We start from the raw sequence: 72089 nt of genomic DNA on the forward strand, positions 1-72089 counted from the left end.
TTTCCCTCAAATCCCATATAGATCCAAAGACATTAATTGTTGGGGATTTTAACACACCACTCTCCCCACTAGATAGATCAACCCAGCAAAAACTCAACAGAGAAACCGCAGATCTAAACAGCTGCATAGATCAACTAGACTTAACAGACATTTACCGAACATTTCACCCAGCAGCAACAGAATACACGTTCTTCTCAGCAGCACATGGAACGTTTTCTAAAATAGACCACATTTTAGGCCACAAAGCAAACTTGTCTAAATTCAGAAACATTAATGTTATACCTTGCATTCTCTCTGACCACAAGAGAATAAAATTAGATCTCAACACCAAAAGCCACCAAAGAAAGTCCAGTATCACATGGAGGCTGAACAACACACTGCTGAATCATGAGTGGGTCATGGAAGAGATTAGAAAGGAAATTCAAATGTTCATGCTATTCAACAAAAATGAACACACAAATTACCAGCTCCTCTGGGACACAGCAAAGGCAGTACTCAGAGGCAAGTTTATAGCTCTGAGCTCCTACATCAACAAATTGGAGAGATCGGAAACTAACAATTTAATGACACATCTAAACCTCCTTGAAAAAGAGCAGCAAGATAAACCCCAATCCAGTAGACGGAAAGAAATAATCAAAATTAAATCAGAATTAAATGAATTAGAATCCAAAAAAACTACAGAAAGAATCAACAAAACAAAGAGTTGGTTCTTCGAAAAACTTAACAAAATTGACAGACCCTTAGCAAACCTTATCAGAAAAAGGAGAGAACACACCCAAATTAATAAACTCAGAGATGAGAATGGAAACATCACCATGGAAACAACCAAGATTCAGAACATTATAAGGGAATACTTCTCAAAACTTTATGCCAATAAGTTTGAGAACTTGACAGAAATGGACCTTTTCCTAGCAAATATTGACATGCCAAAACTAAACCAAGATGAGTTAAACCAGCTTAACAGGCCCATATCAAGCATTGAAATAGAAACAGCAATAAGAGACCTCCCAGCTAAGAAAAGTCCAGGACCAGATGGTTTTACAGCGGAATTTTACAAGGCCTTCAAAGCAGAGCTCACACCAATACTCCTCCAACTCTTCAATGAAATTGAAAGAGAAAGCTCACTACAGAACACATTCTATGAAGCCATCATAACCCTCATCCCAAAACCAGGCAGGGACTCATCAAAGAAAGAGAACTACAGACCCATTTCTTTAATGAACATTGATGCAAAACTTCTCAACAAAATTTTGGCCAATCGACTTCAACAATTCATCCAAAAAATCATACACCATGATCAAACAGGATTCATTTCAGGGATGCAAAGCTGGTTCAATATACGCAAATCAATTAATATTATTCATCACATCAACAGGAGCAAGAATAAGAACCACATGGTTATCTCAATAGATGCAGAAAAAGCATTTGACAAGATCCAACACCCCTTTATGATGAAGGTTCTGGAAAAATTAGGAATCCATGGAACATTCCTCAATACAATAAAGGCTGTATATGACAAACCTACAGCCAGCATTATACTCAATGGTGAAAAACTAAAGCCATTTCCTCTTAACTCAGGAACAAGACAAGGATGCCCACTCTCTCCACTTCTCTTCAATCTAGTATTAGAATGCCTAGCTACAGCAATAAGACAAGATGCAGACATAAAGGGGATCCAAATAGGGAAAGAAGAAATAAAACTCTCCCTCTTTGCAGATGACATGATCTTGTATTTAAAGAATCCCATAGACTCCACTCCCAAATTACTCAAGCTGATCCAAAACTTTGGCAAAGTAGCAGGTTATAAAATTAACCCCCAAAAATCAATGGCTTTTCTATATGCCAACAATGAGAAAAGTGTGGCTGAAATTAGGAAAGCAACTCCATTTGTAATAGCCCCACAAAAAATAAAATACCTAGGAATTAACTTAACCAAAGAAGTGAAGGACCTCTATGATGAAAACTTTAAAATCTTGAAAAAGGAAATCAACACAGAACTTAAAAAATGGCAAAACCTCCCATGCTCCTGGATTGGAAAGATTAACATCGTGAAAATGGCAATACTTCCCAAGGCTATCTACAAATTCAACGCGATACCTATCAAAATTCCACCCTCATTCTTCAAGGAAATAGAGGAGGCAATCCAAAAATTCATATGGAACAATAAAAGACCCCGAATAGCAAAAACGCTCCTCAACGGAAAGAACACTGCTGGAGGAATATCAATACCAAATTTCAAACTCTACTATAAAGCCATAGTAATCAAAACAGCTTGGTATTGGCATAAGAACAGACCTCAGGACCAATGGAATAGAATTGAAAACCCAGAAATGAACCTACAGACCTATAGCCATCTAATCTTCGATAAGGAAGCTAAAACAATAGAATGGAAGAAAGACAGCCTCTTCAGTAAATGGTGCTGGCAAAATTGGTTAACTACATGTAGAAAACTAAAGCTAGATCCTTATATATCACCCTGCACCAGAATCAACTCCAAATGGATCAAAGACCTTGAACTCAAAGCAGACACTCTGAAAACATTACAGGATGGAATAGGAGAAACCCTAGGTCTCCTTGGCTCAGGTCGAAATTTTCTGAATAGAGACCCGGAAGCACAACAAATCAAAGAAAGGTTGGACAAATGGGATTGCATAAGATTGCAGAGCTTCTGCAGGGCAAATGACATAGCTGGCAAGATCAATAGAAAGCCCACCGATTGGGAGAAGATCTTTACTAGCCATACAACGGACAAGGGTCTCATATCTAAAATATACTTGGAACTCAAAAAATTAAACCACCCAACAACAAATCCTCAAAGAAACAACTGCCCAATAAATAAGTGGGCGAAAGACTTAAAGAGAAGTTTCTCTGAAGAAGAAAGAAGGCTGGCCAATAGACACATGAAGAAATGTTCAACATTCCTAGCCATAAAAGAAATGCAAATCAAAACAACATTGAGATATCACCTCACTCCAGTTAGAACAGCAAAAATCAAGAACTCTAACAACAACAGATGCTGGAGGGGATGTGGACAGAAAGGAACCTTACTTCATTGTTGGTGGGAATGTAAACTTGTTCAACCACTTTGGAAAGCAGTATGGAGGTTCCTCAAAAGACTTCACATAGATCTCCCCTATGATCCAGCAATCGCACTTTTGGGCATTTACCCAAATGTTTACAAACAAGACCACACTAAAGCTACCAGCACAACTATGTTTATTGCAGCATGATTTACCATAGCTAAGATATGGAACCAACCCAGATGCCCCTCAGTAGATGAATGGATCAAGAAAATGTGGTATATATACACAATGGAATTCTATGCCTCCATCAGAAAGAATGACATTTCCCCATTTGTTAGGAAATGGAAAGGTTTGGAAAAAATTATATTAAGTGAAGTAAGCCAGGCCCAAAGAAGCATAGGTCCCATGGTTTCCCTTATCTGCAATATCTAGTATAGGTATGAGTCAAGCGGAAAAGGTCAGATAATGTGATGTTAGGAAAATGAACCCTTAAATATGTATTTTAATGTTTTCGTTTCTTTCATGCATGTGTTTCTAACGCATTTACAAGATTATTTCTTTGTTGCTTTGTATGTCCCTCCCCCACAGTGTAACCCCCGCTTTCATTATATTTGATGTCAGTATAACATGTGGAGGAGATGGGGACAAACAAGTCGTTTAAGGATTCAGGTGGACCTGTTGCAACAATGAGAAGTACAAAATGTCATGTCAAAACCAGCTTTACAATGTCGGTGTGGGGGGGGGTAAAAATTGGGTGGGGGGAGGGGGGTAAAATTGGGTGGGGGGAGGGGGGAGGCGGGGAAGGGAAGTGAAGGGTAAACAAAGGAGGAGGCTGCAATGCTTGGTAAGAAAAGTATGCATTATCCTGCCCATGTAATTGTAGCCCCTCTGTACAGTATGTTCCCAAATAAAATAAAATACAATTAAAAAAAAAAAGAAATTGTATGGAAAGTACAGTATGAATCAAATTCTCATTCTTCATGTGCACCTTAGACATCTTCTAGTGAAAGCCATCTTTAAGGAGAAAGTGGATGCATAATAGTTGATCTTGAAACAGGTTCACATCCATGTGCAGACCATCAATACTAAGAAACCATAAAAATATTCACATTCTCCTGACTCTGTGAATGGCCAGAGGCTACCTGTTGAAAGCTAAAAGGTCCTTGTGGCTTTCCCTTGTGTGCCTGCCTGTACCACTATGGACATCATTGGGTCTATGTATGAGTACACAGAGGAAATCCTATGGTATCTTTTTCACCAAGGTGAGTGCTTCACCGTTCATTCTTCCTTAGAAAATCATAGCCCTAATCCACTTCCAAACTGTTTTTGATGGGGATATAATATTTGGACTCATAGCTGTCTTGTAAGAAATTGCAGCATCCTTGGGGACAGTGCTTTGCTTGTTGTCCTACAGTTAAGCTCTAGATAGACTACAAAGACCTGGCCATCCACTGCATGATAGCTACATTTATATTTTAACAATTGTGTCCCCTGTCTAAGATGGATCTCCATAAGGAATTTCTATGGGAGGATAATAAGAGGTGAATAGCAGACTGAGTGGAGTGAAACTTTTCCCATCCATAAGTCTCCCCTTAACTTGGTTCTTACCTTTGGGAGCAAGAAATTCTAAATAGTCCTTCCATCCTTGGTAGGGTTTTTGACACAGTAGCAATTTACATGTCTTTTCTATCCGTAGCCTCCCTATGACACCCATAGAATTCTCACAGCTTACTAAGTAGTGAATTGAAGTGCAGTAAACTAAAAACTTAATACAATTTCTCAGCCATAACCCCCATATCTCTTTAATAGGCCTGTAATATTCCCTTATATCAAGTTGCAACTATGAGGTAACTCACCTGATGAGTTATCTCATAGTTATCACTCATTGTATAAGTCTACACAGAGGTTTCAGAAAACCAGCAGTTCTCCAGATTTCTGGTGTTGTAATATTTCTATAGGATACCTTTACATCTGCCACTGTTAACATAAAGGCACGAGCCCTAAAGGCCAGTCTGCATGATCAAGTCATGCCAATTGTGAAGCAGAGGTGAGGGAGTCCAAAGACAATCTGCTCCCAAGCTGCATGTTTTTCAATAGAGCAGGGAAGAGCTAGGCATAGATGTCTTTGCAACTTGACAGCAAGCCCTTGTCCTACTACTATAAATACAATGACCATATCAAAGCTCATAGTTAGGAGAAAAGGCTGGTTCTAGTGAAATGCAATGGTGTGAGAAATATATATGTAAAGTTGCCAACTGCTTGGCAGGACTTCAACTTGTTAAATTTCCAGACATTTTTCAACTGGTTAACTATCCATAAATGGCAGGTTCTGTCTGGAATGTTGAGTGATATCTCTTTTGGAGTCATTGACTATGAAATTTTTTGGTTCTACAATTCCTGGTACAAGGAGTAAGCACCATAATCTTTCCTTTCTAGCTTCACTTTCCAGATCATTATCCAGAACCTAGGTCTCAATTACCTGTTCTAAAGACTTAAGGACATAGTTTTCAGGAGGAAAAAACAGACAGCTGGGAAGTACTGAAAAGTACTGAACTCCACCTTCTTTACTTCCTGTAAACCTAGCAGGTAAACTGAGATTATAGGTGTAATATATGCTCTTATTCTCTAGATACAAGAATTCAAGGTTAAAAACAGAAATTATTAGGGCCCTGTGGTGATGTATGACCCAAAATGGTGAGAACATCAAGGATGCTGTTCCTTTACTTCTCATGTGACTTTTTGCCCTAACTGAGGCCTAATGAGCCACTTCCAGATGGGGTGGGCCCTGACAAATTTTAAAATCAACACATTATGCTACAAATAATGTCATTAGTCCTGTGTTTCAAGTCCATAATGAGAAAAGGCCTATTAATGCTGAAAATGCTTTGAACCCAGTAGTAATTGCTTGGAGAACACTGGAGGCATTAAGGATCCAATTAGAGGGCATTTCAGGATGGATGTCACAGAGTGGCACTGCATACTCCATCCATAGAAATGACACAGCAAAGCATTTATCTCCCACAGTATACAATGAGTGTTATTTATTTTACAAAGTAAAACCTTTGCTGTTTGAAATAACTTTCTCCCTGGGTTTATACAAGGTCTGCCTGTTTTGCCTATGTATTTCTCCTTCTCTTTTTCTGTGTGAATATATGAATATATGCTTGTGTTTGCATATGTTCACACATATTCATATATACACATATGGAAAACACAAATGTATATATAAACACACATTTGTAAATATGCATTTCTCGTGTGTGTGCACATAGATACATATGTGTACATGCACTTATACATACTTGTAAACATACAAGTCTGTGTATGTGTGTGTATAGGTAGAAATATTAAATCTATGATTGTACTGAAGGGAACACCTTCATTGACTGCTTTTGCGGAAACAACCATAATCAATGATCTTATCTTGGTGGTTCTCAGACAGGCTTTCCATGCTGCCAGAATGCCAGGGAGGACTGACAATATTTCAATGTCGTATCAAGTGAAAAAACTCACATAAATCCTTTCATTATCCATTGCTGGTTGTTAAACAGATAGGAAGTAGAGCTTGATTTCAGTATATTAGGGCTCCTCCATTCCATCAGAGGATCCCTCTGTAGGAAGAACCTTTGTGAAAAATGTGCCAGATCTGCCAGGAAAAGAGAGTAAACCATATTGATATCCAGCTCCAGATTCTCACAAACACAGCCACTAAATTTTGCTACCCTGTGTGGTTAATAGTCAGAGTCTCTACCTATGAGAACACCTGCTGATTCTCTGTCTTAGAATAAGAATTCTTGTATGTTCATGCCCTCCTGACCTTACCTAGGACTATACAATGCAGAGTACTTACAACAAATTTCAGGACACTACTGATGGAAGAGAGAAGCACTCTGGAGTCCTAAATGTCCAAAAATATCGTTGAGAACAGCCCTCATCCTCTAGGTCCTCTAAGGTTGATCTTTAGTAGAAGATCTAGTGATGAATATCTAGTAGGGCAAAGGCAAAAGAATTTTAGGTGACCTAATTTGTAACAAAGAAAACTGATTTGTGCTTCTTTTCCACAGACTCTTGCAGAATTATCTACTTAAACACAAACATTCCAATATTATTGGTCCTCCCCCATTAATTGCTCCTCCATTCTTCCATTCCTTTTTCTAATCCAGTTACAGCCATGAACTGTGAACTTTCTAGCTGCAATTACCAACCCTTCTGTATTTTCTTCTTTTGATTTATTCCCTTACAGCACACTTTTAACAAATCTATCTATTCCTCTTTTTTAATTCCTCCTCCAAAACAATTTGAATAAGCTTCTTTATTTTTTCTATACATGAATATAAGGTTATTTTGATCATATTCAGCCAGCTCTTTTTTTGTCAGCTGTGGGGCTTGAACTCTGGGCCTGGGTGCTGTCCCTGAGCTCTTCAGCTCAAGGCTAGCACTCTACCACTGAAGCACTTTTCAGTTCTCTGAGTGGTTTATTGGAGATAAGAGTGTCATGGTTTTTCCTGCCTGGTCTGGCTTTGAAACATTACCCTCAAATCTCAGCCTCCTGAGTAGCTAGGATTATAGGTGTGAGCCACTGGCATCAGGCAGCCAGCCCTTTTTCATTTCCTTTCCCTCTCCATCCTCAATTGTCTCTCTTTCATATTTACATTTTTCTAGGTTCAAACTCAAATTCTGGCACTATTTTTTTTGGAAGGTTGTGGGGCTTGAAGTCCTGGTGCTGTCCCCGAGCTCTTCAGCTCACGACAAGAGCTCTATCACTTGAGTCACTGTGCCACTTCCAGTTTTCTGGTGGTTAATTAGAGATAAGAGTCACACGGACTTTCCTGCCTGGGCTGGCTTTCAAACATGATCCTCATATCTCAGCCTCCTGAGTAGCTAGGATTACAGGCATGAGTCACTGTGCCCAGCATTTTTTCTTTAAATAAACTTTTTCATATGTGTGTAACAGCAATAAATTCAGACAGGAGATGGAGGTTAATGCATATACTTTTCTTTTGTGAAAATGCCAACAGATATTGTAGCTTATACAGGGTTTTATGACTATTGACACAAACTGAGTAAAAGTTGGTAGAGTTAGGGGAGGAGTCCAAAGGTGTAACTCCTCTGAACAACTAGTGAAATGTTTAAAAAAAAAGGAACAGCAGGAAGTAGAAACACGTTTAGGGGAGTGAGGGAACTTGAATGGAGGGAAAAATGCAGTAATATTTTATATTTAATGCACATTATGTAAAAATTAAACTACTGAACTTGAGTGTAGAGAAGTGTTGGGAAAATGGTTGAGAAAAATGGAACGAGCAAGACTGATCAAGATGCAGTGTACCTGCCATGATTGGTGGCTCCCACCTGTAATACCAAAACTCCTGTTATTCAGGGGCAATGTGAATCAGCCTGGCAGCCTGACTGTAAAGTCCACAAAGTCTATTATTTCCAATACAGCTCTTGCCTTGAACTAAAGGCTCAGAGACAATGCCCACTTCCTGTGTTCAAGTCCAGAAACAAACACACACACACACAGAGGCATACACAAACGTACATATCATATTTATAGCCAGACTTACTGAATTGTAATCTCTTATATAACTTTTAATAATAAAGTTCTTAATTAACTATCTTGACAGTTAATCTCAAATCATAACTTTTATTTTTCAATAAACCTGAACTTCAAGCTTACAGGAGATGGAGATTAAAAATACCACATTTACAGTGAACATAAATATCTGCTCCTTCTTTTAAATGATAGTTTTAGAAATATTCAGTTAACACAGAAAAGTATTATTCTATTTTTCTGTTGAAAAATGAAGTTTGGTAGACAGCCGAAAATACTGTTGTTATCTTTAGGTTCCTCTCACGAGGCTTCCACAATATTCTCCCAAGCTTCCCAGAACCTTCACCCTTGAGTTACTTTTATGACTCACAAGAAGTAACTCCTCTCTTTACTAGAGAGAAGACCTTTTTTATATATAGTTTCCTAACATATTCAGGACTACTGGAATAGATATCATTTAGGCTGTTTGCAGAATTTTCAACTCTTCTACTATATTCATATTGTGACCTGAAGTTATCATCATATCAATTCTTTCTACCAGTGGTCCTCAGAAATTCTTGGATATGTAGTGCACTCCAGTAATTCTCTACAAGATCAAAAATGAAAGAGCATCCTATTGAAAACACTGTTCTTGTATCCTGAGTTTTAAGTAGCACATGCTTGAGAATACTGAGCTTTGGTTTGATGAACAACTGTAATTCTAACTGTTCACATTATCCCTTTGCCTCAGTACTAAACACTCTTATGCACTATGTTGTTAACAATTTTCCTTAATGTAAATAAGTGAGAGACACCTTATTTAGCTTTCAAATTAAGAGTGATTAAAACAATGCAAACATTCTCAAACTAACAAGAAGACGATACGAGATGGTAGGACTCTTAACATAACTGCAATCTTCATAAAAACCTCCACTGGAATGAGACTTTCTATCATGACTCACATTATAGCCACCATTTAAAACAAAGCCAATACTCAATGCAGTTATATATATTTATATATATTTATATAATATATATTTATTATATATGTAATATTTTTATATATTATATAAATATATTTTATATATTTATTAAATATATATTTATTGAATGAATATAAATATATATTTATATATTTACATATATAAATGTATATACTTATATATTTATAAATATTTATAAATATATATGTTTAATAGAATATGTAATACCTATAGTTTTTGGAAGTACATTCATCTTGTGAATTGTAATGACCATAATGATGGTATCCATATTTTTCAGGCATACCAGCATAATCCTCCATGTCTCGAGAACTCAGGTGTTCTCCTCTTGAAGAATTTAAAGTAGAAAATTGAAAAAAGTTTAACTTTCAGAACAAAAACAACTCTTAAAAATAAGAGATTCCGATGTAAAAATGTCTAAAGGAACAGAACAGACATTTGTACAAATCAGATAAACCAAAGCACACATGAAACAACTCAGAATACAACTAAAAGCAAACAAAAATATGAATTAATCAGACACATTCTCACTCATCTATATAAAAATATAGTGCTGGCTTATGCTTCAATGTAGCCAGATCTTGTTAACATCTTATTACAGACAAAAATAACATTAAGACTCAAGTAGTGTTTACTTACATTAGCATATATATTATATATATTATGTATATATTAGATTAAGTAACTGCTTAAGTAGGTGGCAATTTCCATACAAGGTATTGGCTGGGGAACAGAAAACCTTTGTTTTACAATGCCATATAAACTACCCTGTTGGGGCTGGGAAGGTGGCTCAGTGGTAGAGCACTTGCCTTGCATGCATTAGGCCCTGAGTTCAATTCCTCAGCACCACATAAGCAAATAAAGGAAAAGGCTGGAAGTGGCACTGTGGCTCAAGTGGTAGAGCGCTAGCCTTGAGCTGACAAGCTGAGGGACAGTGCCCAGGCCCAGAATTCAGGCCCTATGACCGGACCCCCCCCCCCAAAAAAAAGAAGAAGAAGAAGCAAAGGCACATTTGAGAAAACAGCAGGTCTAATTAATTCATTCTTTAGGCTGTGGTTCAATCTCCAGTTCAAATGTAAAAGGAGAACATTTACATAATTTTTAACAAGAACAAATAAATTATATGACTTATCCCTCAATCTTAAATGTTAGCTGGAGGATTAGAGGCATTATGAATGACTTTAAAGCACAAAACTTGTTGAATGAGTAAAAGCACTTAGTATTTTTGTAAAATTTTACTTTACTATATCCTTTGTACTATTTCCTGCAAGATAATTATGAATTTAAAAACATTTTGTGATAATACTATTAAAATGCTTAGAACAAATGTCTTATTAGCAAGCCTTTCCATTTCCTAACAAATAAACTGAACATTTTGCTCATAAGGAAATAAATGACAAACCATTGTATCTATATAAATTTACTGGCTTTCAATCCTAAATTTGCATATTTGTTTTTTAACATATTACCAAAGGTCTGTGCCTTGGTGGCTCACCCCTGTAATACTAACTAGTCTGGAGGCTGAGATCTAAGGATCACTGTTCAAAGCCAGCCCGGGCAAGAAAGTCCATGAGACCCTTATTTCCCATAAACCACTAGAAAACTGGAAGTGGCACTGTGGCTGAAGCAGTAGACCACTCCCCTTGAGCTGAAGGGCTGAGGGACATAGCCCACGCCGAGTTCAAGCCCCATAACCAACAACCAACAAAAAATATTACCAAAGGGGCCTTCACATGAGGAATGGCTTATTGCTACCATGATGGATATGAGAAGGTTTGCCTGCTGGCTCAACTTTCATTTCTTTTCCATCCAAACACTGAAAAACTCAAGAATTTTATTAATAATAATAATACCTAATTTGTTTATATTTTGTTTATGAAAATATAATAAACTATTAAGTCTATATTTTAAATTAACAATTTGGTATTCCACTTAGGGGAAGTGTATTTATTTCCCTTCACTCTAGATAAGAATACCCAAAGTACCTGTTCTTATAGAGAACCATTTTCCACTACTGTATTAAGGTATACCCATGGTAAAAACTGATTAAATTTTGGATTAAAATTTTAGTTTACATAGATGGTTATCTTTTCTTTTTTTGAAAACTAAAGCAGAGTAAGTATTTGTTAATAATAACTCTTCAACTACCAAAGCTTTTCTATGGTTAATCAAATCAGGATCCAAATGTGACCATTAGTATCTTTTAAATTTCATCATGTACAGGAGAAACACTGAAGAAAATGTTTTCAAGAACCAAGCAGTAAGTTATAGGAAGAAAAGAAATAAAAATTATGAAAGATAATTGAATAATGAACAAGTATATTATAGTCTAAGCATAAATGCAGAAGATAATGAGAGAATAAAATATTTAGGAAATCTGGCTGGGAATGTGGCACAGTGGTAGAGTGCTTGCTTAGCATGCATGAAGACCTGGGTTGAATTTCTCAGTACCATATACACAGAAAAAACAGGAAGTAGCACTGTGGCTCAAGTAGTAGAGTGCTAGGCTTGAGCGAAAGAAGCCTCAGGGACACTGCCCAGGTGCTGATTTCAAGATCTAGGACTGGTAATTTGTATATACACATACATGTACATATACATATATTTTTATGAAATATATCAACATTTTAATGATAATTCTCATAAGTCAGATACTGAAAGTAATGTTTTGTAAGGACAAAAAGCAAGGGCTAAAACACAGGATGCCATATTGGGCAGAGCTTAAAGAAATATGAGAACTGCAAAGGATGTCAGAGTTAAGTAAGAAAAAAATGAAAGCAAATATCCCCAAACAGAGAATGACTGCAATATTAACAAAATCAAAAGCATGACAATGAAAACATATGAATCCAACTCCTGGTGCCATACATGTGTGCTCTTTGTTACAAAGGAGTCTGGAGATATTAGAAAAGTGATTTAAAGGCAAGCTGAGCAGCAACAACCACAAGAATATCTCCAATTAACTAGAAAAAAATCTAGGATTCACTATATGGTTCAAACAGTGCCATCTATGTGAAGAAAAAGTGGAGCAAGAGTTTGGAGACCTGCATCTTGATATTGGCACCAAAAAAAAAAACAAAAACAAAAACAAAAAAATCCCAAGAGGCTAGAGAGACATGTTCTCTAGAATCTAAGATTCTAGATCCTGTCTTCAGGATAAAAGTATGGGTTCAGCAATCACTATTATAAAAAGACTCTTCATGAAAGTGACCACTAAATTCACTCTATGATGAATGCAAAGAATTGCAGGAGAGAAAGGATTCATCAATTTGTCCACATTAGTTTCCATCTAACAAAAACTGATTATATATTTGAATGTAAATCATGCTCAAACCCACCTCTCTCAAAAAATTTCTAACAGGAACTACATATGTATCTTTTAATGATTTTCTTTCATAGAAATACATCCATGATGCTGGACATAATCCAGCCAATCTGGAGGTGGCAATCAGGAAGGTAAATAATCAGTGCAAGTTTTATGACCAAGCTAGGTATCAAGGTAAGTTAGAAAACTGTAGGTTAGACTGGCCAGGCAAATAAGCAGTACTATTAGCTCAAAAGATGTAACAAAAACAAGAACTTGGATGTCTGATGCCAGAATTACAATATGGGTGACAAGGTCTAAAAGGAAACATTCTTTATATTTGTGTACCTCTAATCCTTCTAGTACATCATCTTTATGGTAATGATGTAAACAATTTTTAAACATGTAGAATATCTGTTTAGCAGGTATAAACCTTGAGTTCAAATTCACAACCCAAGGAGTCCCCCAGAAGTCCTCCCATACCTTATAATATTTTATTTTTTCCTTGTATTTTTTGTTCTTCTCTTTTCTTTTTCCCTGTGTCAGTTTATTTTAAAATCGTGTCTCATTTTTTTGCTACAGGCTTACAGTTTAAGACCTTAGGTTCATTAGGCTAATTGGCTTGACCTTTATTACTTGAGCCATGCCTCTAACACCAGGAATTTTGATGTTCACTTTTTTCCCCTGTCTTGGGGCCTGAACACTGGCCCTGGGTGCTGTCCCTCAGCTCTTCAGCTTAAGGCTACCACCCTGAACCACAGTGCTACTTCTGGCTTTTTATGCTTTTGTGGTTGTAAGGAATTGAACCCCAGGCCTCATGAATGCAAGGTAAACTCTATTACTGAACCACCTTCCCATCCCCTTTGCTGGTTATTTTGAGATGGAGTCTCAGGTACTTAAAGCCTCAAGCCTCCAGACTGCAGCCACTAAAGTGGCTCCATTACAGGAATGAACCACTAATAACTTGCAAGTTTTACCTCTTTGAAAGCTAACATCCTATCAAAAATGATATTGGAATTGTACCCTGATACAAGTTGAATGTATATACTGAGTAATTTGTTTCCATCTACTTCCATTCTCTATATTTGGGTTTGTGCTGGATGACACTTGAACACAGGATTTCTAAGGTCTTGCTCAGCTTTTTCCCTAGACTAGAGCTCTAATCCTTATAATCTTTATACCACATCGGTTTCCCCCCCTCCCCAGGTTAACTGATGATAAGGGTGTCATGGTTTTGATTGCTTACTTATCTAACTAAATGGTCTGAGGATCTCAGCTGCTGAAGTGTATAGAGTTTTAGGCATGAACCATAGGTGCATGGCTCATAGCTATTTTTGAATATATTAAAACACAAAATATCAATAGTTCAAGCTGTCATCACATCACCATAGAATCTGCAGAATAAAATCAAAGCACCAATATTATAAAGTGCTTAACAGAAGTACGAAGTTATTAAAAGATGTTTACTTTTCTATTCATCTCTTTGGCTGCCCACTGAGCATCTACATGTCTTTCAAAAGAAATAAAAGCAAACCCTCTAGACCTCTTGCTTTGCCTATGCCTCAGCAAAAGAACATCAATATACAGAAAGCATTTCAATTCACGTAAGTACCTCAAGATTAAAAGTTCATGCACAATTTTTTTAAAAATTAAAATGGGCACAGAGTTGTAACAACATTTCAAATTTTTCTTAAAATCCCCAAACTTTACATTTTGACTGGTATTTTCTATATCAACAACAAAAGCATTTAAACTAAGCCCATCCCATTTTATGTCATGCCCTACTTCCACAACATATATGTTCTTTTGATTTTCAGTGTTATAAAATGCGTACGGCATTATAGAAATCAGTGCTTTCTTAAAAACATTGTCTTTCAAATATAAGAGACTAAGAATTACCTTCTGCTAAGTGTCCAAACTCACAAAAGATCCCTTCAAGATCTACTAAGCTCTCCTACAGTTTCCTAAGCTGATCAGACTCCATCCTTTGGCTGTAGGTGACAAAAAATACAAGTTTTTCCATATGCTTAACAGTCAAGTCAAAAAATCTGATAAATAAGTCCTTAATAATTCTTTTTTTTTTTTTTGGGTCCAGTCGTGGGGCCTGAACGCTGGGCCTGGGCAATGTCCCTCAGCTCTTCAGCTCAAGACTAGCGCTCTACCACTTGAGCCACAGCGCCACTTCCGGCTTTTTTCTTTTTGCTTATGTGGTTCTGAGGAATCGAACCCAGGGCCTCAGGCATGCAAGGCAAGCGCTCTACTACTGAGCCATCTTCCCAGCCCCAAGTTCTTAATAATTCTTAACCCCAAGTAATCAAATCTGTAATATATAAAGCACAAGTATTATTGGCCGACTAAAGTAGCAAGTTTTATAAGACTCTGAAAAATTTATTTCATTTAAAGATATAATAAAAAATTTAAATGTAGAGTGTGTCACTCTTTTATCTTTTCATTAAAATATGGCATTTATAATTTTCATTGTGGCAAGATATAAAATATGTGGGATATGACAAAGACCAGTTGAGAAAAATCAAAGTAACTGATATATACATTGTTCACATATTTAATGTCTCAATGAGAATACAGTGCATTTGCTGCTTTCACTCACTAAATTATAGTAACTAATTCAGTACCAACGTTTTTTTTTGCTTGTCATGGTGCTTGAACGCTGGCCTGGGTATGTTCCTCAGCTCTTCAGATCAAGGTTAGTCCTCTAAACACTTGAGCCACACCATCATCCAGTTTTCTGCAAGTGATCAAATTGGAGTTAATTGGAGATCAAAAGTTTTTCTGCCCAGGCTAGCTTTCCTGCCCAGGCTGGTTTTGAACCAAAATGCTCAACATCTTGAGTAGCTGGTATTACAGGTGTGAGCCACCAGCGCCTGACATCACTACCACCTTTAAAGAGGTATTTTTATCCTAAAATGTTAAAGAAAGGCAAGTACGGGCATGTGAACACATGTAACAGTTACTATGGTAAGGTTTGTAATAGGTGCACAAGTATCGAGTATTTTCAAATACTTTCCCTCTGTCCCCACTTATCACAGTCACCAATAAGAATTTGTTTCAGCTTTCATGTTGTGCTTGCCAACGTTCTGCACGTGCCCAGAAGAGTGCGTTATGCACAAGAGAATTCCGCCTTTACCTGCGCTGAGGTAAACAGTGAAGGTCTTTCTCGCCCTCTTAGGTATCGAATGACTAAATTAACTGACAAAGTTTAAAACGTCCAAATTTTCTCGCTTTTCTGTGAGGTGGGCGAGTTTGCTGCTAACAGGTCAGCAGTGCCAGGTTTTAGATTCAGCGTTTGACTATCCTGCCTTCCTTTTCTAATCCAGACTGTAGGTACTAAAACTGGAAGGAAACCGAGAAATAGACACGTCCGCGTGAATCAAAATGGCGTCCGGAGCTTTCGCCAGCGAGAAACTTTGCGCTAAGGAAGAAAAGTCACACAAAGCCCAACTGGCACAGAGGAGGACAAAGAGTTAAATGGAAATTGTGTTTTCTCCCCCCAACAAAAGAGGTTTTTCTGCAGTTCTTCCTCCCGGACCCCACAGAGTTTAAGCCCATCCCCCTCTGAGGAACAAACTTACGGCCGCCACCTTCCTTTTCAAGGGAGCGGACGGACGTCTTTCCAGCAATACGAAACCAAGCTCCCTCTGGTGCACACAACAACATTTTTTCACACACACACACACACGCACGCACACGCACACCTAGCGTACATGTGCATAAATGTGTCGTTTGAGGAAAGGATGTTTGGCGACGTCCGATAAAACCTGAGGTAAAAAACACTTCTGCGCTACCGCTATTTTATCTTCAGGAGAGCTGATTCCGCTTCCGACAATCTCTGCAGACGCTCACAAGTCACGTCAGTGTTGAAGTTTCCATATTCCTAACCTTCTTTCCAGAGTACTGTGTCCTGACGGCACGACACGCTTGCTCAACCTCCCGAGTCAAGGCGCGAGCAAGATGGAGGGATGTGGGTTCCGGATGTAAGAGGAGGTCAGGCGGAAGTTGGCAGGGTGGACTAGTACGTAATTTTGGAGTTTTGAATTCCATGCAATGCAAAAGTAAAATAAAATGTTCACTATGAATTGTCATATTTATTTGTAGCCAAAACTTAAGGAAGAAACAGATTTAGTACTAAGTGATATTTTAAAAGTCCCCCCTCACAAATACTGACATTATGCTTTCCCACTTGCCTCAGACTAAGTAAATTGCACTCACAAAAACAAAAGTAAACAATGCAATGCTTCTCTTTCTCTCACAATAGCCTGAGATTTGAATTCCCAGTGTTGTTATTCACTCCATGAATGTAATCATTTCATCCTTTTGTTTTCCTTTTATTTGTTGTTGATCATTGTTTGATTCTGTACAAGTGCCATTGGCAAAACTTATCTGTTTGCACTTTAGTTTAATGTAGAACTTTACTCCCAAATCTCAGCCTCCAAAGACCTATGATTACAGGTTTGTGGGCCAACAAAGCCCTCAGTTTTTATCTGCACCAATCCGTAATTGTATAGAAGCTCAACACATTATTATATACTTAGAAATGCAACACATTATTATAAATAAAAATATGGTCAATTGTAAACTATGATCTCTGAAGCACATCGAGGCAACGTTAAAATAATAATAATAATTTTATTTACAGTAGAAGGAGCCCTTGACTACCTTGTCCTGGGCTAGATACGGAGAACTTATAGCAGCCTTGACCACCAAACCTCCAAGCCTCCAAGGGGCAGCCCTGCCCTCTAGTAATTGGTCTGCAAGCCACCAACTCTAGTGGTAGGCTCCAAACTTCAAGGCTTTTTCTTTCTTTCCTTCCACCAATTCCTTCTTTATGGACCTCTCCAATTCACAGTCCTGTCCTTTCTTCCAGGTCTTCCTGGTAGCTTGTTGCCTTCTTTCCCCTCCTGCTGTCTCCCTATTAATTAGTTTCCTTAAGCTATCCACCTTCCAGGTTTTTCCATTAGCCTGTTGCCATCTTCCCCCTGCTCTCTCAACTTCCCAACTTGCTTCAGTTGCTCCAAATCCGTAGTCTATGCATAGGCTGAACCCCTCCCACCTACTCCAACAGGTCTGCTTAACAAGTTTTTTGTTTGTTTGTTTGTTTGTTTTGTCAGTTGTAAGCTTTAACTGTGGGCCTGGGCTGTCCCTCAGCTCTTCAGTTCAAGGCGAGCGCTCTACCTCTTGAGCCACAGCGCCACTTCCGGTTTTCTGGTGGTTTATTGGAGATAAGGAGTCTCACGGTCTTTCCTTCCCGGGCTGGCTTTGAACCGCGATCCTCAGATTTCAGCCTCTGAGTAGCGAGGATTACAGGTGTTAGCCACTCACTCGCCTCTGGCCCCTTCCCAAAGCCTACCCAATGTCCAATCACTTCTTTACCTGTGGGGCTTGACTCTTCACCCTCCTACAGCACACCCTGCCCCTTTGATGCCATGCCCCGCCCCTCCTGCAGAGCCCTTTGGGGCAGTGAATTCAGCCTCTGCATCCTCACGGGGCCAACCTGATTATTGGGCCCTACTGATTATCGGGGCACTATGGGTTATTACATTGTACATTTATTTGTTGATATCAATACTATTATTCCCTCAGAGAAATAACCCAGCAGTGAAAACATACACAGAACATCAATAGTTTTATACATTTAGGAAAATTTCAGAATAGTGTATTTAAAATGAAGATTACTACTTTGCCTTGTTTACCGTATTTTCTTACCCAACGTGCTTAACTAATAATACATTTTTCCTTCAGCAGAGATTATGTTTTCATGTTCAAATTTAAGATCTGTACTTTTTTTTCATTTGTATTCCTTTGAAGAAATAAACGTTGAGTTTTTCAATTTAAGACTGGCCAATATTTTCCAAAAGTTCTTGGATAGTAAACCTGATATGCAGAATAGTGATCTGCTTACTAATTCACTGTTAAAAAAATATGAAGACGTATAGTAACTATTAACTAAGACGTGTTTTCAGAATTATGTAATCTGATCTTTTAAAAGTGCTAATGGATAGTATTATAATGAAAGCAGTGACAAATACAATGTGATCAGGGATGTATCAAAAAGACTGAAAGCAGATGTACTGGGATTTAAGCTGAAGGCCTTTGGCTTGTTTGCTATCCATCCTCTCATTTTTGGTTCTGCTGGACTTAGAAATGAAGTCTTTACACTCTCGACAGTACTCATGTTCTGATTATTGTTGAAATAGTGTCCTGATTTCAACCAGAGCAGGTCTAGACTGTGAACCTCCTTATTTACACTGCCATAGCTGAGATGGTAGGCCTATCCCAGCACACTCAGCTTTTTCTGCTGTGATAGAAGTCTCCGGATAATTTTGCCCAGACTCTGCTTTGAAACACAGTCTTCCTGATGTCAATCTATAAGAAATTATGATTATAGATATGAACTAAGAGTGCCCAAATTCCTGTTCTCCATGATCTATTCACTGTTACCACACTACCTCTTGGGCTACAGCACCACTTCTAGGTTTCTGGTGGTTTATTGGAGATAAGAATTTCATGGCATTTCCTACCTGGGCTGGCTTTAAACAGTGATCCTCAGATCTCAGCCTCCTGGGTAGACAGAATTACAAGCATGAGCCACCAGCACCTGGTCCGTCTTCCTTCACATCCTCGCCCCTTCCTTCCTCCCCCTCTCTCTATTTCTTTCCCCCTTCTCCTCCTCCTTCTCCTCTTCCCATCCTCCTCCTCCTACTCCTCTTCTTCCCCTCCTCCCACCCTCCTCCTTCTCCTCCTCCCTCTCTCCTCTCTCTTTCTCTCTTTCTTACTTTTCTTCTTGAACTGTCCCTGAGATTTTATGCTCAAGTCTTGCACACTTATGAGAGCTAATTGGCAATAAGGATTGTACTCATGTTCCTGTCTAGGCTGGCTTTGAACTGAATTCTTAGCTCTCAGCTTCCTCTGTAGCTTGGATTACAGGCATGAGCCACTGATGATGGCTGCCTATGTATGTGGTATGTGTTAATTAAGCAGGTTCTCCTGTTTTCCAGAGTTATATGAAGTGGGTTTCTACTGTTGCCATTCTCTCTGTATTGTTTCCAGTACTGAAACCTGCAGCCTTACATCTGGAAGTCATGTGCTCCTGCACCTAGTGTTCTTTTGTAGGCCCAGGAACTCTTCTATTGAGTAAGACTGGCTTCCTAGATTTGTGGAAGACCTTCGAATTGAAGCAAGATTACCAAGGGCAATATGTGTACCATCCTGTGAGAAGAACAACTGTTCAGTTGTGTGATTTTGATTTGAACTAAAATCTTGTGATCTGTAGTCCTCTGAGATAGGTTCAAGCTCATAGACTATTTTCATGGAATGTGTTACATGAAATTGGGTACTCTGACACTGAACATTAACTCTCTGATGAATGTCTTTATTACCTTAGTAGGGATGTCCTACAAGTACAAGGGTTGTATGGCCCTGCAGTACCTTCAAGGTATCTGCTAAATAAGTCACTCACACCTAGGCTGTGTATACTCAGCTATGATGAGGTTTCACTGATTTGATCAAAGTCCTTTTAATCCATTAGTCTCCAGGTACATGGTATACTGAAAGTAGTCACTGCCTGATGGGGTCCCTAATTTAGAAATTCCAATCCTTTAGAAAAATTGACTATAAATTTACATTGTATAGTTAGCTATCTAATGTAATAAAAGCAGTGACATTATTTTCTAGTATTATATATTAACCATCATCTTCCTCTAGTTTCCAAATATTATCAACCCCAATATACAAGAGTAATTTCTAGTTTTACAATTCCACTGAGGACAAAGCAATTACCAACACAGTGTTTTGGAATATTTGCTAATATCTAGAATACATGACATTTGTGTCTATGTCTTTTGTACTTATCATAGGCTTTTTCAATCATCATATGTCTTTTCGAAAGATGAAAGTACCCAGGCATCAGTGGCTCACATCTAGCTACTTAGAAGGGTGAAAACTGGGATTGGGGTTAGATGCCAGCTCAAGAAGGAAAGTCCATGAAACTCCTCTCTCCAATTATCCACCAAGAAGCCCGAAGTCACCCTGTGGCACATGTGGTAGAGTGGTAGTTCTGAGCACAAAAGCTCAGGGACATTGGCCTAAGCCCTGAGTTTAAACTTCATGACCAGCACAGGTCTGTTTTGAGTAGTATTGCTATGAATATTTGTGTCATGGAATTCATTTCAGTAATGAAGCCATTTGCACTCCCACAGTTACTTTCAAAGGTATCAGATTCTTTTTGTTTTTATTATTTTGTGCTTACTTTCATTTTTTTTTGTTTGTTTCTGGGGCTTGAATTCTGGGCATGGTTACTTTCCCTCAGCTCTTAAGCTCAAGGCAAGTGCTCTGCCACTTGAGCCACATAGCCACTTCAGTTTTCTGGTGGTTAATTGGAGAAGTAAGGGTCTCATGAGTGTTCCTATCAGAGCTGGCTTTCAACCATGATCCTCAGATCTCAGCTTCCTGTGTAGCTAGAATTACAGGTGTGAGCCATGAGTACCCACCTATTTTTATTTTTAGTTTAAAATTTTTAATTTAATTTAATTTTTTATTTTTTGGGTCCAGTCATAGGGTCTGAACTCTGGGCCTGGGCACTGTCCCTCAGCTCTTCAGCTCAAGGCTAGTGCTCTACCACTTGAGCCATAGTGCCACTTCCGGCTTTTTTTTCTGCTTATGTGGTGCTGAGGAATCAAACCCAGGGCCTCATGCATGCGAGGCAAGTACTCTACCACTGAGCCAACTTCCCAGCCCCTATTTTTGTTTTTATTTTTAATTTATTTTATTTTATTATTTTTTGGGTCTGGTCATGGGGCCTGAACTCTGAGCCTGGGCGTTGTCCCTCAGCTCTTCAGCTCAAGGCTAGCGCTCTACCCTTGAGCCACAGCTCCACTTCCAGCTTTTTTCTTTTTTGTTTATGTGGTGCTGAGAGGAATTGAACCCAGGGCCTCATGCATGCAAGGCAAGTGCTCTACGACTGAGCCACCTTCCCAGCCCCTATTTTTATTTTTTTAATTTAATTTTATTGTCAAGTTTATGTAGAGAGAGGTTACACTTTGGTACTTTAGGTAATGAGTACGCAGGTCTTGTCAAACACTGTAACCACCTCCCTAGTTTTTCTCCCCTTTTCTTATCCCCCAATCCCCACCCATAGTTCCTTTCTAATATATTGTCTTGGGAATTGCTTTTGCATTGGTTGGTCCTTTGTCTTTCATCTTGCCATTTTGTTTTTCCCCTTCCCTATTTCAAATGAACTTATATACAACACAGAGGGTACCAAAATCAAATACAATTGACAACAGGAGATATGAAAAAAATAAAACTCCTGTGGGTATTCTTTTTTTCCTTTTTAAGTCATCATCCACTTGACTAGCTGTTTGGAGAAAAATGGAAAGAGCAGCAGCTGATTGGTCCACTGTAGAAACAATGATGGCAATTAAGGGTCCAATAGAACATTTGGTATGTATCAGTTAATATAGGGCCAAATTTAATTGGAATATCTCAAAAGACATGTCAAATTGAGTATTAGCTGTACTGTTGCTTGATGTTTGAGCACAAAAGTATGAGCCAGGCTTAAAATGGATATGTGAAATAGGGAAATATGCTAAGCAGAATAAGAAAAGTTTAATTAATAAGATCTTTGGCTAGTGTAAATTTAATCAGTGTAGTCATAAAGAACATATAAGAGTGTGGAATACAAACTATGACATGATCAGTCAAATTATGTTCTGGTTTTCTCACAAGTATTACTTTTTGTATCATGGCATGGAAGAGAGTTCTATACAGGTATAGACTCCACATTTTCCTTAAAAATGGCCCATGTTGATCATCTCAGTAGATGCAGTATAAAATGTTCAACAAAATTCAATGTCCAATAATGCAAAATGCTCTAGAGAAGCTAGGAATAGATGGAACATAACTCAAAGTAATTCAGTCTATATGTGATAGACCAACACCCAATATCACACTGAATGGTGACAAACTAAAACCATTTCCTGTACAATCAGGACCAAGGCAAGGTGGTCCACTTTCTTCACTTCTCAATATAGTTCTGTGATTCCTAGCCAGAACAACAAGGCAAAAAAAGATATAAAAGGGATGCATGTAAATAAAGGAAAAATCAAACTATCCATATTTGCAATGGTTTGATGCTAATATTTAAGGCATCCAAAGACTCCATCACCTGGCTCCTAGAGCTGATAGACAGCTTTAGTCAAGTATCAGGGTACAAAATTCATCCACAAAAATCAGTAGACATTCTGTATATCAAAAATGAACAAGCAGAGGAGGAAATTATGAAAACACCACCATTTGCAATAGATTCGGAAAAAAGAGCTATCTGGAATAAACCTAATTAAGGAAGCAAACCACTTGCATAGCAACACTGTAAAAATTTGAAAAAAGTATCAAAGACCACATCAGTAAATAGAAAGAATTTCCATGTTAATAGATAGCTAGAATTAATATTAATGAAAATGGCCATAAATGAAAAAAATCAGCCCTGCTACCTGAAATTTATTCTCTTAGCTTATTTAATAAAGTTTAATTTTCCTAACATGGCTAGCTGGGTAGAGCAGCCATATCACATTTTGCAATTTATTTTTTTAAACTCCTTTGCATTTTGCAATTTATTTTTTAAACTCCTTTGATTTAAGGTTCATATTTCTAACATGGTAGCTTTACATATACAGTACAGATAATTGTTAATATTGAAGTAAAAGAAAAAGCACATAATTCTGGGAAATGAAAGCATATAATTCTGGGAAATATCTACATTGGGAAATATTAGTATACTAGATAAAGGTATTTTCGTTTCACAGGAAAGACCTTTTTTTCTCATCTGTCTACCATGTTAAACAGCAATGTATTGGACTTTTGTTCTGTTTTGTTTTTGTTTTTGAGACAGTCTCACTATTTAGTCTAGGTGATTACTTTCCTTCTGACTCAGCCTCACAAATGCAGAGATTTCAGGAATGAAACATCATTTCTGTCCAACCCTGACCTATGCATTCTTCCATATCACCACAATGGCTATACTGTTATACTGTTATACTTCATATGATTTGTTTACAGATTTTCAAAGATATAGTTTAGAGAACCTTGGAGAGAAAAGATTCAATTATAAAAAGCCACCACTTTTGAATGATTTCTTTATATCCATAAGAGCAATAGTAACAATTCTATCTATGAAAAATATGTGATCTTGGAGCACATATGTCCTAGCATTTTTATCCTGGCTAGTGCTGTTCTACATCATCTGGATTGCCAGGTCTTCACCTGATCTCCGACACTGAATTATTGGGTATCAGTCCTCTGATCTTTGAATGGTGAAATGAGGATCTGAACTTTTTGGAAGTTATAAAACCATTTGGTCCATAAATGAGAAAACTAACAATATCACCACTAACTACAGCAGTCTCTCATCCATGCCATTTGTGGTTTATCATAACCACCAGACCATTCCTTTGATTGCTTAGCAGAGAACCTCTCAATCCTACCTGATGACAATAATCATTACGTTCTTAATGCAGAGCTGTAGTAGTGAAGTGGGTGCCAGCTCCCAGAACAAGTGAAGGTGGGCTCCATCATGGGCATAGTACTATGTTTAACTTTGTCACCTGTTGCTCTGCACCCTGCTGAGGGTGAGTTTCAGGTATTTCACAAGGTCCTAGGCATTCCAGGTCACATCAAAGTGTTTCAACCCTAGGTCATGGTGGCTCAGGGCCAGGGCAGGACAGCTACTCCTCCCCCAGAGTACACTGACCAAGGGCTGAGGGATGCCTAGCCCCTGTAGGGTGAGTTGGGAAGAAGCTAGGCTAAGAAGTTGTCAGTGGAGGAAAATACCTGTTCTGCAACTATTGACCCTCATTGTATGAGAGGGTTCCTCAGTGTATGAGGAGAAGCAGTTTCCACTGCCTCACTCACTACTGCTGCCACCTTCCTCTGCACAGGGGCTCCTGATGACACCCTTAAAAGTCTAAATAGCTGTATCCAAAATATGGGCATTCAGAAATGAACTCTGGCTTAAGTCAAAGGAAAAGGCCATTTTAAAACTCATAGGGAAAGCAGATATCTTAAAATTTGCCTTTTTAAACAAGCAACTATAATAATATATATTGCTTTGAGACTTTTGCAACACTTGGGCCTTAACAAATGTGTCTGATCATTAATTCCTTTAAAACACAAGGTAAAGTTGTTTTTCTTCTTAGATACATTGAACAGTTTATTCTATTTAAACACTTTTTATAATTGGACATATTTGTCATGTGACCAAAAGTTGCCCTAGAATGTCATATTTGCCAATGATGCTCATTAAATCAGACATAACCAGCACTTTCAAAGATGTTTTAAACCAATGCTTGAAAGCCTAGTATATGGTTTAGAAAATTCCCAGTTTTAGCAGTTAGTAAATGTTACTTCTGACAGCTATGAGTCCATATATTATATCCCTATCAGCAAAACCAGTAACCATGATATTTTAGGGTCCTCAAGATGAAGACTTTACACAATATGTGTATGTGCTGAGATAAAATTTAACTCTGAGTTTTGGCTTCGTATCTAGCATAAGGAGAATTTAAAAGCAAACCTAGCTTCTGTAGCTACCAGCAAAATGTCCAGGCTTATTCATTCATGTACAACTTAGATATCTCCTAGTTGAATCCATCTGTGAGGAGAAAGTGGAAGCATAATAGTTGATCATGAAACATGTTCACATCCATGTCCAGACCATCACCAATCCTGTGATACTATCATAGTACTCATACACTTCTGACTCTGTGAATGGCCAGAAGCTACTGGTTCAAAGCTAAAAGTTCTTTGTAGTTTTCCCTTGTATGCCTGCCTTTGCTTCTGTGGGCATTGTTGTGTCTAGGCATGAGTACACAAAAGAAAATTCTAGGGTATCTTTTTCACCAAGGTGAGTGACTCCCATTCATCCTTTCTCAGAAAGTCATGGCCTTTTCCACTTCCAAATTGAAGAAATCCTGTTGCTAATAGGGATATAATATATGGACTTATAGCTGTTTTGTAAGGACTTTCAGCAACATTGGGAGCAGTACTTGATTGATGTCCTACAGTTCAGTTCTAGATAGACTACAAAGACTTGGCCATCCCCTGCATGGTAGCTACATTCAAAATGTGGCAATTGTGTCACCTACTTAAGATGTATCTCTTGAAGGAATCTCTACAGGCGGATAAAAAGAGGTACACAGCAGACTGAACAGGGGGGTGAAACCTATTCCATCCACAAGTCTCCCCTTAACTTGGTTTTTACTTTTAGAGCTAGAAATTCTAAACAGTCCTTCTATCCTGGGTAGGGCTTTTGGAACAGCTGTAATTTAAATGTCATTTCTATCCCTATCCTCCCTATGATACCCATAGATAGAATTCTCACAGCTTACTAAGTAGTGAATTGATGTGCAATAAGCTAAAAAGATAATACAGTTTCTGTAGCCACAACCCACCATATCTCTTTGATAGGCCTGTAATATCCCCTTGTGTCATGACAACTATCAGATAATTAAAATATTTTTAGACTTAAATTGTGCTGGGAGGTGTCAGAATATCAGCACTTCTCTAGATTTCTAGGGTTGTAATATTTTTCTGGGATGCCTCTTCAGCTGCCACCATTAACATAAAGGCAGAAGCCCTAACGGCCTGTCTGCCTGATCAAGTCATGACAATTGTGAAGCAGAGGTGAGGGAGTCCAGAGGCAATCTGCTTCAAGCAGCATGGTTTTCATAGAGCAGGGAGGACCTAGGCATAGATGTCTTTGCAACTGGACATCAAGCCCATGTCTTACTGCCAGAAATACAATGAACATATCAAAGCTCATCAATAGGAGAAAATGCTGGATCTAGTGATATGCAGTGGTGTGAGAAATGTATATGTAAAGTTGCCAGCTGCTGACAGGACTTCAACTTGTTAAATGTCCAGACATTCTTCAACTTGTTAACTGTCCAAAAAATGGACAGGTTCTGTCTGAAGTGCTGAGTGGTATTTCTTTTGGAGTCATTTTCTATGATATTTTTCCTGGGTACATGGAGTAAGCACCCTAATCTTTCCTTTCCAGCTTTACTTTCCAGATCATTATCAAGAATCTAATGCTAAATTACCTGTTCTACAACTTAAAGATAAGGCTTTCAGGAGAAAAACCAGAGAGCATTGCAGGTTCATCAGCAGAGAAGTACTGAACTCCACCTTTTATACTTCATGTAAACGTAGCAGTAAACTGAGATTACGGGTATAATATATGATCTCATTCTCTAGATACAAGAATTCAAGGTTAAAAACAGAAATTATTAAGGCCCTGTGGTGGTGTATGGCCCAAAGTAGTTAGAACTTCTAGGATTCTATTCCTTTACTTCTCATGTGACTTTTTGGCCTAACTGATGCCTAATGAGCCACTTCCAGATGGGGTCCTGACGAATTTTAAAATCAACACATTATGCTACAAATAATTTATTAGTCCTGTGTTTCAAGTCCATAATGAGAAAAGACCTATTAACACTGAAAATGCATTGAATCCAATAGTAATCGCTCAGAGAATACTGGAGGAATTAAGGATCTATTGGAGGCCATTTCAGAGTGGCACTGCATACTCTATCCATAGAAATGACACAGCAAGGCATTGATCTCCCACAGTATACAATGAGTGCCTTTAATTTTACAACCCCCAAATTTTGCTGTTTAAATTTCTCCCAACGTTTTGCCTATGTATTTCTCCTTCTCTCTATATATGTATGTGTATACATGTGTCCACATATATATATACATATTTACATATATATACATATATATGTAAATACATATATACATACATACATTTATGTATATTTGTATATATATATATATACAAGTGTATATATGTATATACACTTATGTATATATGTATACTTATGTATATATGTATACATATATAGTATATATGTATATATAAGTGTATATATGTATATATACACATATATGTGTATATGTTAAGTGTTTGTAAGGAAGGTGTTTTCATAGGAAGAAACTCTAACTCTATGATTGTAATAAAGAAAACACCTTCAATGATTACTTTTGCAGAATCTGCCATGCACCCTTATCCATAATCTTGGTGACAACTATCAGATAATTTAAATTTTTTTTGTAGACTTACATTGTGCTGGGAGAGGTCAGAAAGTCAGCACTTCTCTAGATTTCTGGGGTTGTAATATTTTTCTGGGAATGTCTCTTCAGCTGCCACCATTAACATAAAGGCAGTAGCTCTAAAGGCCAGTCTGCCTGATCAGGTCATGACAATTGTGAAGCATAGGTGAGGGAGTCCACAGGAAATCGGCTCCCAAGTAGTGTGTTTATCATAGATCACGGAAACCCTAGGCATAGCTGTCTTTGTAACTTGACATAACCCTCATCTTACTGCCAGAGGTATGAACATATCAAAGCTCATCGATAGGAGAAAAGGCTGGATCTAGTGAAGTGCAGTGGTGTGAGTAATGTGTATGTAAAGTTGCCAGCTGCTGGCAGGATGTTAACTTGTTAAATGTCCAGACATTCTTTAACTGGTTAAATGTTGACAAATGGCCAGGTTCTATGTGGATTGTTGAGTGTGTCTCTTCTGGAGTCATTGTCTATGAAATTTTTTGGTTCTACAATTCCTGGTACATGGAGTAAGCACTCTAATCTGTCCTTTCCAGCTTTACTTTCCCTGTCATTATCCAGAACCTAGGGCTCAATTACCTGTTCTACAAGCTTAAAGATAGTTTTCAGGAGACAAAGCAGATAGCATTCTAGGTTAACCAGCAGACAAGTACTGAGCTCCCCCTTTTGTACTTCCTGTAAGCCTAGCAGGGAAACTGAGATTATGGGTATATTATGTGAGCTTGTGCTCTGAATACAGGAATTCAAGGTTAAAAACAGAAATTATTAGGGCCCTGTGGTGATGTATGGTTAGAAATTCTAGGATGCTGTTCCTTTACTTCTCACGTGACGTTTTGTCCTGAGGCCTAATGAGCCACATACAGAAGGGGTCCTGACAAATTTTAAAATCAACAAATTATGCTAGCAATAATTTCACAAGTCCTGTGTTTCAAGTCCATACTGAGAAAAGGCCTATTAACACTGAAAATGCTTTGAAACCAGTAGTAACTGCTAAGAGATTACTGTAGGCATTAAGGATCCAACTGGAGGATATTTCAGGATGTCACAGAGTGGCACTGCATACTCCATCCATAGAAGTGACACAGAAAAGTAATCATCTCCCACAGCATACAATGAGTGTCACTAATGTTACAACCCAAAACTTGCTGATGAATATAACGTTCTCCCTGGGTTTATATATAGGTCTGCCCATGTTTTGCATATATATTAACATATGTATATATGCACATGTATATATATGTGTCTACATAATATATACATACCTATATGTAAATACAAATGTATATGAGCACACATGTATAATTATGCACTGCTACCGTGTGTACACATATATATATATGTGCATACATTCACATATATTTGTATGTTAATATGTGTGTGTTTATAGGAAATGTGTTTTCATAGGAAGAAAGACTAACTCTATGATTGTAATGAAGAAAGCACCTTCAATGTCTGCTTTTGCTGAACCTGCCATATACCTTAATCAATGAACTTGGTGGTTCTCAGGCAAGGAATAGGAGAAATTTCATGCTGCCAGAATGCCAGAGGATTGACTACATTTCCACCCATATCAAGTGAAATTATCTCACATGAATCCTTTCAATATGGATTAATATTTGTTGTTAAACCGATAGGACATAGAGCCTGAATTCAGTATATTAGGGTTCCTCCTTTGCATCATTTGATCCCTCTGTAGGAAGAACCTGTGAGCTGGTGGCAGGCTGACCAGGGAAAATAGCATAGGACATATTGATACTGAGCTCCAAGTTCTTCCAAACACAGCCATTAGATTTTGCTACCCTGTGTGGGTGGTTTGTTTTCAGAGGTCCTCAAAGTACTCGAAAATCTCTACCTATATGAACACCTAATGACTCTTGTCTTAGAATCAGAAGAATCTGGCATGTACTACCCTCCAGGTCATACTTAGTGTTTGAGAACAATTATAATAATGGGGGTTTATGCAGTAGTTCAAAGACAAGCAGACAAGAAAACAGCCAATATGAACTTTTTCATGCCCATGTGCAATATCCTCATTTATACCTTGTTGAAAAACCATGCATGTTGTTATGTTGTTCATCTTTACCCACACTCCAAGTATGCTTTCTCTAGGGCTTAATACTCTGGCTTGACAGAGGGAAGTCCACTGATAGGGAAAATAGCAGGTTGCTCTCTGGAGTATATGTAGATTCAAGATATTGTTCAATGGCTAAATTCTAGCCTCATTCTATGACAACTGAAGAGAAGGTGGGAAAAATCTGGGACTCTGATGAATCAAGTAGCATGACATCATGCATATTCAAATAAAAAACACACAGAGGACATTTTTCATACTTGTTTGTCCTGACTTTGGAATTAGCAGTTCTATAATGTGCATGTCAATGGAGAAGAAATTCCTGCACTGCATGTGAGTTGCCCACTATCTCTCCATTCCTTATTCTAAGATGCTTGCCATGTACTTTAGGATTGTTTTATCCTCCCTGTCCCCTCCTGCATAGTATACAGATTCTAATATACTGTGGAGTAAACTGTGGTCCTGACTGTCTCATGAGCTCTCAAAGGAAAAGCATTATCTGGAAAAATCGATGACCAATTCTTCTCCCTAGTCAAAGTCCTATGACCACAAGCTCTTCTGATAGCATGGACTTGTGTACTGATGACAATCCCTTTCTAAACATCCTCTAGAGAGCTGAGTGTCTAACTACTCAGGAGGCTGAGACCTGAGGACTGCAGTTCAAAGCCAGCCTGGGCTGGAAAGTTCGTAAGACTCTGATCTCCAATTAACCACCGAAAAACTGGAAATGGAGTGCTGTTGCTCAACTGGGAGAGTGCTGGCTTTGACCTGAAGAGCTCAGAAGCAGTGCCCAGGTCCCAAGCTCAAACCCCTGAACAGATCCTGCTCTGAAAAATAAAAGATCCTTGGGAGAGCTCCATAGTTGATAGCAGGTTGAGAGATGAGATCTGGCTTCTTTGTTCCTGCAATATTCCGAATTGAAAAATAGAGAGGCATTCCCAGAATCTGTTACATTCATCCAGTGTCTATTGCACTCTACAGTGGAACCTAGCACTATCCAATGCAGAAACTTATAACAAATTGCAACACACTACTGATGGAATAGTGACAGCACTCTAATGTCCAAAAATATCACTGAGAACAGCCCTCATGCTCTAGGACCTCCAAGGGTGACCTTTAGAAGATCTACTGGGGAAGATCTGATAGGGGGAAAGACAAAAAGAGTGTTAGGTGACCTAAATTGGAGCAAAGAAAACTGACTCAGGTTATCTCCTCCTCACATTCTTGCAAAATTGCCAATCTACCTAAATATATACATTCCATTATAATTGGTCCTCTACCATTAATTGCACCTCCATTCTTCCCTTGCTTTTCCTAGTCTCACAGTTACAACCATGAACTTTGAACTTTCTATTTGCAATTACCAACCCTTCTGGTTTTTCTTCTTTTGTTGTATTCCCTTACATGTATACAGCGTACTTTTAACATATCTATCTATTCCTCTTTTTTTATTCGTCCCCAAAACAATTCCCAAAAGCTAGGCTACATAATTATTTCCATATATGATTATAAGATATTCTGAATATAAGGTATTTTGATCAGCCAGCCCTTTCTCATTTCCTTTCCCTCTCCATCGTCAATTGTGTCTCTTTCACACTTACTTTTCTTCTGGGTTCAAACCCAAATTTTCATACTATTATTAAAGGAAACTTTCTCATGTATGTGTAAGTAACTTAGTAATAACTTGAGACAGGAGATGGCGCTTCATGCACATACATTTATTTTGTGAAAAGGCCAACATGGTAATTTATACAGAGTTTTTTTGCCTATTGACACACACACACTAAAAAAACGATGCTAGTTAGGCCAGGAGTCCAAAGTTGTAACTCTCTGGACAACTAGTGAAGTGTTTAACAAATGAACTTCAGGAAGCAGAAATATGTTTCGAGGGGGGAACATGAATGAAGGTAAAAAGTGGGAAAAAGCAGTCATATTCACTGCACGTTATGTAAAAATTAAATTATATAACGAAGTCAGGGGTGTGATGGGGAAAATGGGTTGAGAAAAGTAGAAGGGGAAACAGGAAGCATTGTACTTGCCAGGTTTGGTGACTCACACCTCGGATACTAATAACTTCTGTTATTCAGGAGCAGGTTGAAGCCTGCTTGGCAACCTGGTCAGTAAAGTCCACAAGACTCTTATTTCCAACAGAGCTCTTGCCTTGCACTGATAATGGCTGAGGGATAGTGCCCAGGCCAGACTTAATGAAATGTAATCTCTTATATAACTCTTTTTTTTGGGGGGTGAGGGTCTGGTCGTGGGACCTGAACTCTGGGCCTGGGCTCTGTCCCTCAGCTCTTCAGCTCAAAGCTAGCACTCTACCACTTGAGCCACAGCACCACTTTGGCTTTTTTCTTTTTGGTTACGTGGTGCTGAGGAATCGAACCCAGGGCCTCAGGCATGCAAGGCAAGTGTTCTACCACTGAGCCAACTTCCCAGCCCCCTCTTATATAACTCTTAACAATAAAGTTCTTAATTAACTATTTTGACAATTAATCTCAAATTGTAACTTCTCTTTTCCAATAAACATGAACTGCAAACTTACTGTTGATTGAGATGAAAAAATATCTCTTTTAAAGTGAATGTAAATATATGTTCCTTCCTCTAAATGGTAATTTTTTTAGAAATATTCAGTTAACACAGAAAAGTACTATTCTGTTTTTCTCTTGGAAAATGAAATTTGGGAGACAACTGAAACATACTATTTTATTATCTTCTGATTCCTCTTTCCACCATAATTTCCCATTGTCCCTGGGAAACTTCATAACCTGAGCTACTTTTATGACTCACGAGGAGCATGGTAACCCCTTTCCTTAGAAGAGAGAAGACCACTTTCTTGTCTCCTACCATATTCTCGACCACGGTAATAGATATCACTTTGGCTGCTTGCAAGATTTTCACTTCTTCTACTATATTCATGTTGTGAGCTGCGGTTATCATCATACCGATTGTTTCCACCATAGATCCTAGGGAATTCTTGAGTAGTTGGTACACTATGGTAATTCCCTGCAATATCAAAGATGAACAAGCATACTATTGGTTACATTGTTTTTACATACTGAGTTTTAAGTACTTGGGAATACCGAGTTTTGATTTGATGAAACTTGAATGAAATTCTAACTGTTCACATTATCCCTGTGCTAAATACTCTAATGTACTATGTTGTAACCATTTTCCTTAATGTAAGAGTGTGAGACACCTTATTTATCTTTCAAATTAGAGTGATTCAAGCAATGCAAACATTCTCAAACTAACCAGAAGGAATGGATTCTTACCATGACCGTCATCTCTATATGAACCTCCACTGGAACAACTCTTATCATAGCCACCACGACCACTAAATTTAAAACAAAGCCAATGATTAATGCAAAAACTAACAATTTCTACAATGCATTTAATAGAATATATAATACCTATAGCCTTTGGAAGTATGTTCATCTTGTGAACTGTAATGACCATAATCATCGTATCCATATTCCCTAGTTGCTCCAGCATAATCCTCTCTGTCTCCAGAATTCAGGTGGTCTCCTCTTGAATAATTTAAAATAGAAAATTAAAAACGAAAACTTTTAACTTCCAGAACACAGACAATTCTCAAAAACGAGGAGATTCCAATGTAAAAATGGCCAAAGGAATGGAATAGGCATTTCTACAAATCAGATAAACCAAGCACCAAATTCAGAATACAACTAAAAGCAAATAAAAATATGAATTAATCAGACACATTTTGTGCCTGTCTAAAAGCCTAAAATTTGGGATGGTAGTGCATTGTTGGCAGTAATGTAAAAGAATACACTTTTTAAAATGGTGACTACACAATATTTAAAAAATCTCCTATCAATTCTATTTCCACCCAAGTAAAAGAATTTAAAACAAGTACTCATGTGTCTTATACATCATCACTAACTACCTTTTGATAGAAACATGCTAAGAATATAACTGGATATGTATTATTTTATACACACAATTGAATCTTACTCAACTATAGAAAAATAAAGTGCTGATGTATGTTTTAATGTAGCCAGATCTTGTGAAAATCATACTACAGAAAAAGTAACATGAAGTTAGTATTTGCTTCCATTAGCATGGAAAACACATATTAGGGTAAGTAAATGCTTAAGTAAGTGGCAATTTCTATGCAGGGTATTGGCTATGGAACAAAAAACCTGTGTTGTACAATGCCAAATAAACTACACTGTACAATCTGGACTATTCCACCTCATAACATACCAAGATTGGAAGTGGTGCTGTGGCTCAAGTGGTAGAGTGCTCCCCTTGAGCTGAAGAGCATAGGGACAATGCCCAAGCTCAGAGTACAAGCTCCACAACTGACTCCCCCCAAAAAACCCAAACATACCAACTATTTGTTATCTTACTTACCTATCTTCAGTAGAATAATTTTCACTTCTTGCTGATGCATAGTCATCTCTCTGCAAAGAGACTGGGTTTCTTTGTGACATAACTTCATAATTCTCTCCCCCATACAACGGCAAACCTTTAATTGAAAAATGATTACATGAAGAATTTCATATTAAGCTGGGCGTCAGTGGCTCATCCCTTTAATCATAGCTACTCAGTAGGCTGAGATCTGATCTCGGTTCAGAGTCAGCCTGGGCAGGAAAATTTGAGAGTCTCTTATCTCCAATAAACCACTGAGAAAACTGGAAGTAGCACTGTGGCTGAAGTGGTAGAGTGTTTGCCATGAGCTGAAATGCTGAGGGACAGCATCCACAACCGACAAAAAAAATAATTTCATGTTTACAATATATAAAAGGAAATAAAAATTAAAACACTGGTATATCCTGTCACAAATACAATTAAGGTTTTCCAAAATATACCACTTACCCCTAACATTTAAATGTTAATTCCTAAATGTAACTTCTTTTGCCATTGCTAGGTACATTATAGTTATTTTAATCATTACTATTAGAATTTGAACTAAATATATTATGTATGACATTATAATGTGATTCTTATGGTTTTTACATCTGTTAAGTTTTATCTTGCCTACTTGTTATCAGGAATATTATGTAAAATATGTATACATATATAACATTCATTCACACATAAACCCAAGTATATATACATACATATTGTGATATATTGTTAAGTGGAAAATATGCTTAATATATCTCACCAACCATAGCTCATCAACCAAGTGCCTTGTCTAGATGTGTATCTTGCACCTTCTTTAATAGTGTTGTAACTGGACTTCATTCTCCAAAGCAATACACTGTTCATACGTAATCAGGAATGCAGTTCCCCTACAGCTGAAATCCTCTCCTAATATCCAAAATGATATTATCATTCTGGTTAAAAGCTCCTGCTAACTCCTCAATAAAACCTGTTCTGTGTTCTGACCTAAATTGTCACCTATGTTTTCAAAGTACCATTTAAAGCCTCACAATAGCTTAGAGAATTTTTCCTTGCTAAAATTATCAAGTATTTTGTAGAATACCTTTTGAATGTTTCATTAGTATAGCAAAGACCTTAAGATATGTAGAGAAGCTTCCTGATTTAAAGTGTGGTTACATTCCAGTAAGCATCATCAATATACTTAAATATATCTCATCTGCCATAGCTTACCAACAGTACTCTGTGGAGAATAGCTTAGTGTATCTTTATTATAGTATGATGGTAGGCTTGCTGCTACTGCCTTGCAACCCATGAGAATACCACAGGGATACATCTGGTCCCGAAAAATAAAATCAAACTTTAAACCTCCAAGTATAGTTTCTTTCACAAAATTGTGAAATTGACATGTTGTCAATGTTATTTGAAAGTTCACTGATATATACACTAATACATATTAAACTTATGGATTAAGATAATCTTATTTTATGCTAATATACTTTCCTATTACATGCTGTCAATTTTACTTGGAAGTTCATTAATATGTACATATCAATGCATATTATTTAGTGTATATAAAATGTCATCTAAATCAGTATAGAAATAAATCCTTATAACTTACCTTTTATATATATATAAAACCTATATATATATATATATATATATATATAAAACCTATCTTTTATATATACAAACTATGTCTTCTAAATTCATGTATAAATTAATGTATAAATATACATCTTCATATGCTAACTCATGTTCTTGATTCCTAGAAGTAAGCTATTTAAATCAATGTTCAATCACCTAATGGGAATAAGGTGGCCATTTATGTATTCTACATTAAAAATTAAAAATTGACAGTAAACTTCCTACCATTTCAAAGGTCCAACACCATTAGAGAAGAACTAAAATTTTGCCTCTTAAATTTATGACTCCCCAATTTTTAGCTATCTTTTAACTTTTTCTAATAACTATTTATATATAACTTTATTTCTTTTGCTGAATCTGCATTCTCAAAACTCATCATTTCCATTTTTGCTACTTAATTTATCTTAGGTTTTCTCTGAATACTGTCCTCAAGTCATTTCAAATATCCATCAGGCATGGTTTGAGACTTCAAATTTATGATCATGATAACTCATGTGTTTCCTATGAGAAAACACAATGCTTTTTGTGATTTACAGGCAACTAAAATGTCTTACCACTTCAAGTTTGCCTTTCATACTTTTAAATTTCATTTTAAATATCATCTAAGCCTACAATGATTCATTTCTGCTAATGACAATTCATGTTTCACATTAAGATTCCCCTGTGCCTTTCATTTGTTTACATTATCTATTCCTTTCAAAGGACAATTCTTAACTACATAATGTGGATCTTCTGTATTTTCATATGCCTCACTAGTTTTACAGAATCAAAACCAATGATTCGCACATTAGATATCACTTAGGTATCATCTTAAAAGCCGACCTGTACATACAGAAAAAAAAGGCTTTAAGAGGAATAATTAATTCCTTGTTTTTAAAACAATTTCTATAAAGCACTGCCATTATTCAAATATAAAAGTTTCACTTATGTCAGAGAATTGGAGACTAGGAAGCAGGAACACAAAAGAAGAAAACTGCCCTACAGAAATCCTGCATATCCTGTTAAAGGGAAACTTAATTATCTCCACAGTTCCACTTCCATATCAGAGAATTCTGACAGAAAGAAATTCTATAGAGAAATTCTAGAGCAAGAGAACTGAAAGTAATATACATACCATGATGGTAGTTAACTGAATATTACACCAATAACATGAAGTATTAATCTTACAGTATTTTTAAATCTACAATCATTAAGTACTTAGGTGTCATGAAGCTTAAAGATTACCTGACAAGGAAAGCAAAACTGAAGGCTTAATCAAGATGCCCACACCATTCTCACCAACTGTTTTGTTTCTTAGATTTAAAGGATCTCCTTCAACAGAGCTTTACCTCATTAATAAGATTCTATATTCATTTTCAAGGAGCTCTCATTTACTAGGCATGTATACATACCTTCTTCTCGCATTCTACGACTGCTTTGTACTGGAGCATAATGATCAGATCTTTTAGGAAGAGGACCACTACTTCTGGAAGATGGACTTCTTTTACCTGGTAAGTGTCTCCTAGAAGAACTCGCGTTGAAATTAAGGTTAGATCTGCCATTATCTGTGTTGAAAACAACACAGTTGTTTCTTACTCAAGCAACCAATCTTTGACCTACCATAGCTTAATTTCTATTTATAAATATTAAGAATACATCATCATCTTGAGGAATAAAACTTCATCAAACTCTTAAGATTCAGAATTACCTATTCTTTTCTTATTTTCTTTTTTCTAAGGTTTGAGACTGGAACTGGAACTTGGTACCTGATGCATATTCTCATCGGCTGTGCTCTATCAAATGAACCAAGCCACCTCCAGCCCTTAGTATTACCTTCTATTTTGTAAGTATAAGTCAAGAAAATATTGTATTAATCAAAGTCCAAATGAGAGTTTTGGGAAAAATATGTTAAGCCCTCGAGACACATTTGAAGACACATGAAGAGAACTGGAGAGCAGAGAAGCAAAACTTTGTGACATTGACTGTTTCAAAGCTAGGGAGGATTATAAACAATGTTTAACTATTACAAGGAACATTGACACATCTGTATTCATCTATGTCTGGTGTGCAAAACCTTTTTCCAATCACATTGCTGATATAAACCCAAATATCATATAATACAGATCCAAATAATGTCTATAAGACAAAGAAATGATACATCAAAAAGAATGTCCTATATATGGAATGTATACACAATAAACATCTTACATTGATAAAATCAATTGTTTATCACTTATATTTCTACTGGAAATAATGTGTATATATGTGAGGGTTGGGTAAAATTTCTTGAAAAAAAGAAAATGTACACTCATGAAACACATCAAGATTTGAAATTTGATCCTCAAATGAAATTTGATATTAAATTTGATACTCAAGCTCAATTTACTGCAAAGGGAAAGATCTAAATCTATGTATTTCAACCTGGAGAAAATACTGCAATTATACTTTTGAAAGATATCTGCAGGGGCTGGGAAAGTGGCTCAGTGGTAGAGCGCTTGCCTTGCATGCTTAAGGCCCTGGGTTCGATTCCTCAGCACCACATAAGCAAAAAGAAAAAAGCCGGAAGTGGCGCTGTGGCTCAAGTGGTAGAGCGCTAGCCTTGAGCTGAAGAGCTGAGGGACAGCGCCCAGGCCCAGAGTTCAGGTCCCACGACCGGAACCCCCCCCCAAAAAAGATATCTGCTGTGAGTATTATGTCATTATCAAAACTACCAGCTCTATTCTTGAACTTTTCAAAATAAATTAAAAATTCAACGTATAGTTTACAATTTAATTTTTAATGCCAAACAATTCTTTAAGAGTGAAATTGTAAGGATTCCCTTTTCCTAGCAAGAGAAAATCGTATCTCTAAAAATAGCAGGTGGTATCATTTTTATGGCTCAGGTCCTTCTATTCAGTAAACATAAGAAAGACATACAGTATGAGAGTTTTAAGTTGGTTCCAGAAGCAAAGCCAAGTTTGAGAAAACTAAAGCTCTAGTTAATTCATAAAGTAAATCCATTCTTCAGTCTGTGGTTCAACCTTCAGTCCAAATGTCAAAAGAGTACATCTACATAATTTTTAACAAGAAAAATAAATTATTAAATATTAAATATTAGCTGGAGGACTAGGGGCATTCTGAGTAACTTGTAATGCAGAAAACTTTTTGAATGAATAAAGGCACTTGTTATTTTTAAAAATCTGTACCATGTGCACTATTTTTCTGTAAGATAGTTATGAGTTTAAAAACATTTTGTGACAACAAGCATTCTTAATATTACTACTAAAATGCTTAGAAAGGATTCTTATTAGCAGTAAATTTAACATTTTGCTCATAAGGAAATAAATTACAAACAATGTATCTATATAAACTTACTGGCTTTCAATCCTAAATTTGCATATTTATATCTTAAAATATTACCAAAGGGCCCTTCATATGAAGAGTGACCTCTTGCTCCACCACTTCCTTCTCCTCCATAGCTCAGACTTCTCTGGGTCACTTTATTTCGTGAAAAAGGTGGGTGTCTCCCTCGACCACGACGGTTATATGAGGGCTTGCCTGCTGGCTCTACTTTAATTTCTTTTCCATCCAAACACTGAAAAGATCAAGACTTTTATCAATAATGTTACCTAATTTTGTTTATATTTTATGGCTATGAAAATATAATAAACTATTAAGTCAATTTTAAATCAATTACGGAATTCCATTTAGGGGAAGTGTATTCATTTTCCTTCACCCTAGCTAGTAACAACCACAGTCCCTGTTTTTATTCAGAAACACTTTCCACTAATGTATTAAGGTGTAACCCATGGTAAGAACTGATTTCAATATTGGAAGAAAGATTAAAATTATAGTTTAGAGAGATGGTTATGTTCTTTTGCTGAAAACTGAAGCAGAATAAATATTTGTTAATAATAACTCTTTAACTATTAAAATTGTCTCTATAGTTAATCAATTCAGGATGCAAACGAGATCATTAGTTTTTTTAAAAAAATTTCATCAGGTACAGGGGAAACACTGGAGACAATGTTTTCAAGAACCAAGCAGTAAGATACAGAAAGAAAATAAATTAAAAATTATGAAAGACAATTGAAAAGTGAACAAGAACGTTATAAAATAAGCATAAATGCCGAAGATAATGAGGGTCTAAAATAGGATATTGTACTGGGAATGTGGCTCAGTGGTACAGTGCTTGCCTAGCCTGCATGAAGTCCTGGGTTTGACTCCTTAATACCACATACACAGAAAGAGCCAGAAGTGCCACTGTGGATTAAATGGTAGACTTATAGCCTTGAGCAAAAGAAGCCTCAGGGACATTGTCCTGGTTCTGAGATCAAACCCTAGGACTGGTAGTGTGTGTGTGTGTGTGTGTGTGTGTGTGTGTGTGTGTGTGTGTGTGTGTGTGTGTGTGTGTGTGTGTGTGTGTGTGTGTGTGTGTGTGTGTGTGTGTGTAGATATACTCTCAAACATATGTATGAATATTTATATGCATATATGTGTATATGTATTTTATAAAATACAAGAATATTTTAAAGACAATTAATTCTTATAAGTCAGATACAGAAGTACTATCTTGTAGGGACAAAGAACAAGGGTTAAAATACAGGAAGGTATATTGGGCAGAGCTTAAAGAATATGAGAACTGCAAAAGATGTGAGATTGTGTAAGAAAAAACTAAAAGAAAATATCCCAAAACAAAGAATGACTGAAATATGACCAAAATCAAAAGTTTATGACAATAAAAACATTTGAAGGCAACTCCTGGTGCTATACATGTGTGCTCTTGGATACATAGGAGTCTGGAGATTTTAGAACAGTAATTTAAAGGCAAGGTGGGCAGCAACAACCACAAGAATATCTCCAATTAACTAGAAAAAATGCAGGATTGACTACCTGATTCACATAGAACCACCTGTGTGAGAAAAAGGGAAGCAAGAGTTTGGAGACCTGAGTTCATCTTGATATTGGCACCAAAAACAAACCAAAAAAATACCCAAGAGGCTAGAGAGACATTGTCTCTAGAATTTAAGATTCTAGATCCTGTCTTCAGGATTAAAGTAAGGGCTCAGCAATCATTAATATAAAAAGATTAATAATGAAAGTGACTACTAAATTCACTCTTTGATGAATACAAAGAATTGCAGGAGAGAAAGGATTCATCAATTTGTCCACGTTAGTTTCCATCTAACAAAAAGTGATTATATATTTATTTTGTAAATCTTGCTCAAACCCACCTTTCTCACAAACTTTCTAACAGGAACTACACATATGTCCTTTAATGATTTTGTTTCATAGAAATACATCCATGATGCTGAGCATAATCCAGCCACTCTGGATGTGGCAATCAGGAAGATTAAGAATCAGTGTAAGTTTAACAGACCTAGCTAGTGTCAATATAAGTTAGAAAACCGTAGTTAGCCTGATCAGACAAATAAGCAGTACTTTTAGTTCAAAAGATGTAACAAAAATAAGAAGCTGGAAGTATGATGCCAGAATTAGAATACGGGTGACACAATCTGAAAGGAAATATTTATTATTTGTGTATCTCTAATCCCTTTGTACATCATCTCCATAGTAATGATGCAAATATTTTTTAAACTTGTAGAATACCTGTTTAGCAGGCATGAACCTTGAGTTCAAATCCCAAAATACAAGGAGTGCTCAGAAGTCTTCGCATAAGTTATAATACATTTTATTTTTTCATTGATTTTTATTGTTTTTGTCTTTTTCTTGTGGTAGTTCATGTTAAATTTGTAGCTCATTTTTTGGTACTAGGCATACAGTTCAAGTCCTTAGGCTCATTAAGCTCACTGGCTTGACCTTTACCACTTGATCCACATCTCTAACACCAGTAATTTTGCTGTTTTTTTGCAGTTGTGGAGACTGAACTCTGGCCCTAGTGCTGTTCTTCAGCTCAAGGATAACCATCTACCACTTGAGCCACAGTGCCACTTCCAGGGCCACCCAGGGTCTCTTGCATGTAAGGCAAGCACTCTACCACTGAGAAACCTTCCCACCCCCTTTGCTGGTTACTTTGAGATGAAGTCTCAGGTACTTAAAGCTAAAGCCTCTTGGTTACAGCCACTAACGTGGTTGGGATTCAAGGAATGAACCACTAATAACTTCCAGTTTAGCTATTTAAAAGCTAACATCCTATCCAAAATGATATTGGAATAGTACCATGAAACAAATTGAATGTATCTACTAATTTGTTTCCATCCACTTCCATTTGCTATATTTTCCTCTGTGCTGGTACTGGGACTTGAACTCAGGACTTCCAAGGTCTTGCTAAACTTTTTCCCTAAATACTGTTCTAAACATTATACCATATGTATGTTTTTTTTAGGGGGGTGCTAACTGATAATAAGGGCATCATGGGTTTGTTTGCTTGTCTAACAAAATAGTCTGAGGATCTCTGTGCCTAAGTGCACAGGGTTTTAGACATGAGGATAAGTACATAGCTCATGGCCACTTCTGAGTATATTAAAACACAAAATATCAATAGTTCAAGCTGGCATCATATCACTTTAGAACCTGTAGAAAAAAACCAAACCATCAATATTATAAAGTGCTGAGTAGAAGTGGGATGTTTTTAAAAGATGCTTACTTTTCCATTCATCTCTTTGGCTGCCCACTGTGCATCTGCAGGTCTTTCAAAAGTAATAAAAGCAAAGCCTCTAGACCTCTTAGTTTGCCTATGCTTCAGCAAAATAACTGCAAATAGAGAAAGCATTTTAATTTCATAAGTACATGGAAATGAAAGGTTCATGAACAAATTTTTTAAAAACTGTAATGGGCACTGTGCTTTAATAGCATTTCAAACTATTATTTAAAATCCCAAAACTTTACATTTTACATTTTGACTGGTATTTTCTATATCAACAACAAAAGCAATTAAACTAAGCCCATCACATTTTATATCATGCTCTACTTCTACAATATATTTGTTATTTTCATTTTCACTGTTATAAGATGCTTAGAGCATTACAGCAAGTCAGTGCTTTCTTTAAAACATTGTTTTTATCATGCAAGTTTCAAGAAGAGGCATTTTACTTTACGTGTTTCAAAGATAAAAGTCTGAGTCTAAGAATTACCTTCTGCTAAGTGTCCAAACTCACAAAAAATGCCTTCAAGATCCTTTTCAGTGGTGTCTGCACTAAGGCCTCCTACAAACAGTTTCCTAGGCTGATCAGACTCCATCCTATTGCTGTAGGTGGCAAAAAAAAATCCAAGTTTTCTGTATGATTAACACTGAAGTGAAAAATCTGACAAGTGAGTCCTTGAGTCTTAACCACAATCAGCAAGATCTGTAATATATAAAGCACAACTATTACTGGCCTATTAACATAATAAGCTTTATAAGATACTGATAAATTTATTTAATGTAAAATATAATTTTAATCATTTAATTTAGGGTATTACATTTAAATGTGGCATTTTCATTTAAATATATCATTTACAATTTTCATTACAGTATGATTTAGAGTATCTATGAGCTAAGACAGCAAGAAAAATCAAACGAACTGACATCCACCCTTTTTACATGTTTAAATGAGAATTACATCCAGTTACTATTTTACTCACTAAACTATAATAACACACTCATTACGAACTTTTTTTTCTTGTCATGGGGCTTGAATTCTGGCCTGAATACGTTCCTAATTTCTTCATGTCAAAGTTAATGCTGTACCATTGGAGCCACAGGCTCACTTGCAGTTTTCTGATGCTTAACTGGAGAAAAGAGTGTCACAGACTATCCTGCCCAGTTGGGCTTTGAACGGAGACTCTCACCTCTCGGCCTCCTGAGCAGCTAGTATTACAGGCATGAGCCACCAGCGCCTAACATCACTACCAACTTTTAAAGTAGTATTGTTTTAAATTTTTAATTTTTTTTTAGGTTTCTTTAATTTTTTGTGAAAATACTGTACAGAGGGTTACAATTACATGGGCAAGATAATGAGTCCATTTCTCCTTATCAATCATGGTAGCCTCCTCCTGTTTCCCGTTCCCATCCTCCGCCGCCCCCTCCACTCAATACTCCTGCCTCAACAAAAGTTGTAAAGTTCATTTTTCCTCATAAGGACTTGTATGTCTCATTGTTTCAATGGATCCACCTGTTTCCCTATTTAAATGATTTGTTTTTTCCCTTCCCCTACAGAAATTATATTGATAAAGAAAGGCAAGTACGGGCATGTGAACACATGTAACAGTTACTATGGTAAGGTTTGTAATAGGTGCACAAGTATCGAGTATTTTCAAATACTTTCCCTCTGTCCCCACTTATCACAGTCACCAATAAGAATTTGTTTCAGCTTTCATGTTGTGCTTGCCAACGTTCTGCACGTGCCCAGAAGAGTGCGTTATGCACAAGAGAATTCCGCCTTTACCTGCGCTGAGGTAAACAGTGAAGGTCTTTTTCGCCCTCTTAGGTATCGAATGACTAAATTAACTGACAAAGTTTAAAACGTCCAAATTTTCTCGCTTTTCTGTGAGGTGGGCGAGTTTGCTGCTAACAGGTCAGCAGTGCCAGGTTTTAGATTCAGCGTTTGACTATCCTGCCTTCCTTTTCTAATCCAGACTGTAGGTACTAAAACTGGAAGGAAACCGAGAAATAGACACGTCCGCGTGAATCAAAATGGCGTCCGGAGCTTTCGCCAGCGAGAAACTTTGCGCTAAGGAAGAAAAGTCACACAAAGCCCAACTGGCACAGAGGAGGACAAAGAGTTAAATGGAAATTGTGTTTTCTCCCCCCAACAAAAGAGGTTTTTCTGCAGTTCTTCCTCCCGGACCCCACAGAGTTTAAGCCCATCCCCCTCTGAGGAACAAACTTACGGCCCAGCAATAAGAAACCAAGCTCCCTCTGGTGCACACAACAACATTTTTTCACACACACACACACACACGCACGCACACGCACACCTAGCGTACATGTGCATAAATGTGTCGTTTGAGGAAAGGATGTTTGGCGACGTCCGATAAAACCTGAGGTAAAAAACACTTCTGCGCTACCGCTATTTTATCTTCAGGAGAGCTGATTCCGCTTCCGACAATCTCTGCAGACGCTCACAAGTCACGTCAGTGTTGAAGTTTCCATATTCCTTACCTTCTTTCCAGAGTACTGTGTCCTGACGGCACGACACGCTTGCTCACCTCCCGAGTCAAGGCGCGAGCAAGATGGAGGGATGTGGGTTCCGGATGTAAGAGGAGGTCAGGCGGAAGTTGGCAGGGTGGAAGATCGAAACGCGAAAGGGGTGAACGAATAAGTAATTTTGGAGTGTTGCATCCATGGTGATGGAATGCAACAGTAAAAAAAAAGTCATTGTGAATTATCGTAATTATTTATTGTCATTGTTTCAATGGAGCTAAATATTAACGAAGATAATGATTATTACTAAGTGCTAGTTTTAAGGTCCCCCCCTCCTAAATATTGACATTATGTCTTCCCATTTGCCTCTAAGTAAAATGCACTAAGAAAACGAAAGTTATGACACACATGACACCGTATTACATCTAAAGAACAACACAATCCATTGAGGCACAGTTAAATATAACAACAACAACAACAACAACAAAATTATACAATTTACACCAGAAAACGAGCCTGCAACTACCTTTTGCTGGGCTAGATACCCAAAACCAGGAGCAGTCTCAACCATCAAACTCCCAAGCTTCCAGTAGGCTGCTTTTAGTTGATCTGTAAAACACCAATTAGTCAGTAAACCTCCAAACCTCAGATCGCCAAAGCTCCAAAACTCCAAATCTCTAAGGGGGAAGGCTTTTCCTTTGCTTTCCTTCCTCCTCTGCTGGCCTCTCCAATCTCTATAGGCCTGCCCTGCTCTGCTCTGCTCTGGGAAGGCACCACCCCACAGGTTGCTCTAGACAAAATCCTAAATGGCCTCTCCAAGAGGCCCCAAATAAACAATTGAGGAGGTCCAACATGACCTCCAGGCGGTCATTTACTTTTAGTAAGAAAACAGTGCATCCATCTTCATTCTGGTCTGTTGTATTGGGAAAGAGCACTCTGCGTTACTTGCAAAACTGAAATAATAATAATAATAATAATAATAATAATAATAATAATAATAATAATATTTATTTCCCTCATAAATGATCCCCAGATGCAGCACTTGAGTCCAGAGAAGCAAATTTTAGTATTATGATAATTATGATTCATTTGTAGCTTTTCAAGAACTGATAAATAACTATGGCCTTGCTGCTTATTCAGTTGGGAGAACAACTGAGAATAAACTTTCCTACTTCTTGGGGAGGCAATCAGAAAAAAAAAAAAACATTTAGAAGTTTTTCCCTACTTCCAAGTAATTTTGGGGAGAGTTATAAAGTAGGAGATTTATACATGCTTTTGTAGTATTAGGATCAGCAAATTCTGAAGTTGCTCTCTTTCAAATAGAGACATGCTTGCATTGTAGGATACATTCAGTGGGTTTCTCTAGTTCTGGAATTCTTATTACAGTTGTTTATTCTACATGTGTTTCCAATAAAAACTCTTGGGAAAAATTCTGTGGGTATTTTTAAAAAAAATTTTAAATCAGCATCCACTTTACTAGCTGTTTGGAGAGAAATAGTAAGAGCAGCCATGGAAAGAGAAGCAGCAGCTGCTCGGTCCACTACAGAAAAAGTAATGTCAATTAGGATCCAATAGAACAATTGGTATATATGAGTTAACTAGGGCTAAATTTTATTGAAATATTTCAAAAGACCTTTCAAATTGAGTAATAGCCACACTGCTGCTTGATGTTTCATCACGAATATATGAGCCAACCGTAAACTAGATATATGAAGATGAGAAATACAATAGGCAGAATAAGATTACCTTAGAAAAGTGAAATTAAAATGACTTTGGTTTGTGTAAATTTAATCAAAGTAGTCGTAAGGAACATATGAGAATACAAACTATGAAATGATCAGTCAAATTATGTTCTTGTTTTCTCACAAGTATCACTTTTTGAATCATGCTATGACGAGGATTCTAGGTGAGAATACAGTACTAGTCTCCATATTTCGTTTAAAAATGGCACCTGTGGCTCATCTCAGTAGATGTAGCATAAAATGCTCAACAAAATCCAACATCCATAAGTGTAAAATGCTCTGGAGATGCCAGGAAAAGAAGGAACATATCTCAAATTAATTGTCTATATGTGATAGACCAAAAGCCAACATCACACTGAACAGTGAAAAATTAAAAGCATTCCTCTATAGTACAGTTCTGGAATGCCTATCCAGAGCAATGAGGCAAGAAAAAAATATAAAAGGGAATCATGCAGCGAAAGTAGAAATCCACCTATCCCTATTAGTAGATGGCATGATGCTAATATCTAAAACAACCCAAAGATTCCATTGCCAACCTCCTAGATCTGACAGAAAGCTTTCATCAAGTAGCAGGGTACAAAATTAATGCACAGAAATCAGAAGGCTATCTCTAGATCAAAAATGTACAAGAAGAGAAGGAAATCAGGAAATCAATAGCATTTGTAATAGCTTGAAAAAAAACCTGTGAATAAACAACTGAGGAAGTAAAAGAAGTTTTTTTTGCAACACTGTACAAATTTGAAGAAAAGAATTAAAGACAATATCAGTAAGTGGAAAGAGTCTCCATTTTGATGGATAGCTAGATTCATATTGTGAAAATGTCCATAAGTGATCTTCATATTTAATGCAATCCCCACCTATAGCTAAAAAGGATCTACAAATGCAGATACCTTCACCAAGGTAGAGAAAACAAGCTAAAATGTCACATGTAACATAAAAAAAATCACAAATAGTTAAAGCAGTTCTAGGAAAGATTGGTGCTTGTGTTATCCCAATCTCAGACCACAAGCTCTGCTACAGAGATATACTAACAGCAGCCGCATGGTTTTGGCCCCCAAACAGATTCAAACATCAGTGGAACAGAGTAGAAGATCCAGAAATAAAAACCACAGACTTACAGTTGTCTGATATTTCATTAGGGAGTCAAAAATAGGGGAAGGGGAGTGGAAGGAAAGGTCGTTTCTTCAATAACTGGTGTTGGGAAAACTGGGTATCCATAGGCAGAAAACTAAGAGAGGATCCCTATTTTTCACTATGCACTAACATCAATTCAGTGTGGATCAGAGACCTCAACACCTCAACCTCAGACAAGAAACTCTGAAATTACTGCAATAGTAGTAGAAATAGTAGAATTTATAGGCAGAGGGAGAATCTTTTTTTTTTTCCTTCAGTTGGTCATGGGGCTCAAACTCTGTGCTTGGGTATTGGCCCTGAGCTCTTCACCTCAAGGCTAGCACTCTACCACTGAAGCCACAGCACCACTTCCAGTTTTCTGGTGTTTCATTAGAGATAAGAATCTCATTGACTTTCCTGCTTGGGCTGGCTTTGTACCATGATTCTCAGATCTCAGCCTCCTGAATAGCTAGGATTACAGCTCTGAGCCACCAGGGGCACCCAGCAGTAGAAACTTTGGGAAAAAATTCTCAGGGGCCAAGCAGGTAGGAAGGAGATTGACTAATTGGACTGTGTCAAATAAAGATTCTGCACAGCAAAGACATAATTATAAAACTAGAAAGACTGAACAGACTGTGACAAGAGCTTCACCAGCAATACATGTCACGAAGGCCTAATATCCAAAATGTGCCAGGAACTCAAGATAGTAACCCATCCCAAACCTAGTTACTAACTGGGCAAAGAAGCTAAGAAGACTTCTCAGACAAAGAATTTTCAATAAGGCAAAGAAATACATAACGGAATGCTCATCTTCTCTGGCAAGAAAGGAAATGAAAATCCACTGTCAGATTCCATCTCACTCAGGTAGATTGGCTAACATGGTGAATTTAAACAATGACAATATCAGATGATGGCAGCAATATGGTAAAAAAAGGAACTCTATATCACTTTTGGTGGGTATGTAAACTAGTTCAACCAGTCTGGATAGCAATTAAGAGGTTTCTGAAGAAAACTTAACATAGATCTTCAGTACAGCCATAAGCATCCCAATCCTGGACATCTAACCTGCACATCAGAACCAGCATACCAAAAAAGACACCTGTACGTCCATGTTCACTGCTGCACTATTTGCAAGAGCCAAGTTATGGAAATAGCCCAGATAACTTACAGGAGATGAGTAGATCCAAGAAATGCACAATGGAATTTTACAGAGCCATGAGGAAGAAAAACAGTATGGCTTTTGCTGGGAAGCTGAAGAACCTAGACAATGCATTTTAAGTGGAGGTAAGGCAAACTGGAAAGACAAGGTTCTTTTTACGTGTTGATTATTGTGAAATTACTGTTCAGAGGGGTTACAGATGCATGAGCAAGGTAATGAGTACATTTCTTATCAAGCATTGTTACCTCCTTTGTTTTTCCCCTCCTATCCCTTCCCTTCCATCTCTATACCTACACTTGACCCTGCCCTCCCACACCTGTCTAATTTGTAGTTTGTTTTTCCACATTGTGTCTTGTACAGCTCATTGTTGCAATGGGTCAACCTGTATCCCTATTTAAACAATTTGTTTTATCCCTTCCCCTCCCTAAATTATACAAACATCATATACAGTGAAAACAGGGGTTATAATGTGAGGGAGGGACATACAAAGCATAGAACATCACGTGGTACATTATAAATACATTAGCAACAATAAAAGAAGGAAAAACCACTTGTGTCCTTATCTTGTGATTCATGTCGCTTAACATAATCTTATCTGACCAGAAACACAAAGATTTTGCTCATATGCAGAAGCTAGGTCTAAAATACTCTGGGGCATGAAAATCAATACAGAACTCTAGACATTCACACAGAGTGAGACCAAAGGACTGGAAAGCAACAGCACAACACATATGTGAATCTGATCATACAAAAATAAATAGTTATCGAAATGAGCTCCAGGAAATGGAAATGAGACTTTTTTGTTGCAATTTTCTTTTCCCTTTGTCTTGTTTGTTAAATTTATTGTCTTTGGGTGGGTACAGGCATGGCACAGATACAGAGGGACAAATGGTGAACGGATGCAACAGTAACACTCAGTAGACACTACATTGAAAGTGAACTATACACCCTGTGGATGGGGATAGGAGTGATATTGGGAGAGAGCAAGGGAAGAGGGGACAGTATCCAATAAGAGATGTATTCCTTAACTCCCTTAGGTAACAATAACCTCTCTGTTCATCACTTTTATAATAACAATAAAAATAATTTAAAAAGATGGCCCATGTAAAGTTTTGAATCTTACCTGTATCAAGTCATGAAAGACATTCATCTTCCTAAGAAATAGTTATTAGAGGCATGTTTAAAGGGTGATAAGAGATGTCTGTGGTGTCCCCAACCTATTAATAAGAATACTTCGTTTTGTCTTTTATGTTGTCAAGAAAAAGATCACCAAACAAAGATGTCTTATTGGGGTTCCATTTCAGTGCGTTGTGGCCATGCTCTAAATTTGGTAGTAAGGAGGTACTGTCTATAATTAAACCAGAGGCATTCAGTCCCACAGTCTGAATGAAAGAAGATTATCCAGGAGTATTATCATGAGTGGGGAGAGAATGTCCATGCTCCTGTGATATAATATGTCTGCAACTATCAGGGGCTGAAGCAGAGAAAAACGCGGGTATTGAGAAAGACACAAATATTGTGGTTCATGTAGTTGCCACTAGTCAATTGCTCTAAATAAGGGTTCTACAGGGACACAGTTGGGTATCACTATTGGAAATGGCAGTAGTGTGAATAAAGTCATTCTTGCATACTGGCACAGCATATTTCCTGTGCCAGAATTCTGGCATAAATGTAAGTAGCAATAACACAACATGCAATCTTCTTGAGTAGAGTTGTTTAATATCTGACAACTCTACTAGCTCGCTAAGCTGAAAAACTGCTTTTTAGGCATCCAGACTGTTCCTACTCTCCACATCATTTTTTCTGCTTTCTATTTCCACTATTTCAGTTGCCTGCAGCTCATCATACCTGGGACCACTTTAGTTGCCAGAAGCATCACTGGTGATGTTTCAGTTCAGGATCTTGCAAGGTCATCTTTGCCATCTGTGGCAGAGGTCTTTCCAACTCATGAGATTGCCAGAAGAGTGAGCAGGAGGCAACTGTATCCTGTAGGACAAAGAACACAACCATGCCTCCTCCCACAGTAGTAAAAATATAGAAGGTCTTGTCCAGAGCTTATCCTTCTGAAGGTCTTTTGCCAATACCTCAGGTCTATGTTCTGTAAAGAAAGCAGTGCTTAGCCAGGTGACACTAGCTCACGCCTGTAATCACGCCTAGCTACTCAGGAGGCTGAGTAGTGAGGATCTAGGTTGAAAGCTATCCAAGGCAATAAAGTCCATGAAGTTCCCATCTCCAGTTAAACATCAGAAAACCGGAAGTGGCACAGTGGCTTAAATAGCAGAGTGCCCAGGCCCAGAGTTCAAGCCCCATGACCAAAGAGGGGAAAAAAGAAAGAAAGAAAGTGGTGCTTCAAAATGCCTTTCAGCATTTCAGTATAGGCAAACACACATATTGATCACAATTTAAAAATGTTGTAACAAATATAATGTTAAATAACTGATCTCTAGCAGATGTTGCCTTATCTTCCTTGTCTGTTTACAAATATTTTTAAAGGTATGACAAGCACATTCTACAAATGTTTGACCTTGGGGGGGGGTAAAAGAGATAACACAGTTATGCTGAAATTGCCACTACTGAAAATTATGAGAGGTCTAATAGGGTCCATTTTCAGTTTTGAAGTATTGTGGCATTCCCATATGAATAATGGGATAGGCATATTTGTTGTTTCAACACTGTGATTGGAGGAAACAATGACAACAAAACAAAGGTCATTGGAAATCTGATGTTCTTTTGTTGCCCAATTGGGAGACATACCAAATTCAACAGTCAAGTTATACTCTAAGATTGACTCCTAGTAATTTAGGGATATCTACAGGTCACTGACAATCTGAGCATGCCGTTAAGTATTTCTTGGATTTTGGTGAGATTAAGCACTTTTTTTTTTATGGTGCTCTGTAATTTTGATGAAAAAAAAATTGAAAGCTGGGCGTGTTGAAAGGCTGACTGTCTTCTGTTAGAGGTCCTGAAAGGAGGAAATGGGAGCAACTGTGGGTAATTAAAGCAAGATGTATGCTTTAATTTACTAATGTTTATAAAGTAAGAAACAGTAACATCCCCTTGACTATATGGTTCCTTGATTTATGCTTGTTCCTTACTTTGTATTGTTAAACAAACCTACTGTGACTCATATTCTAGAATTATTGCCTGAGAAGAACAATGCCTTAGAGCCATATGGCAGCTGTCAATTCTGCTCCCTCAGCAGACTTGCATCCTCAAATAAGTAAGTTCATTCCTTTTTCCAGTGTGCAGGCTGTTTTTATCAAAACTACCAATAAAGACAGTGATGTATAGGGCCATTAGCTTATGAGTCCCTTTTTGAGGCAGAGAAATGAAATAGAGGCAATGTGTGAAGAAACTTGTCAGTAGACAGCAGCAGGTATACATTTTCTGTGTAGTCTGCTAATATATATTTTCTGTGTAGTCTGCTAAGGCAACTTGAAATTCTTCTGAGTGAAACATCAGTTGTTGACAATGGTTCTCAAAGATACAGGAAGACAAATGTTGTCAGGCTCATAACCTATAAGCGCCTGAGTATGTATTCTTCTCTTATGTTAATTAAAGAAGATTTGTTATTACAATCTGGGAGCAACAATCCTTTTTGGATCCAAGGGTAGAAACATAAACTCTAGGTAGGTAATATAACAGTGGGCCTAGCTGACTTATAAGGTGTTAGGGTGCTGTTAATTGGAGAAAACAAATAAACCTGGAGATCATCTTGTCTCTCCATTAAACTGCCTAGCATAGGGAAATTTTAGTAGCTTCTGTTCTGTTTCACTGATCCATGTGTGTGGGGTATTTATGTTAGGATTGCCTTTTAAGTATATCAATTGTTGAGTTGACTAGTTTAAGCAATACCATCATGCAGGGCTTATCTATCCAATTTAGGTTACCCAGTACCTTTTGTGTGTCATACAGAGGTCTTACCTGACCTGATTCTAAATTTATTTTTAGTGAGACCATTGGTCATTGTTAAGCTAAGAATCCCAGGTATTTCCAGGTCTCAGTCATATGCACTTTTTTGGAGATAGAGACAGTTCTATTCTAATAGAGGAAAGGGAATATACATTACAGACTTCTGCTAAAAAGCACTGAGGAAGGGGCAGCTCTTAAGATGTCATACATATAATTATATATGAGAGAATTTTTTTCCTTAGAATGCCTCAAACCTTGAAATGCTTTATATGGATGCACAAAAGGGCTATTTAACCTCCCTTGGTGTACTGAAACCTTCCCCTGGTACCTCTTATTAGGCATCCATTATTGGTGATGGGCAAAGGAAAAGCAAACTTTTCTTTGTCGTTATGAGTTAATGGTATAGCACAAGAGCCATCCTTAGGGCCCATCACTATGAGATGACAATTTTCAAGAATCATAGAAGGATGAGGTACAACTTTATACTGGGTTTACCTAATCCTTGTATAAGTGTACCAAAGCATAACAATTATTTGCCTTACATCATGTAAAAGCCCTCATTTCCCTGATTTGTGGGACGTGACAAAAATTGGTGAATACCATGGGATAGTAGAGGGCCAAGCAATTGAGCTAATAATTTCTCCCCTTTCAAAGCTCAACCCCAACTAGTGTCTCCATACAACTGATTAAATATAGGTATAACAACAGTGACTCCTAAATAAAAAGGCTGAATCTGAATATGCATACCCACTGACTCAGTAGATAAATTTCCTCAGGTTAATTGGTATGGTTCAAATGTGAGACTGAACAACACACCTGTTTTTTCACGGCCAACGCATCCTTATTCTTTGGTACTCAGTGGGCACATTTTTGCCCTAGTTCCTCTATTCACTGAGTTAAATTCCATCCTTCTTTGCCATTCCAAGTCACTGAGTTAAATGCCATCCTTGTTTGCCATTCCAATGGCCACTCATGATTAGCAGTAACAGCAACATCAGGTGTCTGTGAAACAAGCCAGGGAAAGGCCTGAACTGAACTGAAGAGGCTTGTTTTTTCTATAGAAGAGAGGCAACATAGGTCTTGCTGTCCATGAGGCCCCATTCGATATTTAATGACCCCAAAATAAAACGTGGTAGCAGCAGGCACGGGCCTATGTTAAATTATTGCTGGGATAAAATGAAAGCCAGAGGTATGTTAGCTCTCCCATATCATCTGAGTCAATGACTACAAGTATGATTTCACAAATTTTAATTCCCATATTAGATCTTCCTAGAACCAGTCTCATCATGCCTTCAGGAATAGGTCCCTATACTCCTGTTAAGGTAACATTGGTGCAATCCTGCTCCTTTAAGGCTAGTTCTATGACCATGAAGGAGTCAAAGCAGTTGTTGCTGCTTATTGCAGGGCTGATTCAATGACCCTTCACGGACCTGGTCTCAGGACCCTTGCTGTTGTCTGAATGGTATGTTGTTCTCTTTCTGGCTTCCTGTATTGACCAGGATACAGGAACTTGCACCTTTTGTTATAGATTCCAGGCATGGATTCCCATGCTTTTCAAACCTGGATTGACAGATTTACCCACAGTTTTACCTTCACACATTTATGGCAGTGTGTTTGAGGAACATTTTAGTACCTGACTCTTGGTGCATCCCTTTTAAAACTGACCTTAGTGATTCACTTAAGACATTTGTTAGAAGAGGTTATAAACCTGTATCCAGTATTTTAGCTGTAGGTATGTCTGTCCCTACATTTGACATGCCTCAATCAGCTCAGCAGCACAATGTGCAGTAGCTCTAATGAATTTTATACCTTGTTGACCATCAGCATTAACATTTTCACCAGTTAAGCAATAACAGAATATCAGCCACCTCAAGAGTTTCTTTCTGGTGTTTGAATTGTTTGAGGGGGCTATTCCATGACCTCAATAAAATCTTTATTTACCCTTTTGACAGGGTAAATGTGCAAAACACCTTTTCTTTCTGCAGCTAGCAGGAATTCTAGACAGGTTTTGGTAGCCAGCAGGGGATCAATGTGTAAATAGGCCCTGATCTTCTTGAGCTTGTCCAGTGGCTCAACATAAGCACCCTGCCCTAGCAGCAAATCTATAACTATCAGCATTCCATTATTTTGATTATCTACTCCCATGTCAGCACATTGTTGGGGTTCTAAATTGCATACACCATATTGATCAGTAGTTAATATAGTTTGGGTTAGTGTCTTCTGCTCCCAAGGGCATAGCCATCGGCAATAGCCTAAATTACAACACTGGTAAAAAGACTTTTTCACCCATATTCTGAAACCATTCTTCTAATTCCTTAAAAACCTGAAAAGGAAGAAACTCATGACTGAGTTATCTATGCTGCACAAACATTGCAAAGGTCTAGAATTCATCCAAGGATGTTTGCAAACAAACTAGCCATCACAAGTGCAACATAACGAGGCAGAGGTGGCCCCAGTGGGGGAGGTGATGTAGTTTCCTTCTCCTTTTGTGTATCCACCTCTGATGGAGACAGAGGAGGGAAATTAAAAGCATCCTCCTTTTCAATTATTACTTTTGAAATTGCCCAAGTGGTAATCTGGGCAAACTGACTGGAAAAAGTGTGATGCCTACCAATCATTATGTCATGTTAATGATAAAGGAACAAATTCTTGCCTTTGGTGTGATTTAAGCACCTGTCTACCCTCTTCCATACTTTCTCATCTGAAGTTCCTCTGTTCAGAAACCAAAGACACATGCACTGAATTAGAACAATTTGCTGAACTTTCTTAACATTGTGAGCCTTTAAAAGTTGCTTCAATGTTCCTCAAGAAATATTTTGTTAATTGGAAGGCAATTATCCTATTTTAGAAGAAACTCCTAACTGTAGCTAGTCATTTCAGCAGCTACCCCGAGCAAATGCTGCTGGATTTTATCTATGAATAATTAGTCTGGACACCTTCACTCACAGTTCTGACATTGGACTTTCCTGGCATCCTGGGCACCACTTAACAGCCCCATGCCACAGATATATTCATAATGATTGTGTAGATGTGTATATATGTACATATAAACACACATATAGAGAGATACATAGATAGATAGATAGATAGATATTCATGTTTCTATGAAAGCCAGGATATTTTAAGCAACAGATAGGATAAAAAAAATTCAGAAACTCCTCTGCCCTTTACTGTTACTGGACATGAGAGTACTGGGTAGTTTGGGACAGTTTTGGTTACAGATCAAAGGACACATTCCAAAGTGCGGGTAATAATATCAGAAAGCAGTAAGATAAGTATATACAAGCAAACATGCTGTGTTTTGACAGGATCACGATGTAATGTCAACCAGAATCTTGAGTCTTTATGCAATAATGCAAACACACAAACAAGCAGTTTTCCTCTTGCAATAAGGCTTTCTACACACACATCATATACCCATACTGCCTGCACTGAATCATTAGCTCCCAATAGGCCTCTAGTGTCCCTGTAGCACTTTATCTCCACTTCCCCATGGAGAAGCTGCCATTCCTCCAATCCCAGCTGAACTTGCTAGCCAAGCACAGGCCTGGCTGAAGTGGACAACAGCAAAAGGTTGCTCCTTGATCACAGAAGGTCCATCCCTAGATTTTGGACCAAAGCTGTGTCCTTGAATGGTGGCTCAGGTGAGAGTAAGCAGCTATGAAAGGTTTCTTGGAAAGAAGAAGGGAGGAGCTTGTGGAGAGCTGGGAATGTTAAGAATTCCACAATGGGCAAGATTCTCAGAAGATGGCATCGTTTCCAGCATTCTGAGCTATCACTGGAGAGCGTCAGATAGTCTCTCTGGTATGGTAGCCCAGTGTGACCTGGTGGGGGCCAGAGAAGATTCTCCACATCTCTGCGTGTTCTCCTGTGTGGGACTATCTTCTGTTACCCTCAAAGAATCCTTTTTCAGTATCGTCTAATCTATGCATTTCTCAGGAACACGGCAAGAAGGGTTGCTAACAACAGTCTGGCAGAGAGAATATTTGTACGTGAGTGACAATGAGAATTAAACTAAATCCCTGGAGTCTTTTGACTTTTGGCACTATCACTTGTGAAATGAGCTATATGAAGTTCATCTAATTCATATACTGAACTATAGAGTGGCAGGTGCAGTAAAACAGAGAGAAATGACTTGAGCTTAATTGTAGAGATTGACAGGGTCTGATCTGCCTCAGAGAGATGATCTATAGTAGGGACAATGGTATCAGCATAGATAGCAAAATATACTCCATAGGAAAAGGAAACTGTCACACCATGTGTTTTAAGCTTGGGAAAAGACCCTGACCCTGACACAATGGCCACAATACGGGTAAGAGAGTGAGTCTGAATGCTCATGAATGGAGAAGGCACTCCTAACTCGATGATGTAGAAGCTCTGATATTCTAAAGGAGGAAGTATTCAACAAATGGTTCAGTTTTGCATCACATAAACACCTGGGATTATGTATTATGAGTGCATCTCTGATGCTTCACTCAAAGTATTTTCACATCTCAACTATCCCAGGCACCTTAGCACTTGAAAGAGGTAAGGCCCAGGATGACATTTTCCTAGCTTTTGCCAACCCATTTATCTCTCAGAAATATATCCACTAGAGATCTAATGGTGAGCAAATCCACTTCTGACATGTCCCATGCAGTGCTTCCCAAAGAACACACACTGATGTGATGCCTCATGTTGGAACATAAGTCTGAATAGCATAGGGAAGAGGTACTATAACAACACAGCTTGAAAGGACTCCTGAATGTAGGATGGAGTGGCTTGAAGAAACATGCTGGGATAGAATGAGTTGTGTGTATGTGGAGGCATGGACACACATAGTAACTGAACACAAATTATAACTGAGCAGGAGGTTGCTAATGAGGGAACTGATAGTGATTGCAGCCCACCTCTTGGTCTTGAGCGAGCAGAATTATTCTCTGAGAGTTGTGAGTTCAAGGGTTCTTGCCATCTTTCTCTTGGCAGCCTGGAGGCTTATATTGGACATAACAAGCCTGAGAGTGACAGAGAAATTCTGGGTCAGACATGGAAACTTCTCTTTGCCATCTGAAGCAGATTCTTACTGCCCTGTCCAGTCACAGTCTTCCACTGAGTCAAGAAAGACCACCATGGCAATAGTCATATCCTCCTAGAACTTGTCACAAATACTCTGAAAGCTTCAGTTGTTTCCTATGCACTAGCCATCTTCTCAATGTGGTACTAAAAATCCTAGAAAATGCAAGAGATCTAGATACTTCCCTTGGGAGAAGACATCTTTGTTGGGAAATTCAGGTGAAAAGGAATGGAGACACTGGAACTCCATTTACTTTTGGGTGCCTACCTCGAACACAAAGTTCTGGAAAACCATATACTATATAACAATAGAGGGTAGACCAAAACATGTCTGTATCTGTGCCCATCTAGACAGAGAACATGTGGTTGAATTGACTTACTGTGGTGTAATTTGCTTTCTCCAACTTCTTATCATCCTAACACTCCCATCTGTTTACAATATTACACAGCTTGCCTCACCCAGAAAATACAAAGGCATTTCCATTCAGTAATTGCTCTTTTGTCTCCTTTTGTTTAACATAATGTAATTGTTACCTCCCTTCCTTTCAAAAGGGAATACTCCATTTTTTCCCCCTGAAACCTCTTCCCTATTCTCTCTGGGTCCTTATATACTTAGTCCTTGAAAGACTTCCTAGGAATCCTATTCAGAGAAAAGCATTATCACAGGATGACAGTGCTTCCATCTATGAATTCATCTATTTGTGTCAAAAGGAAAATAGTATATATTGCTTTCATTTCCTTTAATTCTTCCAAATACACAGGTTGTGGTCAATTGGAATAAGTTCATGTAAGTCATTCAGCATAGACTACTACTATGTGGAATCTTTGAGCAATCCTCAATTCCCGTTTAACAATAATAGGCCTACAATTTAACTGGTTTCTTTTCTGTCTTCATACTCCTCAATCTTGGCCTCTGAGAGAGGGTAATGTGTTCCAACGCTGAACCTCAGCACAAAACATGCCTCCTGCCTCTCCTTGAATGCTAGAGGCAGAGCCTATGACCAACATATGGAAGAGTGATTACAAACACACACACTTCTCTGGCTCTTACAGCACTGGCTCACTTATTTCCTCACTCAGATGCTACATGTAGTAGTATCTTTGAAGAACAGGTTTATCAATGAATTTGGATACACTTTGATGCTCCATCATATTCCACCAAAAGTCCAGATGTACTGTAAAACACACTACACTATTTAAACTTGCTTTAGTTTTACAGAACAATGTCTAAGACATGCCTACTGAGTTCTGGACTTACACTCTCTTTAGTTTCCTGTTCCATTGAGGTAAGAACTGTTTCCTACCACCCCTTCCTCACTACCAGGTAAGGACTAGATAAGAAACCTCTGCAGGAATCATTAACCACAACCAAAATTATGCACAGGCATTGGTGGATGATCTTTGGAAAAATCAAGATTTAGGAAGATGGAATTAAGGCAGGTATTGGAGTTAGTCTTATGGAGCCATGAGCATGGACAGGACATAAAAGTTCAGTCTGGCTCTGCACAGCAATCTTGCTGTTCCCTTCAGCTACAGCCCCTTTCGGCTACCAGGACCCTTCCTCCCTCCCCCCTTCTCCTCCCCCTTGCACTATCCAGGACACCTTCTCCCTTCCCTCTCCAAGGCAGAGCATCCCTTCTGCTACCAGTACCCTCTCCCCCACTCCCAAGCACCCTCTCTACCCCCCTGCCCTCCCATTGAGGGCCACCCTCCCCACAGGGTTGTGTCATGATTACCTCTTCCTGAGGAGTCCTGCCAGCATGCATTCCCCTCTACTTGCCATTCAGTCTCCCCCCTGGGTCCTCACCACCCGCTGTTTCACCCAGAGAGCCTAAAGGAACCAAAGCCTCCAGGATGCCCGCCTTCCTGAGGGCTGGGGACTGGATGCAAGTCCTGTGCCTCCAAGAAGTCTGCTGCTTCAAGAAGTCTGCTTTCTCTGAGGTTGGGGGCTGGGTGCAGAACTAGTTCAGCATCACCAGAGGGAATTCGATTTTTCCGCTCCATTCTGTCTCAGTACCATACTGCAGACGGCACCTAGTTCCCCTTCATTCCCATTAGAAGCAAAGCTTAAAGGGAACCAGTTATTAGCGAGTCTAGACTGTAATTCTAGCTCCTGAGGAAACCTTGTCCTTAAGATTGGTGATTGAAGCTAGCCTGACAAGGAAAGGCACTCCCTGATACTATGCCCCTGGGGCTATCCTCCAAGCCTCCCCTTAAGAAGTGGTGGGCTGCCTGGGGAGGAAGGATTGTACATCCCTCCAGAGGATATGAGGAGGTCTGTGTGCCTGCTGAGCACAGAAGCCCAGGTTCCTTGGGATTTGCTCTTCTTAGAGCAAGGAACCATGGGCAAGGTGTAGCCAATTTACTCCTTAGTCCTCAATCCATGCCTTTGTGTATTGCTCTGCTGTTGTGCCCCCTCTGTGTCCCCACTGGGGCAGGAATGTGATGGGGTGGATGTGTTCTCTCTGTCTGTGTTCACTGTCTGGATTCCTAGTGGTATGCTTCCTGCCAAACAGAATCCATGACATTGTACACTGGGTGCCTGCCAGTGAGTTTAGGTAAATAGGTAAATGTGGGACTGCTAGTGCAGGTGGGGTTCTTGCTGTGAGTGTGCCTGCTGGTTCAACTGGTGCATGTGAATTTCCTTGCTATTCTGGAGCCTCTTCATTCCACAAAAACTACAGGTGCTGTGTGTGAGCCTGCAGGTGGGCATTACTAACCTGGGTGGGGGGTGATCCTTTTCTGGTACATGTCACTGTGCAGGCATGCATGAGCATGCTGGTGGGAATGGGCATTTTGTACACATGCACATACATTTGATGTTTCCTTTTCACTTAGTTTGTGTTGGCCTGTGCTCTGATTTTTGTGCTCCTTCAGAATATGCTCCAATTCCAGCCGCATTCTCTGCTGGTTTCCCAGTGTCCCCAGAATGGAGCAGGTATGAACCTAGCAGCACTTTTGGCCAGAGGGATCTATTCACCATAGACCTCATAGGCTTTGTTTAGTATGTTGTGCTTCCTAGCCAACAGTGCCTTTGCCTTTGTGTATATTGAACACACTGGTGCAGGTAACCACACTGGTGCAGGTAGCATGCTGTTGTTCTTGAGTTAATCGGAAGGCAAAGGTTTGCTGATGACCTTGGGATTTGGTGGAGGGAGTGTAGGCGAGTGGGCCACCTAGTGTGCCTGGACATCAGGTTAGGTGTGCATCTGTGTGTGTGTGTGCCAGCACATGCCAGTGCATGGGGGCCTTCTGGTAAGCCTGCATTTCCCAGTGCATGTCTGTGTGTGTGCTGTGCCAGCTAGTGAGCATGGGCCTTCTGCTGTGCTGCCTGCTGCTGCACCTAATGATTTGCATGTCCTGCATGTATGCCTGTTTATGTAGGTGGGGGTGCTCTTGGTACATGTGTGTCAGCTGGTGCAATGAGTCTGCACATACTGGTGCACTTGCGCCTTTTGGAGCCTGGGAGCCTACTGGCCCATGTGAGCATCCTAAGGTAGAGACCTTGGGCTTGTTAGGTCCTGTGTATCTCTTGGAGATCTGAGACCCCTTTTTGTACCTATGTTAGCTGGTATGACTGCATGTGATTGAGCAGTGTGCCCTGCTGTGTGGACCTGTGTTGCAGAAGCTGAGGTGCCTCCTGCTGGTAATGTGTAGGCATAGGCTCCATGGCCATTGACACCAACTCTCAGGGATGCAAGTATTTGCTTGCTCTTTTGTTTGAGGACATGTTCCTTTCAGCTTCTGGGCCTGAGGGCTTATCTGAAGGAATATGGTGGACAAAGTTTGATTGAAATAGAATGAGGAAAGATGTGTACTGTCTGCACTTATTGGCACAGCAGGTCCTAAAATAATGTGAGGCAAGCATTTGAAAAACATAGAAAGTGTAGATAGCCGAGGCTTTTGCTGGAATAAACAGAGTTGTGCCTTCAGCCTTCTCCCCATCTCCTTGGCCCTTGAGAGCCCCTGTTTGTGCTGCTGCTGGACTGCAGCACACTGACATTTTAAGCTCAAAAATTCATGTCTGATTTTTATAAAAATCATTGCTAAGGTGCACAGTTAGAATATAGTTTGAACCATTTTTTCATGTTATTACTCAAATCATTTTCCCATTTTCTCTTCCTTTTCAAAACAGCATAGTAAATATTGCATTCCTTACCTCCATCTGATCACTATCAGAGTATTTCCTGCAATCAGTTCTTGTTTGATTTTTTTCATTTTCCCTATTTCTGATGTTTGCCCTCAAGGCAATTGCTTGACAGGAGTTTTACCACTCACGTAACACTTCCAGTCTTTCTTCCTTTAGTTTGTTGTTGTTTTTTTTTTAATTTGCTTATTTGAAAACAAATTATGGGCTTGCTTCTGCCTATAATCTCTGCCGATGGCCTTCTTACCACCCTTTCATATACCTTAGTTAGTGGGTATGAACCACTATTTGTAGTTTGTTATTTGAGAGAAGATTTCACCAATTTCATTTTCCAGTGGTAGCTTGAGATAGACTCCTGAGTAGCTAGGTGGATTTCAGGCATGTGTTCAATGCATGATCTTTGACATTAGGTCATTTTATTTTGACTGTTAGCCGAGTTTCCACTACAACTATATTGCTTTTTAGAGGTCAGGGTCTGGAATGTGACTTCATTCTGGCCTTGAACTCTAGATTGTCCTGCCTCACCCTCTATGTGCTGAGCTTATACAAATTAACTACCAGCATACTGGGCTTTTCTAAAAACCCATTGAAGCTCTTTGAGATAATTCATGTCTTCTTCTGTGGGTATAAGGCTCAGATTCATTGTGGACTTACTTTTAAAGTCAATGGGAAATCCTATTTTACTTATTTTTAAAATTTTGGCTATTCAATCTAACATCATAACATATTCAATAGGGTTGTCATATTCTAATACAATGATGTGTACAGTGTGGTTGGAATATCATCTCAGTGTATATTAAGACTTATTTTTGGTTACTCTATTCCACTGTGTAAATCTATTTATCTCAATAATTGGCACTCAGTGAGTGCCAATTATTATAGTTTACTTCATATTTTTAGCACAAAGGTGGTTGAATTCTTCATTTTGTTACATTCTCTCAGGATAGCTTTGTTTTATAAGTTAAAATGGATCAATTCATTGTGAAGTTTAGAATTTGCTATGAACTTCAGATGGTAGGTCTGTGAGGTATTACGTAAAATTGCTTTGCATCTCTATGTTATGTCTACATCCTTAAACCTTCTAATCTATACATGATTCTACACAGATTTTCTTTCTTAACATAAAGAAAAATCTTTACTGTTATAACATTGAATTTTATGTAAGCTAAATTTACATTGTTTCATTTTAGTGGTTTCTGTATCATTCCAGATGGTTTCCTTCAATTCCAAATTAGCGTAAATTATTTTTAAAATTCTTTAATCACTAGGCATCACAAGCAGTGAGACCACAGAAGGATACTCGGAAATGAACTCTAGGAAATGAAAAAAAAAGTTCCTTTCTTTGTTGTTCTTTTTGTTTTCCTTTTGTCTTGTTTTTTCCTTCATCTGTCTTTGAGGGGGTATAGGGGCACAGAAATGGTGAGATAAAAACACTACATTAAATATGAATACAAATGCAGATACTCACCAGACAACAGATAAATAAACTACACAACCTGTGTAGGAGGATGGGAGGGAAAATCAGGGAGAGAGGAATTGTCAAAAAATACTTTCCATATGACTTTTGTAATATCACCACATTTTACATCACCTTTATCCTAAAAATGAAAATATTATAAAAATTACATTAGGAGAAAATCCTTTGATTACATTTTGATCATTAAATCATGCATTTAATACAATGTCCTTGACCCCATATATATTAGTATAAATGTATTTTTCCAACTACTTTCCTCAGCCTTCTTCGAAAAATTTGGTGGATCCACCATTACTTCTGTACATATATATCACATATATAACTTTGTATATGTGTATAAATACACAAACACATACCCAACTGATGATAGATGATACAAATATGTGTGTATGTATGTAAATATTCACCCAGGGTCATGTTGTTATGTTTCTTTAAGTGTTTCTTCTTAGCAGGAAGTAATATCATCCTCATTTCATCATTGTTCTTTGTATGTTTTATTGATGTTATCCTGTTTAACAATTGTTCAGAATAAAGATTCCATGAGTATGAAGGTTGAGCTTCAGAATGTTTTTTTGCAGCATTATGTACCATAGCTAAGCTATGGAACCAAGCCAGATGCTCCTCAGTAGATCAATGGATCAAGAAAATATGGTATATATACCATATCGGAAAGAATAACATTGCCCCATTTATTAGGAAATGGAAAGACTTGCAAAAAATTATATTAAGTGAAGTAAGCCAGGCCCAAAGAAACATAGGTCCCGTGGTTTCCCTTATTGCAATAATTAGTATATGTCTGAGACAAGCAGAAAAGTTCAGATAAGTTGATGTTAGTTGAAATGAACCTTAAGATAAGGATTCAAATGTTTCTTTCTTGTGATTGTTTCTAACATATTTATAGATAATTTGTTTGTTGCTTTGTATGTCACTCCCCCATGGTATAAGTCCTGTTTTGTATTTGATGTTGGTATAATTTGTGGAGGGGTTGGGAAAAAGCAAATCATTTAACTAGGGATACAGGTGGACCCATTGCAACAATGATATGTACAAATCCTTATGTCAAAAAACAAACTTTACAACTTTGGCAGGTGGGGGGGAGGCAGGAGATAGTAAGGGGTGGGAAGGGAAGGGGAAACAAAGAGGAGGCAACAATGCTTGATAAGAAATGTACTCATTACCTTGTCCATGTAATTGTAACACCACTGTACAGTAGTTTCACAATAAAAAAAGAAGAAGAAGAAAAAATTAGAACCAATAAGGTGTCATGTAAACTCAAAGTATCAGGCACAATCCTAGAGGTATACTAACAGAAGCAGCCTAGCATTTCTGACATACAAACCCCTCAACCGTGTTGTAAAGTTGGCACTGCCCATGGCGGTGTGCACTTGGCACGCACTTAATTGTGAAAAGTCTGGATGACACATCTGACTGGAAAAATGTCTTTCTCAACTCTCCTAGGTGGGAACATAGATTTCTGCACACAATAGCTCATAACTAAGAACATTCAGGACTATTCTGTTTAGTCTCTACCCCACAAGTTATGTTTACTGTCCCAGTTGTCCTTACCTCCTTCCACAGCATCTGTCCTCATCTTCTCTAAGCCAGAATTCAAGATCCTTGAGATATTGGCCATTCTTACTCACTCCCTACAAATTCAGTTAGAAACTGGGGTACAAAATTAAGAAGTTGGGGGGAAATAATAAGTTTAGAAAGACGATCAATGACTTTGTAAAATGGTGAGTACAAGTGTGTAATTTTCTATTCTTTTATGACAAACCCACTCTAAAATAAGAGGCCGGGCACTGGTGGCTCACGCCTGTAATCCTAGCTACTCAGGAGGCTGAGATCTGAGGATCACAGTTCAAAGCCAGCCCCAGCAGATAAGTCCGTGAGACTCTTATCTCCAATAAACCACCAGAAAATAGGAAGTGGTGCAATGGCTGAAGCGGTAGAGCGTTCACCTTGAGCTGAAGTGCAGGGACAGCACCCAAGCCCAGGGATCAGGTCCCCTCCCTGACAAAATCAATCAATCAATCAATAAATAAATAGAAGGGACCAGTATCACTGACCAGTATCACATCAGCATTATCAGCTGATTGGAAAGTAGTGTTTTCCTGGAGGGAGACAATAGGTTTTGTATAGGTCAGTGCAGGGAATTTAATCCTGTGACTTCCTCCAGGAAATAAAAGGCCTTATTACTGGTTCTGGGAATGAAAACAGAAAGCTTGGATAAAGGCATAACAACACCTATCTGAGTTTTTCATAGAGCTGTCTACCACAACTGCTCTAGCTGGAACAAGATGGATCATTGTAGAGTCCTTGTCTGTATAGACAAGGATGTATATATCATTCATTCAATAATGAGATGTCTGTGTAGTCAACAACCAGGATAAGATTTGTTTCCTCTTGACCAGACAAGGAGTTTTCATTCCTGATACGACCTCTATTAGTTGCTTTTGCACACAGTTACTAAGTTATGTGTGTGGATTGCCTCCTGAAGATTTATTGTATCTCTGTTTGCTGTTCTGAAATGGCGCATGGGAACTATTCCAGTTGTTCTGGATAGAAGATCAGATAATCTGCAGACACTGAAAAACTTGACATCTTGTTTCTATATCATGATGAAATTATTTGTCTTGTCGAGAGGCTCTAGATATCTCTGTGAATAAAGTTATGAAAGTGTTTCAGATTATAGAGAGAAAATTTCTTCCCTTTTCATTATTTACTATGTTAACTGCTAGGTTAATATAAATGGGCCCCTGTTAGCACTATGTAATTTCCAATATCTAATTTACTTAGCATTAATTAAACCATAAATACATATTGAATGTTATCAAACAACTTTCCTTTATCTATTGATGGTTAATTTACATGAGTCTAGCCTTGAACATTCTAAAACAGGATCAAGGGGAATGGTTGCTCCTTAGTGGAAAACCACTTTATAACACACTGGACGCAGATGAGTCTGCAACTACTGACCATAACAAATACTGTCTATATTAATTCATATTGGACATGAATTACACAGGGCTTAGCAATGACAGACAAAACAAACACCACAGGAGTCCAGACAGGCTGAAGCTGCAGCAATGGCAGGCCCATTGTAACATTTGAGGATACTCAACATTTGGTGAGTGTGTGGCTAACATTCTTCACTGCTGTAGTTGCAAGGATCACTAGGTATTAGACACACTCATTACACAACACACACATACACACACACACATACATACAGACATCAAGAACTCTGGTCAAACACCAGAGAGGTCTACCCACCTCCATAACAACATGTGCTGTGGCTGCGGTCATTGTACACACTACTCTATGCTTTTTTCTAGAAAAAATAATTTTCCAAGAAATTTTCACACCAACATATGCTACTTGAATTCAGAATATACTTAATACATGGTCAGCAAATCAAGGTGGTCAAGTCTGGAATTCACACTGCACACTGCTACTGTCAGCAGTAAATACAGGCGTTACCAACTAGGCAGACTGTGATAAACTCAGTATATGGACAATTCAGACTAAGGGTATGTGTCCTTGTGGCACAGTGTCCTTGTTGCTATACACAGGGATAAACATGCTCAACCATGAGACAGGAGCAGAGCACCTCCTGCAGTCCCTTTTGCAGAAGCCATCAAAGGAAGGCCTGGTAGGCATCAGAACCGTATGGGTTTCCACATTTCTGGAAGGCAATCCAGAGAATTAGAGATGTCCCTCTATCTGAATAAGGGCCAGAGCATAAGAGCATGATAGAGGGAAGGGTTAAGTTCCCAATCATCTGATCATACTCCTGACTTGACACACTGTCCTTGCTCTGAAGACTGTTTGCAGGTCCTCCTTCCATAGCATCTGTGATTAGGGAAATCCCTTTTCTTGTCATCATAGGCTAATTATTTGACTCTACCTCAAGGATTGAGAGAATTTTTTCAGGATTCCATTTAAAGTTAATGCTGCACCCAAGCATATAGTTTTTCTCTGCATGCCTAGGAAAGATTTCTCCTATTCCTCCTCACCATCCATCACTTTTGCCACAGACCCTGACTTCCAGAGCAAAGTATTCACTGAGAAGAATCAGCTCAGTATCATGGGCAAGATATGTTTCTCTGGGTGACCTGTAGGTTAGGGAATGTGATGGAAGGAAGAAGGCCAATGCAGTTATCCCTTGTATAACCACATGCAAGTTGAGAGTATTAAAGATTCTGCTTGGCTTCTGTCTGTGGAATCTCTGGATATTAATCATGCTTCCGTAGAATTAGCTCAGGTTTATCCTATTTTGCACTACTTCTCCCAAATTACTGTTTCCTCCAGAGACCAAGGATGGACTGGGATTGGACATTTCCATTTAGTCCTGAATGTTCATGAGTGAAGTTAGCATGTAAGTACCTAATAAAATGCACTGCATGATCTAGCTGCCCATATATTCCTCCTTCGTCTCTGCTCCCACTTCAGGTGCCTTCATCCTCTTGTAGTAATACAAAGGATTGAGCCATGCATATTTTCTGATAATCTGGCAAGGAAGCTAGGAGGTCAGCTCAAGATTTAGAATTGACACCCCAGCAAGAAAGTGAACCAGCCAACATGACTGATGGCTTGTATTGGTCCATTGGATGCAGCTCAGTAATCCCGTTTGAGCCTGAAAAGCTGTGATCAGTAAACAAGTTGAATAAACTTGGGCCACTATTGTGGTGGCTTTAAAAGCAGGCTTCCCTTTTCTAATCCTGATGCTACTGAATGGCAGTGGAATGGCACAACCTGTATCCTGGAAGGAAAGGAACATGATAAGAGTATCCAAGACATGTTGGTCACTATCAATTCACCTACTCCACAACACACCTTGGAAGACACTTCTTTTTTTTTTAACTGTGAAAATGCCCTACAGAGAGGTTACAATTACATGGACAACATAATGAGAACATTTATTATCAAGCATTGTTGCCTCCTCCTTTGTCTCCCCTTCCCATTCCTTCTCATATCCTCCCCCCATCTACCTTACCTCCCCCATCCCCCAGCCAAAGTTGTAAAGTTCGTTTTTCAATCCAATATCTTGTACATCTCATTGTTGCAATGGCTCCACCTGTATCTCTATTTAAACAATTAGTTTTTTCCCTTCCCCTTCACAAATTATAACTACATCAAATACAGTGAAAACAGGGGTTATACCGTGGAGGAGGGACATACAAAGCAACAAAAAATCATCTTTTAAATACTTTAGAAACAATAACAAGAAAAAAACTTTTGAGACCTTATCTTGGAGTTCATTGCAAGTTTTGCTACTTTCTAAGTTCTGATTTGATTTCCTTTTTCAGGGTTTTAAAGTTATCATCATAGAAGTCTTTCACTTATTTGGTTAAATCCTAGGTATTTTATTTTTTGTGGGGCTATTATGAATAGATTTGCTTTCCTGATTTCAGCCACACTTTTCTCATTGTTGGCATACAGAAAAGACATTGATTTTTGATAGGCAAAGGAACGCTTCTGTTATACTAGCAGAATGCTTACATGTCAAGAAGGACTTTGAGAAGGAGACTGACATCATGAAAGCGAGCTTGAAAGAAAAGGAGAATACAACAGAAGAAGTCTCCAAGCTGTAGACTGAGGTTCAGAGTAATAAACAGGACCTAGAGAAACTAGAGACCTGTGAATTTCTGAGAAACAACTGAGCTGGTCAGGTATCTTGGGAGTCCACCCTAAAACCAGCGGGGCCTCTATAGCTACTAGTGGATAAGATTAAAAGAAGTGGTAACAAGTATGCAAATGTGGAGCCTGCACATGTGAAAAATGGCTACAGGCTCAATCCTCTGTCTGGTTATTTGTCACCCTGGTAAATTGCCCTGGGCCACTGCCTAAAAGTGTCTTGAAAACCAGTGGGGCCACAGCCAGACAAGCCTATGTAATATATGTAGAAAGTTGCCAGCAGGTAAATGCTGGAGACACAAAATATGTAAAGAGGGTGCACATAAGAGGAACATCACCTGGAGAATTTGGAGAAGTGGGCTTCATAGAGGTAAAGCCTAAAAACTATGGGTTTTGTATCTGTTAGTACCAGTGCACACTTTTTCAGACAGGGTGGAGGTGAAAAGTGAAACCCCTTAGGTAACAGTTGAAAAATTGCTCCATGAAATAATTCCTCGATTTGGCTTACCCTTAGCAGGGGGGTCAAATAATGGCCGGAACTTTATGGTCCAAGCTATGGCTCTAGGAATAAATTGGAATTTATGTTGTATTTATAGACCTCAGAGTTCAGGGCCGGTGGAAAGAATGAATAGGACCTTGAGGAAATAACTAAATTAATTACAGAGACTGGCCATGACTAGTTAAGCCTCCTCCCCTTTGCTCTCCTTCAAGCAAGATGTACCCCTTATGTTAGAGGATTCACTCCCTTTGAAATAATTTATGGTAGACCAAACTTGGGAAGCTATTTTAACAGAAATGTCTATTCACAATCTTGTACAGTCCGTGCAGGCTTTGCAACATGTTCTTTTGTGTGCCTATCCTTTGGTAGCCAAGGCCCACTGGCCTCCTGAGAAAAACTGCACACATTCTTTCCTGTCTGGACAGCTGGTGTGGGTGAAAAGGCATCACACTCCCGAATTGGAACCCAAGTGGCCAGGACCTTACTCAGTAGTGCTAACTACACCGTCAGCTATAAAAGTTGCAGGAAAACAGCATTGGAACAATCACTCTCAAGTGAAACAGGCAGTGGATAAATATCCAGAGAAGGCTGTAAGATCGACTTTTCAGAGACACTTAGAGGATCCCTTAAGGATAAAACTTACCAAGTGTTAATTATTGTTAACTAGTGTGTTTATATGGTTTGCTCCTTTTTACCTGATAAGTTTATGTTTTAAGCCTGTTCAATGTGAGGAGAGAAGGGAAAGTTTAGGATTTGGTTCCGAAGGAATCAGTGATCTGATTGGACATGAAAACCAGTGGGGAATGTAATAACCCATGGGGCCCCAATAATCACGGGGCCCAATATCAGTGTGGACCCTGCTGGAGGGGGCAGGGCATGATGACTTGAGTCTCACCACTCCACAGACATCACGCCCCATGGGGTGCCACCAGAGAGGTGCTGCCATGCCACAGAAACAGGGAGGGGCATGCTGCTGAAATGGGTGGGGCATGGTCATGTAGGGGTGGAGCTTGGAGCTCCACATGGTGAGCTGTCAGGAAGTATTTGGACAGTGGGCAGCTTTGGGAAAGATCATGAATGGGGAAAAATGGTTAGGGAAAAACCAATTAGCAGGACCACTAGGAAAAAAATGTTAGTGACTGAGTGAGTCCAGAGGTAAAGAGTGCAGAGAAAGGAGAGGAGTATGAGTGGAGGGAGAAATGGCAGGAGAGAAAGCTTGTCAGAGCAGGGCTGGCCTGTGTGTGACAAGGCAAGCCTCAAGAGGCCATTTGGGGCTTCTTGAGGAGGTCATTCGGGGCGTCATCTGGAGGCCATTTAGGACCTCCCTCTAGAGAGGCCTGTAGAAAGGAGCCTCCTGGAGCAGAACAGGGCAGGCCTGTGCAGAGTGGAGAGGCCTGCAGTAGAGGAGGAAGGGAAGAAAGGGAAGGCCTTCCCGCTGAGGTTTAGAGCTTTGGAGCTTTGGAGGTCTCCGGATTGGTTATTTGCAGCCCAACTAATAAAGGTCTGGTGGTTGGGACTGCCTATTGGAGGCTTGGGGCTTTGGTGGTTGAGGCTGCTCTTGGTTCTGGGTATCTAGCCCAGGACAAGGTAGTCTCAAGACTTTTTTTTTCTGCTGTAAATAGTATAAATAAACTTCTTTTGTCCACTCTCCATAGGTCATTAGTATAGCAGTGTACTATTCCACATCCTATGCATGCCAATCCCAAACACCAAGCCTTCTGTCTCTACAACCCAGGCTGCAAGTCAGGAAGGAGTAAGATGACTAAGGATACAGTTTGGGCTTAGAAACTAGGGCAGCCCTGGATGCCTCTGCTTCTGTTGTCGAGGACAGACTTTTTCCTTATGCTTAGATTCTGCTTTATGCAGTCATAGGCTGTGGTTGCTTGGCTATTCACTGGTCTCAGACCTAACTTGAAGGACAAGTTCAAGTCTTAGGAGAGGTGTGCATGCCCATACAGTCACCTCCCACTTCCACCTGCAACCTCTCCTCCCCTCTCACACACAGAGGGAAAAGAATTAAGATCCTCTTTGGAAAAAAATCAGTGTTGTATTCTTAGCTACTCAGGATCCTGGGTGATTTGAAGTTAGAAACTCTCAGCTTCCCAAGGCACAAATAATTCTGCCAAAGTAGAGAGGCTGGAAGCCTGAGTTAAGTAGCAGAGCATCAGCTGTGAGTGAGCAAACGCAATATTTTAACACATGAAGTTTGTATGCCAATTATTAGGCCCAAATACAGAG

General features: G+C 38.5%; 1 protein-coding gene across 3 annotated transcripts; it reads right to left on the reverse strand.

The window, feature by feature from the left end:
- Positions 1-32781: 32781 nt before the first annotated feature.
- LOC138823778 (RNA-binding motif protein, X chromosome-like) lies at positions 32782-45210 on the reverse strand. Of its 3 annotated transcripts, none has more exons than XM_070017337.1 (9): positions 45129-45210; positions 43120-43332; positions 42633-42739; positions 39446-39620; positions 37459-37611; positions 34448-34562; positions 33481-33597; positions 33343-33404; positions 32782-33073 (listed from the first exon to the last, which is right to left on the reverse strand). In XM_070017337.1, the coding sequence occupies exons 2-9, from the start codon at positions 43223-43225 to the stop codon at positions 32847-32849; spliced, it is 1062 nt and encodes a 353-aa protein (XP_069873438.1). In that variant the 5' UTR covers positions 43226-43332; positions 45129-45210; the 3' UTR covers positions 32782-32846. The 3 variants fall into 3 exon arrangements, with proteins under 3 accessions (XP_069873438.1, XP_069873439.1, XP_069873440.1); XM_070017338.1 differs by having other exon boundaries at positions 43120-43232; positions 45129-45200; XM_070017339.1 differs by lacking the exon at positions 33481-33597.
- Positions 45211-72089: the final 26879 nt, after the last annotated feature.

This window comes from Dipodomys merriami, unplaced genomic scaffold (genome assembly GCF_024711535.1).
Source record: "Dipodomys merriami isolate MVZ:Mamm:240054 unplaced genomic scaffold, mDipMer1.0.p SCAF_123, whole genome shotgun sequence".
NCBI lineage: Eukaryota > Metazoa > Chordata > Mammalia > Rodentia > Heteromyidae > Dipodomys > Dipodomys merriami.

Bases quoted from the DNA above. Each gene is read 5' to 3' on its own strand.
- LOC138823778 (XM_070017337.1), bottom strand. From the start codon at position 43,225: ATGGAGTCTGATCAGCCTAGGAAACTGTTTGTAGGAGGCCTTAGTGCA. The intron at 33,405-33,480 runs GTATTATATATT...TTTTAAATTTAG, and splicing joins CATACTTCCAAAGGCTATAG to TGGTCGTGGTGGCTATGATA. The intron at 33,074-33,342 runs GTAAGAATCCAT...TTGATATTGCAG, and splicing joins ATATAGAGATGACGGTCATG to GGAATTACCATAGTGTACCA.